Here is a 72,089-nt window from a genome sequence, read left to right on the forward strand (position 1 = left end):
GCAATTTCTCACATTTTCAGGAAAATTTCAAAAGGCTATTTTTACAATGGCCAGTTCAGTTGTGAAGCTGCTTTTAGGGCCTTATATATTAGAAACCCCCAATAAGTCAACCCATTTTAAAAACTTCACCCCTTAAAGTATTCAAAACCACATTTATAAGGTTTCTTACCCCTTTAGACGTTTCACAGGAACTAGAGCAAACTAGAGGTCAAATTTCATTATTTTTTTTGCAGAAATTCATGTTTAATCTATTTTTTTGATAACACAGAAAGTTTTACCAGAGAAATACAACTCAATATTTATTGCTCAGATTCTGCAGTTTTTAGAAATATCCCACATGTGGCCCTAGTGTGCTAATGGACTGAAGCACCGGCCTCAGAACCAAAGGAGCACTTAGAGGATTTTGGGGCCTCCTTTTTATTAGAGAATATTTTAGGCACCATGTCAGGTTTGAAGGGCTCTTGCGGTGCTAAAATAGTGGAAATCCCCCAAAAGTGACCCCATTTTGGAAACTACACACCTTGAGGAAATTATCTAGGGGTATAGTGAGCATTTTGACCGCACAAGTTTTTTGCAGAAATTATTTAAAGTAGGACGTGAAAATGAAAATGTACATTCTTTCAAAGAAAATGTAGGTTTAGCTAATTTTTTACAATTTCCACAAGGACTAAAGGAGAAAAAGCACCTTAACATTTGTAAAGCAATTTCTCCCGAGTAAAACAGTACCCCACATGTGGTCATAAACGGCTGTTTCAACACACGGCAGGGCTTATAAGGGAAAGACTGCAATTTGGCTTTTGGAGCTCAAATTTAGCAGGAATGGTTTGCGGAGGCCATGTCACATTTGCAAAGCCCCTGAGAGACCAAAACAGTGAAAACGACAAAAAAGTTACTCCATTTAGGAAACTACACCCCTTGAAGAATCCATCTAGGTGTGTAGTGAGCAGTTTGACCACACAGGTGTTTCATAGATTTTATTGGAATTGGGCAGTGAAAATGTAAAAAAAAAATTTTTCTTCAATAAGACGTCGTTTTAGCTCAAAATTTTTAATTTTCTCATCAAGTAAAGCAAAAAAAGAACCCCCAGCACTTGTAAAGCAATTTCTCCCGAGCACGGTAATACCCCACCCATGGTCATAAACTGCTGTTTGGGCACAGAATAGGGCTCAGAAGGGAAGGGGCGCCATTTGCTTTTGGAGTACAGATTTTGTGGATTGGTTTCTGGGCACTATGTCGCATTTGCAAAGTCCCTGTGGGACCAAAACAATAGATCCCCCCCAGAACTGACCCCATTTTGGAAACAACACCCCTCAAGGTATTCACCTAGGGGTGTAGTGAGCATATTAACCCCGCGGGTGTTTGCCAGAAATTGGTGTGCACTCGATGTTGCAGAGTGAAAATGATTTTTTTCCATAGATATGCCAACATGTGGTGCCCAGCTTGTGCCACCATAACAAGATAGCTCTCTAATTATTATGCTGTGTTTCTCGGTTTTAGAATCACCCTACATGTGGCCTTAATCTTTTGCATGGACATTTGACCAGGCTCAGGAGTGAAAGAACACTATGTAAAATTGAGGCCTAATTTGGCGACTTACACTGTATTCGTTCACAATTGCAAAGGCTCCGATGTGAAATAATAAAAGAAACCCGTGAGAAGTGACCCCATTTTGGAAACTGCACCCCTCAAGGCATTTATTAACCCCTTTAGGACACAGCCTGTTTTTTCAAATCTGACATGTGTCACTTTATGTGGTAATAACTCCGGAATGCTTTTACCTATCCAAGCGATTCTGAGATTGTTTTCTCGTGACATATTGTACTTTATGTTAGTGAAAAACTTTGGTCGATAAATTCAATATTTATTTGTGAAAAACGTAAAATTTTAGCAAAAATTAGCAAAAATTAGCATTTTTCTAAATTTAAATGTCGCCGACAGTGTGCACCGGGAAAAACTCAGTAACTGTACGTCGTCGTGCGGGAAGTAACCTCCCGTGACGACGTACAGTTACTTACTCGTGTGGATAGGGGTTAAGGGGTGTAGTGAGAATTTTCACCCCACAGGTCTTTTCCATAAATGAATGCGCTGCGGAAGGTGCAAAGTAAAAATTTTAATTTTTCCCCAGATGTGCCATTTCAGTGGCAAATATGTCATGCCCAGCTTGTGCCACTGGATACACACACCCCAAAAATTGTTAAAAGGGTTCTCCTGGGTATAGCGATGTCATATATGTGGAACTAAACAGCTGTTTGGGCACGCTGTAGGGTTCAGAAGGGAGGGAACGCCATTTGGCTTTTGGAGCGTGGAATTTGCTTGGTAGTAGTTTTGTTTGGAATCTTACTGGTGTTTCCGTTTATAATGTGGGCCATATGTGAGCTGGGCAGATTACATCAGGGGCATAGTCCGGTGGTATAATAATAAAGTAAAAAAAATAATAAAATGATCCATAGATGTGTGTTACGCTGTGGAGCAATCCTTTCTGCAAAGGCCAGTGTCGGACTGATAAATGTCCTTCCTTATCCCCCTTTTGGTCCACACTCCGCACATTTGCAGTTTTTGGAATTTTGCTGGGAAGTATTGTCCTGGTATAATAAGGGCACCCCCGCTTCAAGCAGATATGTTTGGGCCCTACCCTTCCTCGTTCCCTTATTTTAGTGCCTTGATAATTGGCCTTTTGAAACAGAATAAGTGTTCCCCTTGGGCTGCACAACTGGATATTTTTCTTTCCTGACTTATTGGAGCCTTAACTTATTTTATTTTTTCATAGATGTTGTGGTATAAATATACATATATAATGTATTTGGGACCATAAGGAGTGAAATGTTATAAAGGAGAACATGTATTACAGAATAATGGGTATTTTAGAAAGGTTAAGAGAAGAAATAGTTTGCAGATGCTCTGCTGTCCCTTGAAATTGCAAACAGATGGTGGTCAATCACTTGACCACCCCCCTAAGCATAAAGGAAACCTAAGGGAATACCTGGTGCTCCACCAATGAGCTATATGGGAAAGGAAGATGTAAGGCTTGAACATACAGATGACTCATATGTTATGGAATGTTCTTTGTTCGTCTGATGCTATAAGTATGAACGTTTGTAGTTCAATAAATTAGAAGTATTTTACCTTGAGAAACGTCTCAGTGTATCTATTACTTCTCCGAGCAGCTCGTCCTACCTATCGATTTGAACCTGCATGGAGATCAAGGCGTAACGTGACCCAAGTTGCGATCACAGAAATTGGCGCCCGAACAAAGACTTGACCAGAAGGACGGCACCCCACCCAGGGGATCTCCCGGGACTAGAGTGGCGACCTCCCGGACGAAGGAACGTGCAGACCACTGCTGCAGCAAGGTAAGAAGACTTAATTCTTACAAACTCTGCTCTGCACCTTCCTGTCTGGTAGGTCACCTTCCCGGTAGTACTCCTAAGGAATAGAGGGGCCACATGAGGGTATTTTTAGTGTAAAAATCTGGTCAAGTCTAAAATAAATCCTACCCTCAGGATAAAGTGCCTGATCTCCATGACAGTATTTGTATGAATGTTGTAGAAACCCAGTTTTGTGTCACAAATGCATTTTAGAATAAGGAAATTGTTTTTGGAAAAAAATTCCGATAATCCGGCAAATTACCAGAAACATGTGTACATGCTTCAGGTGACTACGGGGATTATGATAGGCTAAATTTTAGCCCGGAAATCGAAAATTTTGTGCAGTCCAATAATCCGGCAAAATACCGAGAACGTGTGTACACGATTGGAGTATTTGCGGGGATTATCATGCGCTGATTTTCAGCTCAAAATTCCAGAATTTTCTGCAGTCCGATGAACCGGCATGTCAAATGAACAGCTTGATTTTACGTTTGCCTTGTTATTTGGATTAGGAATATTTGTCATATTACTCTTATGGTGCGGAGGGCACGTACTCGAGTGGTGTCTCAGACGAAGAAAGTAAGCTAGTTATAAAAGGACTGTAAAAGGAAGATTCTCTGGCCAGAGTAGAAAGTAAGTACGGAAACTAGAAACTGTCTAAAATAGATGAGAATAGAAGTCATCTGTCAGTAGCTAAAATCTGTAACAAAATAAGTAAGTACGAAAACTAGAAACTGTCTAAAATAGATGAGAATAGAATTCATCTGTCAGTAGCTAAAATCTGTAACAAAATACGGGTGTGCCTAAGGCCACCACTTACAGTCACAAGATGGGAAACTTGTTTACCCTCTTTAAAAAGAAGTTTCGAGGGGATAAGTAACTGTCTCAAAGAGGTGAGAAAGGAATTCACCTATCAGGAAAATTACCCCCTACATAACTTAGGGTCTGCCCATAGGCGACCACTTATAACTAGGCAACAATGGGGAACTTGGTGTCCCTATTACGAGATGAGCACCCACAAGGACTGACAGCCAAACAGGTAGTGGCGGAAAGAGAGGGAAAGGATGTGACAAAAGGAACGAATCAGTTAATGAAGGCATGTGGAATGGGAAAAGCGGGAAGATTAGATCCGGAAAAATGGAATGAATGTTGTGACACAAAACGTGGATGGTTGAAAGATAAAAAGTTACAGGGGAAAGCAGAAGCATGGAGAAAAGTGTCAGAAGAAGTAGTACGAGGAGGTTTCAGGGAAACAGAATGTAAAGATAAGTTTTACTACACGATCACAATAGACGTAGTGGTATGAGACCTGTTTTTTTGCGGGACGAGCTGTAGTTATTATTGGTACCATTTTGGGGTACATGTGACTTTTTGATCACTTTTTATCCTTTTTTTTTGGGAGGCAAGGTGACAAAAAACAGCAATTCTGGCATCTTTTTTTAGTTATTTTTATATAGCGTTCACCGCGCATAATAAATTACATGTTAACTTTATTCTGCGGGTCAGTCCGATTCCGGCGATACCTAATTTATAGCACTTTTTTATGTTTTACAACTTTTTGCACAATAAAATTACTTTTGTAAAGAGAATGTATTTTTTCTGTCGCCATGTTGTGAGAGCCATAACTTTTACATTTTTTCATCGATGGAGCTTTATGAGGGCTTGTTTTTTGCGAGATGATCTATAGTTTTTATAGGTACCATTTTTAGATACATGCGACTTATTGATCACCTTTTTATTTCAATTTTTGGAAGACAAAGTGACCAAAAAAACAGCAATTATGGCAGTATTATTAATTTTTTTTACGGCGTTCACTGCGCGGGATAAATAACATAATATTTTTATAGTTCAGGTCGTTACGGTCGCAGTATACCAAATATGTATGGTTTATTATTTTGTTTCAATAATAAATGACTTGATAAGTGAAAAAGGGGGAGATTGTGTTTTATTTTATTACTTGAAACTTTTATTGTATTTTTGATAACTTTTATTTTACTTTTTTTACACTTTTCTGTAGTCCCACTAGGGGACTTGAAGATCCAACTGTTACTAATACATTGCACTAATCGGCTTCCGTAATGGTAGACAGGAGGCCATTGTTAGGCCTCCTGTTGCCATAGTAGCAGTGGCCAGCCTTGCCATCGCATGGCAGGCTGCCAATTTGCTACAAACCGCTAAGATGCAGCGATCACATTGGATCGCTACATCGAAGGGGTTAATGGCAGGAATCAGAGCTAGCTCCGGTTCCTGCCGATACATCGGGGTGTCCGCTGTAACATACAGCGGACACCCACTGCTGATGATGCCGGCTCAGCTTCTGAGCCGGAAGCTGAGCCGGCGCCATCTTGCCTTTTAGGCCCCGCCGCCGAGCGGGACATAGGAGGCTTCCGTTGCTGGCAGACAGGGAGGTAAGTATTAGGCCTCCGATCGCCTTTGCAGCCACCAGCAACCCAGTGATCACGTTGCTAGGGTGCCGGTGGTTAAAACTTCTCACATGCTGCGATCTCTATTGAATGCAGCATGTGAAGGGTTAATCGGCCAGATCGGAGGCTAGCTCCGGTTCTGGCCGTTACATCAGGGTGCCAGCTGTAACATACAGCTGGCACCCGGCGGTGATGGCGCTGGCTCAGCTCCTGAGCTAGCTCCATCTCCTTCACGTACGGGAAGGGGTTAAAGTGATGATGGACTGACATTTCTCTTTACGTAGTTTAGTTGTTCTTGCCATAATGTAGATTAAAACAGTAGTTGGAATAGGGCTAAACACTGTATGGAAGTGCCAAGTGGTACCAATCCTACCCCTGCACAACACAACTGATGGTCTCAAATACATTATGAAGGCAAGAAAATCAACAAATTAACTCTTGACAAGGCATTCCTGTTAATTGAAAACCATTCCAGATGACTAGCTCATGAAGCTGATTGAGGGTATGCAAAGCTGTCATCAAAGCAAAAGGGGGCTACTTTGAAGAATCTAAACTAAAAATAAAAAATTCTGGTTTAACACTTTTTTTTATTACCTCTTAATTCCATATGTGTTCCTTTAAATTTTCATGTCTTCAATATGAATCTACAATACATAAAAAAGGAAAAGCTGTGTCCAAACTGGTACTGTAACTCTAAGCAAATGAAAATTTAAATGATATAAACCAACGTTTCATTTACTTAAACAGTGTTGTTCTAGAAAACCCTCTGCTGTCCACTTCTAGGCCTTAGCTGAAGCCTGTGATGGCCATGACAGCATGACATAGAGTAGTGTTGTCATGGGTCTCCTAGGAGTTTGGATAATATATTATTTCCTATGCAAAGTCTCAGGGGGCTCATGACAGTGCTGCTTGGTTTTATGACCAGCACAAGAATTACTCTATTATTAGAAAGAGCCATTTTGATTGAATTCTTTGTGTTAATGGAGCTGCAGTGCAGCATGTTGTTTAGTATGTAGAGGGTATAGAGAGGGGAGACACAGATTTTTCCCCTTCTCTGACTGGCCAACATCTACAGAAACTCAGTAGTTCATGCAAATGCTATCCACCTGATACAAGCATTTTTTATTTATTTTTCCGCTGTCTACCTCCAGTCCCACAGGACCAGGACTGATAAAGTGAGTACTAATAAGGATTATTTATGCAAAGAAAGGTTGTATTGTTTGTTGCATTTTATACTGGGATTTCATAGCTTCATGAACTTATTACGTTTTTGCCATGTGAAGGCAGATGAACATAGAAAAGCAAGGAAGCTAGTGCAGAAAGCTAAACCACGTACAGAAACATGACAATAACATCCTAGTCAAGAAAGGAAAAAATAATAATTCTAAAAGGAGCACTGCTGCCCCCTCAGGTATTACACTAAAAATACTTCTTCATAGTAAGTACTGAATTCCAAGATTTCAATGTCACCTTGCTGCGTTCTAAAGCTGAGCTCAAATGTAGTTCTTTTCTGTCATTTTTTCTTTACATTATTTTTATACGTACTTATATTTATACTTATATACTTATATATTACTTTAATACATAGAAACAACCAGCTCTCAATTTCAAATCTGCACTCACTTCCGTTAAACAGGACTTCTTCGCTAATAAATATTTAACACTTTTAAATCCCTATTTCGTCCCCCGGTGTCCCATCTCACATTTCTTATCTCAGCTAAGACTTTTTCATATATTTCAAAGATCAACAACATTAGAGAAAGGTTTAACCGTTCCTTCAACCCCTCTCCACAACTACTCAGTTATGTAGTGGTTCAGAGCGCACAAGATCCGGTAGGTGCACAAATAGGGTCCCAACCCAATTACGTAGTAAAGAAATATTCGGCACACAAAGTGATGATTTTAGCCAATCTTTCGGTTTTATTGTATCAAAAATTGATCCCAGAGGTTTAGTGCGACATTTCGGTCGTATATTAGACCTTCATCAGGCACTTGTACCTCCTGGTGTCTGGTTCATCCAGTCGTTGGCGCTGCGTAGATTAGTAGAAGTTTACTGCTTTCTTATGGCGTTATAAGCAGTAAACTCAGTAAACTTAGTAAAAGCAGACACCAGGAGGTACAAGTGCCTGATGAAGGTCTAATATACGACCGAAACGTCGCACTAAACCTCTGGCATCAATTTTTCATAAAATAAAACCGAAAGATTTGCTAAAATCATCACTTTGTGTGCCGAATATTTCTTTACCCCATAACCCGCTTCTCCACTTTTACTGATTAAAATTTTTTTTCTCCAAACTACACCTCACTACCTGTAACGTGGTATAGGGTGGGGCAAGATGGTGTAAATAACCCACACGTATGTCGTGGAGAAAGATGAAACAAAGCAGGAGTTAAAGTGCACAAATTGAAAATTTTACTTGCACTTTTAGGGTATGTTCACACGAGGGCATCCGTTACGGCTGAAATTACAGGGATGTTTCAGCCTGAAAACATCCCCGTAATTTCAGCCATACCGGCATGTGCAGGCGCTTGAACGCCGCGTCCATTACGGCCGTAATTAGCGCTGCTATTCATTGGAGTCAATGAATAACGGCTCCAACTACGGCCAAAGAAGTGACAGGTCACTTCTTTGGCGCGGGCGTCTATTTACGCGCCGTCATTTGACAGCGGCGCGTAAATATACGCCTCGTGTGAACAGACAAACGTCTGCCCATTGCTTTCAATGGGCAGATGTTTGTCAGCGCTATTGAGGCGCTATTTTCGGACGTAATTCGGGGCAAAAACGCCCGAATTACGTCCGTAAATAGGCCGTGTGAACATACCCTTACAATATAAACAATTTTGACCAGTGCTAATAAGGCTCACGGCAGTGGCGGATCCTCATACAGGCGTTTCGGGCGGCCGCCCAGGGACCAAGGCTCCCAAGGGGCCCATAGCTGCCCAAACCGCACACAAGTGAAAAAAAACTCTCCAGGGCTGCTGCCGGCTGCATTCTAGCGGTCATCGGTCCCACGTGCTGATGCAGAGGAGGGGGGATATGCAGGGGGAGTCAATTGCGGCCAGGGAACAGGGGCACAGCACATCAGCTGTAGAGAGCAGACTGTCAGAGATTGTGATGGGCAGGTGCTGGAGTCTCCCTGACAGTCTGCTCCTCTGTGCTGCTGTACACTGTCCCTCCTGTTTAAATCTCCAGCAGCTGCCTGATAATGGCAAAACTGAAACTAGAGCGTGAAGGACCTGTGGTGACGTCACAGTCACATGATTAAGGTCCTGGAGGCTGCCAGAGACAAGCACCGCAGAGGAAGAGACTGGTAAGTGTGTGTGTGTGTGTGTGTGTGTGTGTGTGTGTGTGTGTGTGTGTGTGTGTGTGTGTGTTTATGTGTGTGTGTCATAATGTAAGTCTATATAGTGCGTGCTGTGCATATAGTGTGTGCTGTGTATATAGTCTATATAGTGTGTGCTGTGTATATAGTGTGTGCTGTGTTTATAGTGTCTATAATGTAAGTCTATATAGTGTGTGTGTAGTGTGTGTGGTTTGAATATATAGTGTGTGGTGTTAGTGTGAATTGTATATAGGGTGTTTAATCTCACATTTTTTGTGTGCAAAATAATTTCCCACCCATAGAGCACTCTGCAGTAAGTCAGATGCTCAGAACCCCCCCTGCAGTATAATCTCCCCCATAGAGCCCTCAGTAGTTATTATACTGCAGGGGGGGGGGTCAGAGCGTTTGATTGACTGTTGAGGGTTCTATAGGGGAATAACTCCTTCCCCCCAGAGCCATAAGGGCAGATTTACACGAACGTGTAATACGTCCGTGCAACGTGCGTGCTTTTCACGCGCATCGCACGGACCTATTCAAGTATATGGGGCAGTGCAGACTGTCAGTGATTTTTGCGCAGCGTGAGTCCGCTGCGTAAAACTCACGACGTCCTATATTTCTGTGTTTTTTGCGCATCACACACCCATTGAAGTCAATGGGTGCGTGAAAATCACGCATGCCACACGGAGGCACCACGTGCTTTTCTGTTTACAAACATACAGAGTGTCCTAATGATGGTGGCTGCGCGAAAGGCACGCAGCTGCGCATCATATGGTGATGACACACGGAGCTGTTAAGTGCCTTTTGCGCGCGCAAAACGCCGCATTTTTTGCGTGCGCAAAACGCACACGCTCGTGTAAATCCGCAATAAGTGTCAGACGCTTAGACCCTCCCATAGGGCACTCAGCAGTCAGTCAGATGCACTAGGGAGGGGTGTCTGACTGCTTAAAGGGTAACTAACGAAACTTTTTTTTAAAAATTACATGTCATAGTGACATGTCAAATGTTCTAATCAGTGGGGGTCCGGGCACTGAGACCCCACCAATCGCTGAAACAAAGTGGCAGAAGCGCTCAGGTGAGTGCTGTGCCACTTTGTTTCTGATCGTCTTTCCTCTGATAGCCGAGCATGCGGTGTATGGGCACAACAGAAAGTCTATGAGTCCGTACACCGCGCCGAGGAAAGACAATCAGAAATTAAGTGGAACAGCGCTCACCCGAGCACTCCTGCTGCTTTGTTTTAGTGATCGGTGGTGGTCTCAATGCTGGGACCCCGATCGATCAAAACTTCTGACATATCACTCTCACTATGACACGCCAAATATTTTTTTAAAGTTTAGTTACCTCTTGGGGACTGAATTTATTGGTTTGAGTTAATGTATGGGCCTGGGTCTTAATTTGCTTAGGGGTCTGGGGTATAAGACAATTTATGGTGTTTATTTCTGAATTTTTATGTTGCTATAGACGCTGAAAATGGCTACAGAATCAAGGGGAAAAGATTTCTCATCAGGAAACTCTGCAGTCATCAGGAGAAGTCGCCATAACGGTCTGTGTCAGATGGAGAAGAAAAGAGAACGACCCATCAGTGAAGACATCTCCTGTGAGTCATTGCATTTATAGATCTGTCACCTCTCCTGACATGTCAGCTATCGGAAATCCTTGTATTCCACATAAAGTCTTTGTGTACCCAGGACTAATAGACAAATGCGTGTTACCATTCCCCTTGTCAGGAGGATGTGTCCCTACACAGTGTGATACTGTCAGCGATGGTTGGAGACTGTCAGTATGTAGGGACACAGCCCTTTGACAAGGGGAATCGTAGCACTCATTTGTCAATGCTCGCACAGAAAGGTGGTGTTTAATATAGACATGACGTGGCAGGGCGGTGGTGGAGAAGGGGGCCCAAGCTTGTGGAACAGCCCAGGGCCCATGGTTTACTTAATCCGCCACTGGATCACGGTCATAGACAATATATACAGTTCTTCCAACCCTGGGAGTCACAACTTAGTTACTGTATTTACAATCCTTCCCACTGCTGAGAAATACAGATTTAGCTGGCTTGTTCTGGTGACTGGCAGACATAGGCATCCCTCCTTAATACAAGGACTATTTGCTTGGGCATAGTATGACTTAAGCCCATTTTAAAAACTGCACCCCTCAAAGTATTCAAAACAGCATTCAGAAAGTTTCTTAACTCTTTAGGCGTTTCACAAGAATTAAAGCAATGTAGAGGTGAAATGTAAAAATTTTATTTTTTTTGCAAAAAAACATTTTTTATTGATTTTCTTCTGTAACACAGAAGGTTTTACCAGGGAAACACAACTCAATATTTATTGCCCATATTCTGCAGTTTTTAGAAATATCCCACACATTGCCTGAGTGTGCTAATGGACTGAAACACCGGCCTCAGAAGCAAAGGAGCACCTAGAGGATTTTGGGGCGTTCTTTTTATTAGATTATATTTTAGGCACCATGTCAGGTTTGAAGGTCTTGTGGTACCAAAACAAAGGAAAAAAAAAAAGACCCCATTTCGATAACTATGCCCCACAAGGAATTCACCTAGGGGTGTAGTGAGCATTTTGGACCCCACAGGTGTCTCATAGATTTTATTAGAATTTGGACGTGGAAAAGAAATTTTTTTTGTTGTTTTAGATATTTAAAAAAATTTATTTCCAAAAGGAATAAAGAAAAACAGCACCAAAATTTGTAAACCAACTTATCCAGAGTATGTAAATACCCCATATGTGGCCATAAACTGCTGGTTGGGCACATGGCAGGGCTCAGAAGAGAAGGTGTGCCATTTGGCTTTTAGAGCAGAGATTTGCTGGCATTTGCAAAGCCCCTGAGGGACCAGCACAGTAGAAACCGCACAAAAGTGACTCCATTTAGGAAACTATACCCCTTAAAGAGGCTCTGTCACCAGATTTTGCAACCCCTATCTGCTATTGCAACAGATAGGCGCTGCAATGTAGATTACAGTAACGTTTTTATTTTTAAAAAACGAGCATTTTTGGCCAAGTTATGACCATTTTTTTATTTATGCAAATGAGGCTTGCAAAAGTACAACTGGGCGTGTTGAAAAGTAAAAGTACAACTGGGCGTGTATTATGTGTGTTACATCTGGGCGTGTTTACTACTTTTACTAGCTGGGCGTTCTGACGAGAAGTATCATCCACTTCTCTTCAGAACATTTTGACACCACAGGTGTTTCATAGTTTTTCTTTGAATTGGGCAGTGAAAATAAAAAATTCACTGACGGAGCTTTAGCTAATTTTCTCAACAGATAGAGGAAAAAAAGCCCCCCCCCCCCACGAACATTTGTAGAGCAACTTCTCCGGAGTACGGAAATACCTCATATGTGGTCATAAACTGCTGTTTGGGCACACGGCAGGGCGCAGAAGAAAAGAAGCGCCATTTGGCTTTGGGAGCACAGATTTGTGGGACCAAAACAGGGGAAACCTCCAAAAAGTGACTCCATTTTGGAAACTACACCCCTTGAGGAATTCGTCTAGTGGGTGTAGCGAGCATTTTAACTCCACAGGTGTTTCAAAAATATATATTTTTTCCAATAAGACGTAGCATTAGCTCAAAGTTTTTTATACAAATAAAAGGAGAAAAAGCACACCAACATTTGTAAAGCAATTTCTCCCAAGTACGGCAATACCCCATATGTGGTCATAAACTTCTGTTTGGGCACATGACAGGGCTCAGAAGAGAAGAAGCGAAATTTGGCTTTTGTACTGCAGATTTTGCAGGATTGGTTTCTGGGCACTATCTCATATTTGCAAAGCCCCTAAGGTACGAGTACAGTGTAAACCACCCATAAGTGACCTCATTTTGGAAACTACACCCCTCAAGGTATTCACCTAAGGGTGTGGTTAGCATGTTAACTCCGCATGTGTTTTCTAGAAATTAGTGTGCACTCAATGCTGCAGTGAAAATGGCACACTCGATGTTGCGGTGAAAATGGATATGCCAATATGTGGTGACCAGCTTGTACCACCATAAAAAGACAGCTTTCTAAATATTATGCTGTGTTTTTTCGTTTTAGAAACACCCTACATGTGGCCCTAATCTTTTGTTTGGACATTCGACAGGGCTCAGGAGGGAAAGAGTACCATGCGAAATTGAGGCCCAATTTGCAAAGCATTGGTTCACATTTGCAGGGCTCTGATGTGATATAATAAAAGAAACCCCTGAGAAGTCACCCCATTTTGGAAACTACACCCCTCAAGACATTTATTAAGTGGTGTAATGAGCATTTTCATCCCACAGGTCTTTTCCGTATATGATTGCACTCTGGATGGTGCAGAGTAATAATTGCAATTTTTCCCCAGATATGCCACTACAGTGGCATATATGTAGTGTCCAGCTTGTGCTACTGGAGACATACACCCCAAAAATAGTTAAAAGGGTTCTCCCGGATATGACAATGCCATATATGTGGAAGTAAACTGCTGTTTGGGCACAGTGTAGGGTTCAGAAGGGAGGGAGAGCCATTTGGATTTTGAAGCATGGATTTTGCTTGGTAGTAGTTTTGTTTGGAGTATTACTAGTATTTCAGTTTATAATATGGGGGCATATGTAAGCTGGGCAGAGTACATCAGGGGCATAATAAGAGGGTATAATAATGGGGTAAAAAAAAAACAATAAAATAATTTATTGTGAAGCAATACCTTATGCACAGGACAGTGTCGCACTGATAAATGGTGTCGTTTCTTATCCAGCCTTTTGGTACATACTCTGCACCTTTGCAATTTGGGGAATTTTGCTGGGAAAGTGTTGCTGGGCACCCTCGCTTCCAGCAGATATGTTCGCGGCCCTCCCCTTTCTGGTTGCCTAATTTCAGGGCCTTGATAAATCGCCCCTTGAAACAGAAAAAAACGTTCACCCCGGGCCTGCACAATTGCATATTTTTCTTTCCTGACTTAGGGGAGACTTAACTTATTTTATTTTTTCATAGCCGTAGTGGTATGAGGGCTGTTTTTTTTACGGGACGAGCTGTAGTGTTTATTGGTAGCATTTTGGGGTACATGCGACTTTTTGATCACTTTTTATCCTTTTTTTCGAGAGGCAAGGTGAGCAAAAAACAGCAGTTCTGGCAATGATTTTCAGTTTTTTTTATACAATTTTCACCATGCATTATAAACTACATGTTAACTTTATTATGCGGGTCAGTCTGATTCCGGCAATACCAAATTTATAGAACTTTTTTATGTTTTAGCTTTTTGCACAATAAAATTACTTTTGTAAAAAGAATGTATTTTTTTCTGTCGCCAAGTTGTGAGAACCATAAAGTTTAAATTTTTTCGTTTTTTTTCAGAATTTTTTTTATGGTGTTTACTGCGCATGATGAATAACATAATATTTTTATAGTTCAAGCCGTTTAGGATGCGGCAACACCAAATGTGTATGGTTTATTTCTTCTTTTCAATAATAAAGGACTTGATAAGTGAAAACGGGCAATTGTGGTTTATTTTATTATTTGAAACGTTTATTTTATTTTTTATAACTTTTATTTTTACATTTTTACATTTTTTACACTTTTTTTCTCCCACTAGGCGACTTGAAGGTCCAACTGTTTGATTGCTGTTCTAATACATTGCACTACTTATGTAGTGCAATGTATTAGAACTGTGAGTTGTTCACTGACAGCAAGCCGATTAGGCTGAGCTTCCGGGCAGGGCATAATCAGCTTCCGTAATTGTCAGTGCAGGACGCAATTGTTAGGCCTCCTGTTACCATAGTAGCAGTCGTCAGCCTGTGATGGCATGGCAGGGCTGCTGATTTGCTACAAACCACTAAGATGAAGCGATCGCATCTTGCCGTTGGTACCGGAAGCACTTTAGGCCCCCGCTTCCGAGTTGGGCATAGGAGGCTCCTGTAGCTGACAGACCGGGAGGCCTGTATTAGGCGTCTGGTTGCCATTGCAGCCATCGGCAACCGAGCGAAAACCCTTCAGATGCTGCGATCTCTATTGAGCGCAGCATTTAAGGGGTTAATCGGCCGGATCTGAGGCTAGCTCCGGTCCTAGCCGTTACAGCAGGGTGTCAGCTATAACATACAGCTGACACCCGGGGGCAGTGGCGTAACTAGCGCCGTAGCAGCCGTAGCGGCTACTACAGGGCTCGCGGCATGAGATGGTCCATGTCGCCCGCCGGCACGGGCCCCCACCATGGTCGGAGGCTCCGCTAGCTGCCGCTATGGCTGCTACAGCGCGACGCCACTGAACACTACGGCAGAGCAGGGAGGTACACTACCGACAGCACCTTATATATATGGCGGAAGGAGTTAAGCCAGGCACCTTCCTCACCTTATCAAAATTAGTAAATAAACACAACAGGATGCAATATGCACACGTCTTCGGATCCACCACCCTTTTATGCAATGTAGAATATGGTAGTATGTGTTTTCCTATACAATGCCAGACAGTAGCCAACTTCACCACTGTACAAGTGCCATCTAGTGGAGGGATAAATAAGACAGCATCAATAACATCAATCAATAATAAGACAGCATCAATAACACTACACTGATGACACATTTCCAATGCTACGAGGGGCCCATAATATAATAACAATAAATGCAATGTTTCCTTTTTAAATTATGGGGATACATTCTCCATACATAACTAACATGTGCTCTTGACCCATTTCCATTCCACCACATCACCAACATTAACACTGTGTTAATCGCAGCTCTAACCCATCCCTTCAACCTATCACTTATTTTATTTATTTGTGTTCTTGTGTTGTACTTTTTACTTTTTTCTTACTTTTACTTCTCTATGGGGGCTGCCATTTATTTTTTCATCTCTGTATATGTCGATTAACGACACATACAGAGATGGAATACTTTACATACATCCCCATAGAGAATGCGAACAGCAGCTGTTCCATTCACTATAGCGTACGCCGCCTGTGTGAGAACGGCGCATCCTGTTACAAATTCTCTCATTATTTGGCAACACAGACTGGTCCCTCTCTTGGATCTCTCCGTACCTCACCAACCAGACATTTAGTGTCTTTGACTCACACACCACCTCCTAATCTCACCGTCTTGTGGTAGAATAGTACTCACTAAAGACTTTTTCTTCAGGAAATATAAGATTTATTCACAACCAGCCAGGAGCACTTAACGCGTTTTGCATGTTTCAATGAAATCTCACAGAGGGCCCCTCTACTTTTATACATTTACACTTTGAGTTCATCATCAAATCCTTACCCCGATTGGGAGGCTAACATCAATACCTCTATTCCATTGGACACATACATGCATGCAGAGCTCGTGATTCTTTAGTGGACTTCTTATGATCAACATATAGTTCACATCAGTTCACTGAAACAACTCCTTTGTCCTGTCCAAATTCTAACTAATCAATCTTACTGGAGTTGTCTACCCCATCCCTTGGAATGTGGCTGATTGCCTATGCAATCTGAGAATGTAATCCATGTAACGGTCGCGGTCGTGGACCACCACCTTTCGACGGCTGCGACCGCAGACCTCTCTCTTCTTGCAAGTGTCTCCCTCCTCGGAGAAGCCAGCACACACGTCCGTTCGGCTCTGAAGTTTCCTCTAAGGATTTGCGCGAAATGAAAAGAGTTACCAAAATATCCCCAAATCAACCTGGACTATAAAAAGGGCTCTGCCCTTCCACTCCTTGCCTGAGAGTTGTTGTATTCCCATGTTAATTTAGCAAATGGTCCCTTAGTTGTATCCTACTCCCACTGTTCCTGTATCCTACTTCCTGTATCCTGTAACTGTGCTTATTCCTGAGCTGTATCTAGTGTTGGAGTCATGTTGTCATCTGCCACGTCTAGTGTCGTCCGCCACGTCCAGTGTCATCTACCATGCCAAGCATCATCTGTACCTACTACTACACCACGTGCCTGCTTACTCGAGTATCTGCCATATCATCTTCCGAGGTACCCTTACCCCAGAGACTGTTACTGACTGTTGTTTGGCCAGCTGCTACTCCGCTATGGCGGAGCGGCCTAGTGGGTCCACATACCCCACAGGCGTGATTGTACACTCAGGCCATGAATCTCGCTGGTCAACCTAAGATGGCGATTCAGGTGATGCAAATGGCCATGTGTGACCTGCGGGCACGACAGGATCAGCTCCGATAGGCAATAAATTAGATCATCACCCGTTTGGATCATCCTACTGTGCCTCTTCTGGATGCTGCTGCTGTTCCACTACCTGTTACCCCTCCTGCCTGCCCTGGATCTACAATTTCACTGCCTCTACCGCTTCGCTACAATGGGGATCCTAGGTTCTGTAGGGGCTTCATCAATCAATGTATGATTCACTTTAGGTTACATTCCCATCACTTCCCCTCTGATGAGGCCAAGGTAGCATTTATTATTTATCTCCTTGCTGGCAAAGCACTGGCATGGGCGAACCCCATCTTGGAACGAGAGGGCCCGAAATGCTCGGATCTATCACTGTTCCACACCACATCAATAAAAAGTTACTATAGTAACTGGGGCCTACATAATAAACTACACAGGCCCCTGTTACTATAGTAACTGACAGTACTTACCCTCCTCTTCCTGGAGCGCATCAGAGGTTCTGACGTCACAGCGCTATGCGCAGCGCATAACATCACGATGCTATGCACTGCACACAGCATCCCGACACTTGATGGAGTGAGGACCTGCGGCCGAATAGGAGGTAAGTTTAATTTTAGTGTCTTGCTGATGGGTTGGGGTCAGACACCCGGGACCCCCGCCAATCAGCTGTTTTGAAGGGGTTGCAGCCGCTCATACGAGTGCTACTTCCCCTTCATTCCGGTCACTTTCTCACACTGAATCGCCGACACGGACGTGTCAGCGATTCACAGTGTGAGCAAGTGAGGGAAATGAAGGGGAAGCAGCACTCGTATGTGCGGCTGCAACCCCTTCAAAACAGCATATTAGCGGGGGTTCCGGGTGTCTGACCCCAACTCATCAGCTATTGATGGCCTATACTGAAGATAGGCCATCAATGTTTAGGGACTGGACAACCTTTAAAGCCTACCATGTGTTAGGCTTAGATACAGGGCCCCAGGTTATACTGCATAAGAATACTGTCTGCTGCACCCTGTATCTAAGCCTACATTAGGCTTTAATACAGGGTCCAACAAACAGTATCACACATGCACATGGGCCCTGTTCACATCACCGCTGCCCTTCCGTTGAGGGGTTTCGTCTGGTTAACCCCTCAACATAAAGGCAAACGGAAACCTTAGCTTCCGTTTGCATCACCATTGATCTCAATGGTGATGGAAACTTTGCTAATGGTTTCCGTTTGTGACCGCTGTAAACGGGTTCCGTTGTTTTGGTGGAATCAATAGCGCAGTCGACAATGCAAAACAACGGAACCCTGCCACAACGGTGACAAACGGAAATCTTTAGCAACGTTTCCGTCACCATTTAGATCAATGGTGAGGGAAACTGAAGCGGAGGTTTCAGTTTGCCTTTATGTTGAGGGGTTAACCCGATGGAACCCATCAACGGAAGGGCAGCGGTGATGTGTACAGGCCCTTACTAATGTTTTGTGTTTTTTTACAGGTTCTGACGTTGGACTACGTCGGATTCGAGGACTACTTCGATGACGGCTTTTTTATTCTCAGTAAAATGGTTAATGAGGGTTGTGTGGGGGCGTTTTATTTCAATGAATCTATTTTTTCTATGTCTTTGTATTTTTTTTTTTACTTTATCGCTGCCAACTTACTAATGGCTGCTGACAGATTGACAGCGTCCATTACTAAGGCAGAGCTTAGTGTTAGCCGGTGAAAAAGCTAACACTAACCCCCATTATTACCCCAGTACCCACTGCCACCAGGGGTGCCAGGAAGAGCAGGGTACGATCCAGTTCCCGACCATCTGATACAGCCAGATACAACATAGCAGCAGCAGCCTAGCATTACCAGGGTGGGAAGGGTCACAGTTTTTGGCCTTTCCCAGCCTAATAATACCAGACTGCGACCGTCCCAGTGCCCCTCTGTCACTACAGATGGTCGGTTACTAGATCATACCCGGCTCTTCCTGGTGGCGCTGGGTACCAGGGTAATAATGGGGATTAGTGTTAACCTCTTCATGTCTAACATTAAGTCCCCCCCTTAGTAATGGGTGTTGTGAATCAGCCAGCGACAATTACTAAGGCAGTAGTTATAAAGTTTAAACAAATACAAAGACATAGATAAAATATTTTATTGAAATAAAAATTCCACACAACCCTCGTTATCCATTTTATTGAGAATAGAAAAAACTGCAGTTATCGAAGTAGTCCTCGAATCTGAAGTAGTCCAACAACCGAACTTGTTAAAAAACAAACACACAAAAATAATTAGTATCACGTCAAAAAGGAAAATAATTATTATTCTTACCTTTCCTGGGTCCAGCGCTGGAGCTGCAATGTCAGCGAGCTGGGCCCTATATCTAATCCAATCATGTGTGATACTGTCTGTTAAGTCACTGTATCTAATCCTATCATGTGTGACACTGTCTGCTGGGCCCTATATCTACTCCTATCATGTGTGATACTGTCTGCTGGGCCCTATATCTAATCCTATCATGTGTGATACTGTTTGTTGAGCCACTGTATCTAATCCTATAATGTGTGCTACTGTCTGCTAAGCCACTGTATCTAATCTTATCCATAGCTTTAGGGTCGTAGTGCTATAGATATGCTGTCTCATATATAAATATGCACATATTCATACACGCACACATTTTTTTTTTGCGGGGGGCACATATGTATTCGGGCTATTCTCCCTGATGTTTTAAGTCCTTAGTGACGCCCCTGGCTGCTAGTGCTGCATTGTTGGATCACTTAGGAGACCCAGCGATGCAGCTGAAAGCTGCGGGCCATCGGCCCTGAGAAGTTTGGGGGGGGCCCGAGAAGAACCTTTGCATCGGGACCCATGAGCCTTTAGCTACGCCCCTGCTGACACGTACACATAACACAAATTATCCTTTCATTATACTTGCGTTCAGTAGATTATATCCTCCTCATCCAGTGAGCAAAGCTCACACTTTTGGTCTTTGCTGTCATTGGTAGCAACAGGTGGAAATGTAAGCATCATAGTGGCTTTGTAGAACAAACGTTTGCCGCATGAAAATAACAACAGTCCAACACAACATAATAGTAGTAATGGGGCACAAGCAAGCATAACAGTCTTGAGCAATGGCAAAAACCAGGAGGGTAGATTCAGAGACCATCCTGAAAACCACTCACCTGTGACCCCTGTCGTATCAACCATCTGTTTTTCTCAACAAGTAGAGGTGATTGATAGCCTTAGCCTGAGTCCTATTGTGCTTGTCATCATTAGCATGGGATGAAGGCACAGCAAGAGTCTCCGATCACTGCACAGATTTCTCCTTGGGATGGGAGTATCATATCCAGAGCATATTGATTCTGGACAGCTGTCAGTCTCAGACCTCTCAGTTCTTCCTTGATGGCATTCAAAGCTTCATCTGTAATGTTAACCAATTCTAAAAGTTCATACTTGTTCTTCTGTATCCATTTTGCATTTGCTGCTGCTTGTAATCCAGGAATCAACCAATTTACAAAGAAAAGTTCAACTCTTGAAAAGATCTTAAAGTCATCCGGGACATCTCGCAGAGCAAAATACAAAATTATTTTTGTTCCCACATTCTTACCTGGAACCCACACAAGCTTAGGGATTACCAACAAAGGGTGGATTAATGTTACTATTGAGCACACACCTGACCAGTCTCCAGGGAGTCTGGTATATGCTATACTACCACAATGCCAGTGCACATCTATTACTATAGCAGTTCGTAAACTCAAATAATGTTCATATCTAGTCAATTTACAACGAGAATTCCTCCCGAACATTTGTCCCTTTCCGTTGTTATAATAACAAACATTGAATTCCCTCTTTATCATGACTTTGGGACCTTTCTCTTCTGGATCTTCACTCCATGTTAATGATGTTACATATACTCTACATACTACATCACATTTGTCATTACTATTCACTAGTGTTGGAAGTGAAGTTCCAGAAGTCTGGGCTGCACAAGTCAAATCACTGGCATAAGGAAACCACCTGTTAATTTCAAAATAATTACCTATAACTACTAACATGGTTCTATACCCACAATTGTCATAATCAGTCTGATTTGTACACATATAGATAGGAGTTTGTGCGGCTCCAAATGCAAATTTTAACAAAGGAAACCTCACTTGCTTGTTGATAGTGTAATTTACTGTAACGTTTTCTGCTGTAATCTCATATGGTTGAATTTGCCCTCCTAATTTACAAATGCATATTTAATCTCCAGTTCACTCATCTCTTCTGACCATATCAATTGCTCCATTCCTGCTGCATGAGGCAATAATGCACAAACATAACAGGATTCATTATGCACTGACAAGGCCGAGGTCGCGGACCGCCGCCGCTCCCTACCTTCACTTGCGGCCATCCTGCTCTCAATGTAAGGGTGCGCTGGCGTTGGCGTGTCATCTGCTACGCCTGCTGTTATACACCACGTCTGGTGTCATCCACTACACCTGCTGTTATACATCACTTCTGGTGTCACCAGCCACGCCTGCTGTCACACACCACTCCTGGTATCATCCTGCCACGTCAAGTCCCATCTATGCAAAAGCCTCTGCTACTGTCTGGACTATCTCAGGTACCCTTATGCTACGAACTTTGTGTAGAGTGTGACATGCCCAGCTGCCACTCCACTACAGCAGAGCGGTCTAGTGGGTCCACATACCACTAGCTCATGACAGTATGCTCAGGTCATGGAACCTGCTGGCCAACCTAAGACCGCGGTTCTGGTGATGCAATTGTATATGTGGGACCTGCGTGCACGCCAGGATCAACTCCTCGTGGCAGTAAACTCTATCATCGTCTGACTGGATCAGCCTCCTGCTCCTCTTCAGGTTGCTGCTGCCAATTTCACTGCCCATTACTCCTCCTGTCTGTTCCGGATCCACAGTTTCGCTGCCTCTTCCACCTCGCTATGACGGTAATCCTAGAGCCTAGGTTTCATCAACCAATGTACCATCCATTTTAGACTGCGTGCGCACCTCTTCCCGTCTGATGAGACCAAGGTAGAGTTTATGATTTCCCTTCTCGCTGGCAAGGCCCTGGCAAGGGCGAACTCCATCTTGGAACGAGAGGGCTCTGTAGTCTCGGATCTGGCATTATTCCTAGAGACTTTTCGTACTGTGTTCGAGGAGACGGTCGAACATCCTCTGCAGCGGCCACTCTGCTAACTCCCAAGCAAGGAGAGTCCATGGTAGGAGAGTATGCTATCTCCTTCCATACACTGGCAGCAGAGTTGACATGGAACAATGAGGCATTGGTGGCGACATTTTGGCAGGGACTGTCCTCGCACCTCAAAGACGAGTTAGCATCTTGAAGATCTTCCTTCTACCCTGGATGCTCTTATCCTGTTGGCTACCCGGGTCGACATGGGGATCCAGGAACGTGCTCAGGAGGTTCAGTGGGAGAGACGTTTCCACAGACTGGCACCCTCGTTCCAGAACTACTATTGCCTCCTCCTGTTGCTCTACAGGAATATCCTATGCAGGTAGACAGAATCAAATTGTCCGAGCAGGAGAAACAGAGCAGACGCCCTTCAGGTCTGTGTCTGTATTGCGGCCTTAAAGCCCATTTTGTGCGCCAATATCCACAAAAACCGGGAAACTCCAGCACCTAGGTTTGGTAGGAGAGACAACCATAGGTAGAACAATGCCAAACGTCAAAGCCTCTCCCAAGTTATCTATTCCTGTGACCATCATCTCTGGAGAGATATCACACTCCTCATCTGCCTATCTGGATTCCGGAGCAGCTGAAAATTTTAACCAGCAGGAATTAGTGGTTCGCCTACATCTACCCACAGTTCTTCTGGAGAGACCCCTGGCTGTTGTCTCTGTGAATGGACTACCATTGCCCGATCCTATTGTGTCTGTCAACTAAACCACTGACACTACCTAGAGCGATCAACCCTGTACTGCTGGGTCTGCCTAGGCTTTGTCTACATGCTCCAGTTCGCGCCTGGAGTTTTGGAGAAGTCCTCCAATGGGGACCAAGATACCTTAGCCATTGCCTGCCATAGGTTCGTCCTGTTTTGCCTCCACTGCCTTAGTCACTCTCCAATCTACCATCTCATTATGCTAGTTTTGTGGACGTCAGTAAGAACAAAGCAGAGACTCTTCCCACACATCACATCTACGACTGCCCTGTTGGGTTACTTCCTGACGCCTTACCACCTCGAGGGTGAGTTTATCCTCTCTCCCTGCCGGAGACCCTAGCCATGTCCGCTTACATTAAGGAGAACCTCTAGAGAGAGAGAGGGTTCATCCGGTAGTCTTCGTCCCCGGCCGGAGCCAGATTCTTCTTTGTGAAGAAGAAGGACGGATCTCTTCTGAACAAAATTATGGTCAAAAATAAGTCTCCCCTGCGCTTAGTTCAGAACTTTTTGATAGAATTTGATGGGCCAAGGTGCTCACAAAGGATTATGGATCTATGCGAAGCTTATGACTTGATCCGTATCCGCAAAGGTCACGAGTGGAAAACCGCATTTAACACCCGAGACGGCTACTACGTATATGTCGTCATGCCCTTGGGTCTATGTAGCGCTCCAGCTGTGTTCCAGTTTGTAAATTACATTTTTCGGGACTTGTTGTATGTCTGTGTGTTGGTCTATCTGGATGACATCCTGATCTACTCTCCTGATTTGATAACGCATCGGAGGCATGTTCGCCAAGTTCTGTCGCGGTTAAGTGGTAATCGTAAATATGCTAAACTTAAGAAGTGTGTGTTTGAGAAGAGCTCTCTGCCTTTCCTCGGCTACATCGTATCTGACCGTGGACTCAAAATGGATTCTGAGAAAGTGAAATCCGTCTTAGAATGGCCACGTCCACAGGGCCTGCGGTCCATACAGTGCTTTCTGGGATTCGCTAACTTCTACTGGCAATTTATCCCGAACTTCTCATCTCTGACTGCTCCAATCTCGGCCCTTACCAAGAAGGGGGTGAACACCAGGTTTGGCCTCCGGAGGCAGAATCAGCGTTTATTAACCTCAAGAGGGCTTTCATCTCAGCCTCCGTTCTCCATCACCCTGATGTTTCTCGGCAGTTCCTTCTGGAGGTGGATGTATCTTCCATAGGTGCAGGAGCACTACTATGCCAAAATAACTCTAAAGGCAAGATGGTGGCTTGTGGCTTCTTCTCAAAATTGTTTTCTCCAGCAGAAAGCAACTATTCCATCGGGGATCGGGAGTTGCTGGCCATCAAGTTGGCCTTACAGGAGTGGAGAAACTTGCTAGAGGGTGCAATCCATCCTATTATCATCTATACTGACCACAAGAACCTCACGTACCTACAGTCGGCTCAACGATTAAATGCACGCTAAGCCAGATGGTCGTTGTTCTTCACCTGATTTCAGATTTTGCTTCACTTCCGTCCTGCAGACAAGAATGTGAAGGCTGACAACCTGTCTCGTTCTTTTGAAACCAATGACTCTGAGGAAACTCCTCAATACATCATAGATCCTTCTAGGATTATTGCCGCGAACCCTCTGCAAATTAGAGACATTCGTCTTGGAAAAACTTTTGTCCGTCTTGCTGACAGGAAGAGAATTCTCCGCTGGGGATACAACTCTAATCTAGCACTTTATCATGACTTTATCATTGACCTTCCTCCCTCAGCTGGATGTACTACGGTCTAGGTAGTAGTGGATCGTTTCTCTAAAATGACATATTTTATTCCGTTGACTGGTCTCCTGTCTGCTACTCGCCTGGCAAATCTGTTTATTCTGCACATCTTCCAGCTACAGAGACGTCCTCTGCATATTGTCTCGGACCAGGATGTAAAGTTTACATCCAAGTTCTGGAGAGCCCTGTGCAACCTGCTAGAAGTAAAGCTGGACTTCTCTTCTGCCTATCATCCACAATCCAATGGTCAAGTGGGGAGGACCATTCAAATTTTAGAGAATTATCTTCGTCATTTTGTTTCCGCCCAACACGATAATTGGGCACAACTGCTGCCTTGTGCAGAATTCTCGTACAACAACCACACAAGTGTGTCTACTGCCTCGTCTCCTTTCTTCATTGTGTACAGCCAGCATCCTCGAGTTCCTCTTTCTGTGCCAGCCATGATTCAGGTACCAGCAGTAAATTCTTCATTTGGGACTTTTAGGGTATGTTCACATGCAGTGGTTTCAGACGTAATTCGGGCATTTTATGCCTCGAATTATGCCTAAAAAAACGCCCCTAATACGCCTACAAACATCTGCCCATTGTTTCAATAGGAATTACGATGTTCTGTACCCACGAGCCTTTATTTTACGCATCGCTATCAAAATACGGCGTGTAAAATGACGGCTCGTCAAAAGAAGTGCAGGACACTTCTTGGGACGTTTTTTGAGGCGTTTCATTGACTCCAAAAACGTCCGTAAAAAACGCCACGAAAAACGCGAGTTGTTAAAAAAACATCTGAAAATCTGGAGCTGTTTTCGCCTTTTCAGACGTTTTTGCTCACTACGTGTGAACATACCCTTATTCCCATCTGGCAGCAAACTAAGTCTGCAATCCTTCAGGCAGTAGACCGCATGAAAAAGCAAGAAGAAAAGTTCCTCCTCAGTTCTCTCCTGGAGTTAAGGTCTGGTTATCCTCGAGAAACATTCGTCTCAAGATGCCCTCTCACAAATTCGCTCCCAGGTTTCTCGGGCCTTTCGAAATTCTGCAACGGATTAACCCTGTGTCACGTAGGGTTCGTGACACAGGGTTACTGGGCACCACCTTGGCGGTATAGCAGCTGGCCAACAGGGCGCAGGTCAAAGTCTATAGTTCACATAGGGTACCTGTGTCAGCTCGGACAGCAAGGCAGGTTCGGCTGGGACTAGGCAGCGGGTAGACGTCAGGCGTGGAGTAGCAGGACAGGCGTGGAATGCAGCACAGCACAACTACAGCACAGCACTTGACCGAGATAGCACGGGATTCCGGATACAGGAAACACTGGCAACTGGTAAACGGTGGGAGACCATTTGCTTAGACAAACTAGGATACGACAAACAACGCTCAGGCACTGCAGGAAGAAGCTGGGCCCTTCTTATAGTCCAGGGTGCTCATGGGCTAATTTAGCATTAAAGTCTGGTGCACACGCTGCCCTTTTAAGAGTGGGCACGAGCGTGCGCGCACACCCTACAGGACCCGGCCGAGGTGAGTGGAAGTGAACGCTGACGTCTCCTGAGGAGGAGACTGGAGCCAGCGCTCGCTGACAAATGGCTGCGCCCATCAGGAGGTGAGTGAAATTGACGGCCCGCAGCCATGGACATGACAGTATCCCTCCTCTTACGCCCCCTCTTCTTGGGGCCAGATCGAGAGAGAAACTTCTTCAGAAGGGTAGGAGCATTGAGGTTCCCCTCTGGCTCCCAGGACCTCTCTTCAGGACCAAACCCCCTCCAATCCACCAAATAACAAGTCTTTCCTCTCACTTTCTTGGTGTCCAAGATCTCCTTAACCCGAAGGTGTCTGAAGGGCCACTGGAGGCAACCGCAGGGCTAGGAGTCTTGGTAAAGCGGTTCAGAACCACCGGTTTCAGGAGAGAGACATGGAAGGAGTTGGGGATACTGAAGGTAGGAGGCAGCCGAAGCTTGTTGGCGACAGGGTTGATCTGCTGCAGGATCTCGAAGGGTCCGAGGAACCTGGGAGCAAATTTGTATGATGGCACCCTCCGTCGAATATTCCTGGAAGACAGCCAGACCTTCGTGCCAGGAAGAAACTGAGGAGGTTCTCTTCTCATTGTATCCGCCTTCCATTTCATGCGGCCGACCACCAGCAGGATGGAGGATCGAGTCTGCTGCCAGATCTGTAGAAAGTCCCTAAAAGCAGTATCAGCAGCTGGTACCTCGGACATATCAGGCAACGGGAGAGGAATTTGTGGGTATTGGCCATAGACGATAAAAAACGGTGTATTCCTTGTGGACTCGCTGGTGTGATTATTGTAGGAGAATTCAGCCCACGGGAGCAACTGCACCTAGTCATCATGCTGCCTGGAGATGAAGTGGCGTAAGTAGTTCTCCAAGATCTGATTGATCCTCTCGACCTGACCATTGGACTGAGGATGGTAGGCAGAGGAAAAGTCCAACTTTACACTTAGGAGTCCGCAGAGGGCTCTCCAGAACTTTGAGGTGAACTGAACCCCCCGATCAGACACAATATGCTGTGGCAAGCCATGCAGGTGGAAGAAGTGTTGAATGAAAAGCTTGGCCAGTTGAGGAGCAGAAGGAAGACCGGTCAGAGGAACGAAGTGGGCCATCTTCGAAAATCGATCCACCACCACCCAGACAGTACTGCATCCAGCAGAGAGAGGCAGGTCAGTGATAAAGTCCATAGCTATATGCTGCCAGGGAACATTGGGCACAGGCAATGGCTGGAGCAGGCCAGCAGGTCTGGAGTGAGTGACCTTGTTAGCTGCACACAATGAGCAAGAATAAACAAAGTCCATAATGTCCTTGGGCAGTGTGGGCCTCCAGAAATGACGGGCAATCATATCCCGGGTCTTACGGGTCCCCGCGTGACATGTCAGTCTAGAGTAGTTTCCCCAGCGGAGGATTCTCCATCTGTCAGCCAAGCGCACAAAAGTCCTCCCTGGAGGAATGTCCCCAACTTGCAGGGGATTGACAGAGACAATGCAAGACGGATCAATAATGTTCTGTGGAATCTCCATGGTGCCTTCTGTCTCGAAAGACCTGGACAAGGCATCGGCCCTCACATTCTTGTCAGCCGGGCGATAATGGAGCTCAAACTGGAACCTGGTGAAGAACAGTGACCACCTAGCCTGACGAGGGTTCAGCCTTTGGCCCGCTGAAGATAGGTGAGGTTCTTGTGGGCCGAAAAATCAGGATGGGATGAGATGCGCCCTCTAGTAGATGTCTCCACTCTTCCAGAGCCAATTTGATGGCCAGTAACTCCCGATCCCCAATTGAGTAGTTGTGTTCTGCGGAAGGGAAGAGCTTAGAGAAATATCCACATACCATTGACTTGCCCTTGGAACCTCTCTGGAACAAGAGTGCACCAGCACCGACAGAATATGCGACCACCTCCAACGAGAACTGTAGAGAAATATCTGGATGATGGAAGATAGTGGCTGACGTGAAGGCACTCTTCAGGCTATTGAATGCGGAGTCCACACCTTGGCGTTCATGCCCTTCTTAGTGAGGTTAGCGATAGGTGAAGTCAGTGAGGAGAAGTTTGGAATAAACTGTCTGTAAAAATTGGCGAATCCCAGAAAACGCTGTATGGCCCTCAAGCCTTGAGGGCATGGCCATTCCAGGACAGACTTTACCTTTTCAGGATCCATCTTGAGACCTCTATTCGAGACAATGTAGCCCAGGAAGGGCAGAGCATCTTTTTCAAATACGCACTTCTCCAACTTGTCGTACAGACGATTCTCCCTTAACTACAGCAAAACTTGACGGACATGTCTCTGATGCGTCATAGGATCTGGAGAAAAAATCAAGATGTCATCAAGATAGACCACAACATAAACATAGAGGAGGTCACGGAAAATGTCATTAACGAACTCCTGGAAGATCGCGGGAGCATTACACAGGCCAAAGGGCATTACTAGATATTCATAGTGTCCATCATGGGTGTTAAATGCAGTCTTCTATTCGTCATCCCGACGAATCTGGATTAGATTGTAAGCCCCACGCAGGTCTAGTTTGGAAAAAATCTTGGCACCACGTATACGATCAAACAATTCAGAGATCAGTGGCAACGGATACTTATACAAAGACGCAGGGAGCCATCCTTCTTTTTGACGAAGATAACTGGCTCCTGCCAGGGAGGAAGACTTCCGTATGAAGCCCCTCTCCAAGTTCTCTTTAACATAGGTGGACATGGACAGAGTCTCTGGCAAGGAGAGAGGATATACCCTACCACGGGGAAGGGATGCACCAGGGATCAGCTCCATAGGACAGTCATACGCCTGGTGTGGGGGCAGTGTCTCCGCCTCCCTTTTGCTGAAGACGTTCGAAAATGCAGCATAATGTCCAGACAATCCTGCCATTGACCGAGGCAGAGGAGGCTGAGCCGAACGAATCTGCACCAGCCATCGGTTGTGACACTCAGGGCCCCACTGGAGAACCTCTCTAGAGTTCCAGTCATGGACTGGGGCATGTAGTCGAAGCCAAGGCAGGCCCAGCATCACAGGGTTAATGGCCTTGGATAGGACATAGAACAATAGAAGTTCAGAGGGAGAGCCCCTACTTGGAGCCTCAGTGGCTTGGTCACAGCTATAACTGGGTCTGGCAGAGGTAGTCCATTTACCGATGCAACCATCAACGGTCTCTCCAGATGGGTAGTGGGCCACTGAAGAAGGTCCACCAGGTCTCTACAAATGAAATTAGCAGCGGATCCAGAGTCCAGATACGCAGGGACCTGATGCGTTTTCTCACCAGACACTATGGTCACGGGTATGGACAATTTAGACGGGAGTCCTTCTTTGCCCAAGGTTGTCTTTCCTACCAACCCTAGGCTTTGGGGCTTTTGGGGGACACAGAAGCACATAATGGCCTCCGAGGCCGCAATATAGACAGAGTCCCGAAGTGCATCTGCGTTGCCTCTCCTGGGTAGATAACTTACATTGGTCCATCCTCACAGACTCCTTAGGAGGATCGGCATGTGAGGACGGTAGGGGTTGCTGCAAGGTAGGGACCAGACTAGGAAGAGCTCCTTCCCGACGAACCACTTCGAGCCGTTCTTAGAGCCTTCTATCAATCCAGGCAGCCAGAAGGATGAGGTCATCCAGGGTAGAGAGCAGGTCTCGAGCCGCAAGTTCGTCCTTAATTTTAGGAGACAGTCCATGCCAGAATGTAGCCACCAGGGCCTCATTGTTCCACAAGGGTTCTCCCGACAAGGTGCGGAAGTGGATGGCGTACTCGCCCACAGAGATGTCTCCTTGGCGTAGGTTCAGCTAGGAAGCCGCTGTAGAGGAGACTCGTCCAGGCTCCTCAAACACTGTGCTAAATGTCCGGAGGAACCCCCTGGAAGTCACGGGTCTCTGGTCCTTGTCTCTCCAAGATAGGGTTCGCCCATGCAAGGGCCTTGCCAGTAAGAAGAGAGATGATGAAAGCAACCCTTGCGCCATCAGACGAAAATGCCCTAGGATACAGGCTGAAGTAGATCTGGCACTGGTTCAAAAATCCATGACAGGTACCTGCGTCTCCATCATAGCGGTTAGGAAGTGGCAAAGAAAAACGAGGATCAACACTGCCAGGAGGTGTAGTCTGCGGATCAGCACTGCCAGGAGGTGTAGTAGGAGGAACGGCAGCTCGTGCTTCCTGCCGATGTGCGAGAATGTTCAAGGTCGGAGGAGATGGTCCTGTCAAGAACGGAGGTCCAGCATATCCATCCACATCTCTTGTGACGTCATTTTGGTCTTGGATCGACCACCGGGGTCCATGGCCTGAGCGTACTGTCACGTAGGGTTCGTAGACCCACTTGGCGGTATGGCAGCTGGCCAGGTCAAAGTCTAGTTCGTATAGGGTACCTGTGGCAGCTCGGACAGTAGCAAGACAGGCTCGGCTGGGACTAGGCAGCAGATAGACGTCAGGCGTGGAGTAGCAGGGCAGATATGGAATACAGCACAGCACGGCACTTGACCAGGATAGCACGGGATAGAGGATACAGGAAACACTGGAAACTGGAAAACACTGATAGACCATTTGCTTAGGCAAACTAGGATACGACAAACAACGCTCAGGCACTGCAGGAAGGGGCTGGGCCCTTCTTATAGTCCAGGGTGCTCATGGGCTAATTTAGCATTAAAGTCCGGTTGGGGCACGAGCGTGCGCGCGCAACCTACCGGACCCAGCCTAGGTGAGTGGAAGTGAGCGCTGGCGTCTCCTGAGGAAGAGACTGGGGCCAGCGCTCGCCAACTCATGGCTGCGGCCATCAGAAGGTGAGTGAACCTGACGGCCCGCAGCCATGGACATGACATGACACCCTGTCCCTCCGTAAGCCTGTGGTTCTGATCCGCTTCAGTAAAGCTCCTAGGTCGGCAGTTGCTCCCAGCGGTTCTTCTCATGTGTTCAAGGTGAAGGTGATTCTGGACTATAAGAGAGTAGTAGGAAGAACTTTCTTTCTAGTGGACTGGAGAGGGTTTGGTCCTCAGGAGAGGTCCTGGGAGCCAGAAGAGAACCTTAATGCCACTACCCTCATAAGGAAATTCCTCTTACGCTCCAGATCCAAGGAGAGGGGGCATAAGGAGGGGTGTACTGTCACGGCCGAGGTCGTAGACTGCCGCAGTTCCTTACCTTACGACGGCCTCGACTACAGACCGTTGGCATCCTGCCAGCATCTCCCTCCTAGGAGACGCTGACACTTGCGGCCGTCTGGCCCCGGCTCTTAATGTTAGGGTGCGCGTGCGCGCTTGGTCCCGGCATTAAAGGGACAGAGCAAGCACATGTTTTAGTTCGCTAATATATCGCTGATCATCCTAGACTATAGAAAGGGCTCCGCCCTTACAAACCTTGCCTGAGCGTTGTTGTCTACCCATGTTCGTATTGCAAATGGTCCCTTCCCATAGTTGTATCCTGTTCTGAGTGTTCCCATGCCCTGTTACCTGTATCCCGTGCTGTTTGTTCCTGAGCCCTTCTAGTGTTGGAGTGAGTCGCGTTGTGTCATCTGCTGCGCCTGCTGTTATACATCACGTCTGGTGTCATCCGCTACACCTGCTGTTATACATCATGTCTGGTGTCACCTGCCACGCCTGCTGTCACACACCACATCTGGTGTCATATGCCACACCTGGTATCATCCGCCACGTCTGGCGCTACCTGCCTCGTCAATTCCCATCTGTGCCAAAGACTCTGCTACTGTCTGGACTATCTCAGGTACCCTTGGGCTAAGAACTTTGCATAGACTTTGTACATTTTTTGGCGGTCCTTTTCTGTCATCTGTGGTGATTAATTTTTAAACAGTTTATGTACTGATTTTTTAGAATTTGTGAAATAAAATCTACGTTTTATCTTTATAGACTCCATGTTCTCTTTTTTGGTGTAATATACATAAGGAGCACAGTCGTGTTACATGGGGAAATAAGTATGTAAAATGACACATGTATATACCCTGTGGATAGGTTCTTTGGTATGGACTGTGACTTGGCCAGCTACCACTCCGCTACAGTGGAGCGGCCTAGTGGGTCCACATACCCCTAGATCGTGACATGCACATTGCTGAAAACTTGTTTCATATGTCTATACCACAAATGTTCTTCAAAATAATTACTGCTACTTGATTCAATCATGTTATCAGGGTCAACACTATTCCTTCTAAATCTATTGATATTCTTAACTAGACCGTGTTCCAAATTATTATGCACATTGTATTTAAGTGTCATAAACATTTAATTATTCGTTTTTCAATTAAACTCATGGATGGTATTGTGTCTTAGGGCTCTTTGAATCAGTGTAATCAATCTCAGACACCTGTGATAATTAGTTTGCCAAGTGTGCCCAATCAAAGGAAAACTACTTAAGAAGGATGTTCCACATTATTAAGCAGGCCACAGGTTTCAAGCAATATGGGAAAGAAAAAGGATCTCTCTGCTGCCGAAAAGCGTGAAATAGTGCAATACCTTGGACAAGGTATGAAAACATTGGATATTTCAAGAATACGTAAGCGTGATCATCGTACTGTGAAAAGATTTGTGGCTGATTCAGAGCACAGACGGGTTCGTTCAGATAAAGGCATAATGAGGAAGGTTTCTGCCAGACAAATTAATAGGATTAGAAGAACAGCTGCTAAAATGCCATTGCAAAGCAGCAAACAGGTATTTGAAGCTGCTGGTGCCTCTGGAGTTCCACAAACCTCAAGGTGTAGGATCCTCCAGAGGTTTGCAAGTGTGCAAAAAGCTATTATTTGGCCACCCCTAAACAATGCTCACAAGCAGAAACGGTTGCAGTGGGCTCAGAAATACATGAAGACTAATTTTAAAACTGTGTTGTTTACTTATGAGTGCCGTGCAACCCTGGATGGTCCAGATGGATGGAGTAGTGGATGGTTGGTGAATGGACACCATGTCCCAACAAGGCTGCGACGTCAGCAAGGAGGTGGCGGAATCATGTTTTGGGCTGGCATCATGGGGAGAGAGCTGGTAGGCCCCTTTAGGGTCCCTGACGCTGTGAAAATGACCTCTGCAAAGTACGTAGAGTTTATGACTGACCACTTTCTTCCGTGGTACAAAAAGAAGAACCGTGCCTTCCGTACCAAAATTATCTTCATGCATGACAATGCATCATCTCATGCTGCAAAGAATACCTCTGTGTCATTGGCTGCTATGGGCATAAAAGGAGAGAAACTCATGGTGTGGCCTCCATGCTCCCCTGACCTCAACCCTATTGAGAACCTTTGGAGCATCCACAAGCAAAATAACTATGAGGGTGAGAGACAGTTCACATCAAAACAGCAGCTCTGGGAGGCTATTCTAACGTCCTGCAAAGATATTCAAGCATATCAAACTGTCCAAATACTCACAAATTCAATGGATGCAAGAATTGTGAAGGTGATATCAAAGAAGGGGTCCTATGTTAACATGTAACTTGGCCTGTTACATTTTTTTTGATTGAAAGCGCTTTTGATTTCTGTAAATATGACCTCCTGCTGCTGCAAATTCAACAAATTACCATTTTAGTTCTCTTTACAACCTTTAAAATGTTTTGATCTCTGTTGTGCATAATAATTTGAAACAGTGAATTTAGAGTTTTTTACTTAAAAAAAAAAATCTGTTATCATTAGGAGATTTGTTCAATAAAATTTGCATTATACTCCAACGGTTGATGGCTTGAAGATTATACTGCCTGTCATTTGCATCGACTATTTAGGAAAATCAGCGAAAAATAACATTTTCATAATAATTTGGATGCGGGGTATTGATGCTTCTAAATCTGGGGATAGATATTCCAAATGTTCATGAATATGTAAATCATTACATATCAACAATAATACTAATCCTGAAAACAAATTAAATATATACACTACCGTTCAAAAGTTTGGGGTCACCCAGACAATTTTGTGTTTTCCATGAAAATACACACTTATATTTATCAAATGAGTTGCAAAATTACTAGAAAATATAGTCAAGACATTGACAAGGTTAGAAATAATGATTTTTATTTTAAATAATAATTTTCTCCTTCAAACTTTGCTTTCGTCAAAGAATGCTCCATTTGCAGCAATTACAGCATTGCAGACCTTTGGCATTCTAGCTGTTAATTTGCTGAGGTAATCGGGAGAAATTTCACCCCATGCTTCCAGAAGGCCCTCCCACAAGTTGGATTGGCTTGATGGGTACTTCTTGCGTACCATACGGTCAAGCTGCTCCCACAACAGCTCTATGGGGTTGAGATCTGGTGACTGCGCTGGCCACTCCATTACAGATAGAATACCAGCTGCCTGCTTCTTCCCTAAATAGTTCTTGCATAATTTGAAGGTGTGCTTTGGGTCATTGTCCTGTTGTAGGATGAAATTGGCTCCAATAAAGCGCTGTCCACAGGGTATGGCATGGCGTTGCAAAATGGAGTGATAGCCTTCCTTATTCAAAATCCCTTTTACCTTGTACAAATCTCCCACTTTACCAGCACCAAAGCAACCCCAGACCATCACATTACCTCCACCATGCTTGATAGATGGCGTCAGGCACTCTTCTAGCATCTTTTCAGTTGTTCTGCGTCTCACAAATGTTCTTCTGTGTGATCCAAACACCTCAAACTTCGATTCGTCTGTCCATAACACTTTTTTCCAATCTTCCTCTGTCCATTTTCTGTGTGCTTTTGCCCATATTAATCTTTTCCTTTTATTAGCCACTCTCAGATATGGCTTTTTCTTTGCCACTCTGCCCTGAAGGCCAGCATGCCGGAGTCGCCTCTTCACTGTAGACGTTGACACTGGCGTTTTGCGGGTACTATTTAATGAAGCTACCAGTTGAGGACCTGTGAGGCGTCAATTTCTCAAACTAGAGACTCTAATGTACTTGTCTTGTTGCTCAGTTGTGCAGCGGGGCTTCCCACTTCTCTTTCTACTCTGGTTAGAGCCTGTTTGTGCTGTCCTCTGAAGGGTATAGTACACACCGTTGTAGGAAATCTTCCGTTTCTTGGCAATTTCTCACATGGAATCGCCTTCATTTCTAAGAAGCAGAATAGACTGTCAAGGTTCACATGAAAGCTCTCTTTTTCTAGCCATTTTGAGAGTTTAATCGAACCCACAAATGTAATGCTCCAGATTCTCAACTAGTTCAAAGGAAGGTCAGTTTTATATCTCCTCTAAACAGCAAAATTGTTTACAGCGGTGCTAACATAATTGCACAAGGGTTTTCAAGTGTTTTCTAATCATCCATTAGCCTTCTAACACAGTTAGCAAACACAATGTACCATTAGAACACTGGAGTGATGGTTGCTGGAAATGGGCCTCTATACAGCTATGTAGATATTGCATTAAAAACCAGACGTTTGCAGGTAGAATAGTCATTTACCACATTAACAATGAATAGAGCATATTTGTAATGTTGGGGTAGGGAGACAGACAGGTGAGCCCTAATCTACCCGCCACTCAGTCCCTGCCTACTTGCAACGACCCGCCCTAGGCGACGGGGTACAACTGGGCGACGGTCCCTACACTCAATAGGTGCACGACAGACAAACAGACAAGGGTACAAAGAAGCCGGGGAAATGGGGAAGTTGCCCACGGGAACACCGTGAGCAACAAACGAGGTGAACGAGCCGAGTCAAACCAGGAGATGAGCGAGGTACAAAACGCAGAGCAGAAGAGTGGTCAGTAAAGCCAAGGTCAATTTCAAGCAGAGGGTCAGTAGTTCAAGAAGCTGCAGCAGGGCCAGGAAACCAGCAGAGAAGAATCACAAGCAAAGGAGGAACAGGAAAGGCAGGTATAAATAGACAGAGGGCGGGAGCTAGCTCTGTCTGGCCAGGCTGTGATAGGCTGTCCCACTCCTAAGCCTGCCATCCTGAGTGGTGGAAGATGGAGTCAGTCTCACAGACATAGAAGCAGGTGCAGACTGATTACCTATGGGCGTGGATACAGAAGCTGTGCCTGGCAGATCCTTAACAGTACCCCCCCCCCTTTTATGAGGGGCCACCGGACCCTTTCTAGATGGACCTGGCTTATTGGGGAAACGAAGGTGGAACCTCCTGACCAATACCCCAGCGTGAACATCCCGGGCGGGTACCCAAGTCCTCTCCTCAGGCCCGTATCCTCTCCAATGGACCAGGTACTGGAGGGAGCCTTGGACCATCTTGCTGTCCACAATGTTGGCCACCTCGAATTCTACCCCCTCATGGGTGAGAACGGAGACAGGAGGTTTCCTCGAGGGAGCCAAGGACGGGGAGCAGCGTTTAAGGAGGGAGGCATGAAACACGTCGTGTACTCGAAAAGATGGGGGCAACTCCAGTCGGAAGGAGACAGGATTGAGGACTTCAATGACCTTGTACGGCCCTATAAACCGGGGAGCAAACTTCTTGGACGGGACTTTAAGGCGCAAGTTCTTAAACGATAGCCACACCAGATCCCCGACCATAAACAAGGGGTTAGCAGAACATCTTCTATCTGCCTGAGTTTTTTGTATGCTCTGGGACGCCTCTAGGTTCTTCTGAACCTGGGCCCGGACTGTGCACAGTTCCCGATGAACGACCTCTACCTCGGGATTGTTGGAACTACCAGGTGAAACGGAGGAGAACCGTGGATTAAACCCAAAATTACAGAAAAAGGGGGAGACCCCTGATGAGTTACTGACCCGGTTATTAAGGGAAATTTCGGCGAGGGGAATGAATGAGGCCCAATCATATTGACAGTCAGAGATAAAACACCTTAACCCCTTCCCGACATACGCCGTATATATACGGCGCTGTCGGGAGGTGCTTCCCGCAAAGCGCCGTATATATACGGCGCAGTGATGGTGCGGGCTCAGGAGCAGAGCCGGCACCATCACCGCGGGGTGACAGCTGTATTATACAGCTGGCACCCTCCTGTAACTGCCAGGTCCGGAGCTATTCTCCGATCCAGCAGATTAACCCCTCAGACGCTGCGCTCAATAGAGCGCAGCATCTGATAGGTTTTCACCCGATCGGCAACCCAGTGACGCAATCGCTGGGTTGCTGTGGCAATCGGACGCCAGAAAATGGCGTCCGAGTCTGCCTTGTACGGGAGCCGATGAGGACCCGCCTGCGGCGTGTCCTCATAGGCTTGCTGTCAGTGAATAACTGACAGCACTAATACACTGCACTACATATGTAGTGCAGTGTATTAGAGTAGCGATCGGGGCATCAGGCCCTCATGTCCCCTAGTGGGACAAGTAAAAAAAGTAAAAAAAAGTTAAGAAAAATGTGGTAAAACAATAAAAACACACACATTTCAAATAAAAATAAAGCTAAACTGACTTTTTTCCCATAGTAAGTCTTTTATTATGGGAAAAACCGTAAAAATCAAAAAAACGATACATAATTGGTATCGCCGCGTCCGTAACGACCCAAACTACAAAACTATTATGTAATTTATCCCGCAGGGTGAACGCGGTAAAAAAAAAACTTGAAAAACAGCACCAGAATCTTTGTTTTTAGGTCACATCTCCTTCCAAAAAATGCTATAAAAAGTAATGAAAAAGTCACATTTACTCCAAAATAGTACTAATAAAGAATGACAATCCGTCCCGCAAAAAATAATCCCTCACACCGCTTTGTGCACGCAAAAATAATAAAGTTATTGGTCTTAGAATGACGACACAGAAAACAAATGATTTTATAAAAAAAGTGATTTTATTGTGCAAAAGCCGCAATACATAAAAAAAACTATATAAATTTGGTATCGCCGTAATCGTATCGACCCGCAGAATAAAGCCAACATGTAATTTAGGGCGCACTGTGGATGCCGATAAAAAAACCAATAAAATACTATTCCAGAATTGCTTGTTTTTGGTAATTTCCTTTACCAAAAAATGAAATAAAAAGTGATCAAAAAGTCGTATGTGTTCTAAAATGGTACCACTAAAATCTACAGCCCGTCTCGCAAAAAAACAAGCCCGCACACCGCTCAATCAACTGAAAAATAAAAAAGTTATGGCACTAGTAATGCGGTGATGAAAAAACATCTCAATGCGCAGGCCGGAGGGGAACATTCCTTCAGTTTCAGGGCCCTAGTATTTAGGAACTAGGAAAGGGAAGGGACATAGCACATCCGCTGGAAGCGAGGGCGCCCGTATTATACCAGCGCAAAACTTTCCCAGCAATATTTCCCAAACTACGAAGGAAAAAAAGTCCCCAAAAGGTGCAGAGCGTTACAAAAGGGGGATAAGAAAGAAAACCGTTTATCAGTGTGACACCGGCCCGCGCATAACGGATCGCTTCACAACGTAACACACACCTATGGATAATTGTATTATTTACCCCATTATTATACCCTCTTATTATGCCCTGATGTACTCCGCACAGATTACATATATCCTGATGTACTCCGCACAGATTACATATACCCCTGATATACTCCGCACAGATTACATATGCCACCACATTATAAACGGAAATACCAGCAAAACCCCAAACAGAACTATTACCAAGCAAAATCCATGCTCAAAATGGCGGTCTTTCCCTTCTTAGCCCTACAGTGTGCCCAAACAGCAATTTATGGCCACAAGTAAGGCATTACCATACCCGGGAGAACCCGCTTAACAATTTATGGGGTAAGATTCTCTAGGGGCACAACATCTTGTGCGGTGAATAGGCAGATCAGTGGAGAAATTGCAATTTTCACTTTGCACAATCCACTGCGTATTCATTTCTGAAAAACACCTGTGGAGTCTAAATTCTCACTACATCCCTTGATAAATGCCTTTAGGGGTGTCGTTTCTAAAACGGGGTCACTTTTGTTTGGTACATCAGGGGTTTTGCAAATGCAACATGGCGTCCGCAAACCATTCCAGCAAAATCTACGCTCCAAAAGATAAATACTTCTCCTTTTCTTCTGAATGCTCCCATATACGTAAACAGCCGATTATAACCACATATGGGGCGTTACTGTACTCGGGAGAAATTACTTTACAAATGTTGGGGTGCTTTTTCTTCTCTATTCCTTGCAAAAATGAAAAATGTGTATCTAAAACTCCATCTTGTTGGAAAAAAAAATTATTTTTCGTTTTCATGGCTTAATTCTAATTAATTCAGCAAAAAACCTTTGGGATCAAAATTTTCACTATACCCCTAGATGATTCCTCAGGGGGTGCAGTTTCCCAAATGGAGTCACTTTTGGGGTGTTTCCACTGTACTAGTACTACAGGGGCTCAGCAAATGTGACATGGCGCCCAGAAACCATTCCAAAATCCAAATGGTGCTCCTTCCATTCTGAGCCCTACCGTGTGTCCAAACAGATGTTTGTGACCACATGTGGGGTATTGTTTTACTCGGGAGAAGTTGCTTTACAAATGTTGCGGTGCTTTTTCTCCTTCAGTCCTTGTGGAAATGAAAAAAAAATACCTAAACCTACATTTTCTTTGAAAAAATGTAGATTTTCATTTTTACGGCCTACTTACAATAAGTTCTGTAAAAAACTGGCTCGTCAAAATGCTTGCTACACCCCTAGATAATTTCCTCATGGGGTGTAGTTTCCAAAATGGTGTCACTTGTTGGGGGTTTCCACTGTTTTGTCCCCTCAGGAGCTTTGCAAATGGGACATGGCCTCCGCAAACCATTCCTGCTAAATTTGAGTTCCAAAAGCCAAATGGCGCTCTTTCCCTTCTCAGCCTCGCTGTGTGTCCAAACAGCCGTTTATTACCACATGTGGGGTATTGTTTTACTCGGGAGAAATTTCTTTACAAATTTTATGGTGCTTTTTCTCCTTCAGTCCTTGTGGAAATGAAAAAAAATTAGCTAAACCTACATTTTATTTGAAAAAATTTAGATTTTCATTTTCACAGCCTACTTGCAATAATTTCTGCAAAAAACCTGTGGGGTCAAAATGCTCACTATACCTCTAGATAATTTCCTCAAGGGGTATAGTTTCCAAAATGGGGTCACTTGTTGGGGGTTTCCACTGTTTTGTCACCTCAGGGGCTTTGCAAATGTGACATGGCCTCCGCAAACCATTCCTGCTAAATTTGAGCTCCAAGAGCCAAATGGCGCACTTTCCATTCTAAGCCCTGCCGTGTGTCCAAACAATCGTTTATTACCACATGTGGGGTATTGTTTTACTCGGGAGAAATTGCTCTACAAATGTTGTGGTGCTTTTTGTACTTTAGTTCTTTTGGAAATGAAAAAAAATTAGCTAAACCTACATTTTATTTGAAAAAATGTAGATTTTCATTTTCATGGCCTAGTTCCAAAAATTTTTGCAAAAAAACTGGGCGGTCAAAATGCTTGCTACACCCCTAGATAAATTCCTCGAGGGGTGTAGTTTCCAAAATGGGGTCACTTTTGGGGGGTTTCCACTGTTTTAGTTCCACAAGACCTGTTCAAAGCTGACATGGTGCCTAAAATATATTCTAATAAAAAGGAGGCCCAAAATCCACCAGGTGCTCCTTTGCTTCTGAGGCCGGTGCTTCAGTCCAGTAGCACGCTACGGCCACATGTTGGATATTTACTAAAACTGCAGAACCTGGGCAATAAATATTGAGTTGCATTTCTTGGGTAAAACATTCTGTGGTACAAAAAAATGGATTCAAAATTAATTTCTGGAAAAAAATAATGAACTTTGTAAATTTCACCTCTACTTTGCCTTAATTCCTGCGCAATGTCTAAAGGGTTAAGAAACTTTCTAAATGCTGTTTTGAATACTTTGATGGGTGCAGTTTTTAAAATGGGGTGACTTATTGGGGGTTTCTAATATCTAAGGACCTCAAAGCCACTTCACAACTGAACTGGCCCCTGTAAAAATAGCATTTTGAAATTTTCTTGAAAATGTGAGAAATTGCTGCTAAAGTTCTAAGCCTTGTAACGTCCTAGAAAAATAAAATGATGATCAAAATACGATGCCAATATAAAGTAGACATATGGGGGATGTTAGTTAGCAACATTTTTGTGTGGTATAACTGCCTGTCTTACAAGCAGATACATTTAAATTGAGAAAAATGCTAATTTTTGCAATTTTTCGCTAAATTTTGGTGTTTTTCACAATTAAATACTGAATGTATCGGGCAAATTTTGCCAGTAACATATTTCCAATGTGTCACGAGAAAACAATCTCAGAATCGCTTGGATAGGTAAAAGCATTCCGGAGTTATTACCACATAAAGTGAAACATGTCAGATTTGAAAAATGAGGCTCTGTCAGGAAGGTCAAAAGTGGCCAAAGAGGGAAGGGGTTAAATATTGTTCTAGAGACTGATTAGTCCTCTCGGTTTGGCCATTAGTTTCAGGATGGAAGGCAGAGGAGAAGGACAGATCAATCTCCAACTTTTTACAGAAGGCTCTCCAAAACAAAGAAACAAATTGTACCCCTCTGTCAGAAACAATATTGACAGGGAGCCCATGGAGACGCAGGATGTGTTTGACAAACAAGGTAGCTAACGTCTTAGCATTGGGTAGTTTTTTGAGGGGCACAAAGTGGCACATCTTACTGAAGCGGTCTACTACAACCCACACCACCGACTTGCCTTGAGATGGAGGCAAATCGGTGATAAAATCCATGGAGATATGGGTCCAAGGTCTCTGGGGAATGGGCAAAGAACGTAGTAAGCCCGCTGGTCGGGACCTGGGAGTCTTGGACCTAGCACAAACCTCACAAGCGGCGACGTAGGCCTTAACGTCTTTAGGCAACCCAGGCCACCAATAGTTTCTGGCAATGAGGTGCTTGGTACCCAGGATGCCTGGATGACCAGATAGTGCGGAGTCATGATTTTCCCTAAGTACCCTTAGCCGGAATTGCAGGGGAACAAACAGCTTGTTCTCAGGAAGGTTCCCGGGAGCTGAACCTTGATCAGCAGCAATTTCAGAGACTAAATCAGAATCAATAGAGGAAATGATTATACCTGGAGGCAAAATACAAGCAGGATCTTCCTCCGAAGGAGGGCTGGCCATGAAGCTACGCGACAGTGCATCAGCCTTAATATTTTTAGACCCAGCCCTATAGGTAACCAAAAAATTTAATCTGGTAAAAAATAACGCCCATCGAGCTTGTCTCGGGTTTAGCCTCCGGGCAGATTCTAGGAAAACCAGATTCTTGTGGTCGGTAAGGACCGTTACCTGGTGCCTAGCCCCCTCCAGGAAGTGGCACCACTCTTCAAATGCCCATTTAATGACTAAGAGTTCGCGGTTGCCAATATCATAGTTACTCTCAGTGGGCGAAAACTTCCTGGAGAAGTAGGCACAGGGACGGAGATGGGTGAGGGACCTGGTACCCTGGGACAAGACAGCGCCCACTCCCACCTCGGACGCGTCAACCTCCACGATAAATGGCTCCATTTGGTTGGGCTGAACCAACACCGGGGCCGAGATAAAGCACTTCTTAAGGACCTCAAAAGCCTGGACAGCCTCAGGAGGCCAGCGGAGGAGATCAGCACCCTTGCGAATGAGGTCCGTAAGAGGCTTAGCGATGACCGAGAAGTTAGCAATAAATCTCCTGTAATAATTAGCGAACCCCAAGAAGCACTGTAACGCCTTCAGGGAGGCAGGTTGGACCCATTCCGCCACAGCCTGGACCTTGGCGGGGTCCATGCGGAATTCATGAGGAGTGAGGATTTTACCCAAAAATTGTATCTCCTGCACCCCAAACACACATTTTTCGGTCTTCGCAAACAGTTTGTTTTCCCGAAGGACCTGGAGCACCTTCCTGACATGCTCAATGTGGGAGGACCAGTCCTTTGAAAACACAAGTATGTCATCAAGGTACACTACAAGAAATACCCCCAGGTAATCTCTTAAAATCTCATTTATGAAATTCTGGAAGACCGCGGGAGCATTACACAACCCGAAGGGCATGACGAGGTATTCAAAATGACCTTCGGGCGTGTTAAACGCAGTCTTCCACTCATCCCCCTCTTTGATGCGGATAAGGTTATACGCCCCCCGTAGATCAAACTTAGAGAACCATTGGGCCCCCTGAACCTGATTGAAGAGATCAGGAATCAAAGGAAGGGGATACTGGTTCCTTACAGTGACCTTATTCAAGTTACGGTAGTCAATGCATGGCCTAAGACCACCATCCTTCTTCCCTACGAAGAAGAAGCCAGCACCTCCCGGAGAAGTAGAGGGGCGAGTGTAACCCTTGGCCAGGCATTCCTGGATATACTCTCTCATGGCTTCACGTTCGGGACAAGAGAGATTAAATATCCTACCCTTAGGGAGCTTAGCTCCTGGTACCAAATCGATAGCGCAATCGTATTCTCTATGAGGAGGTAACACTTCGGAGGCCTCCTTAGAGAAAACATCAGCGAAGTCCTGAACAAACTCAGGTAGCGTGTTCACCTCCTCAGGGGGAGAAATAGAATTAACAGAAAAACATGACGTCAAGCATTCATTACCCCATTTGGTAAGATCCCCAGTATTCCAGTCAAACGTGGGATTATGCAACTGCAACCAGGGAAGGCCTAAAACCAAATCGGACGATAATCCCTGCATCAACAGTACAGAGCACTGCTCCAAATGCATGGAGCCAACAAGGAGTTCAAAAACAGGGGTATGCTGTGTAAAATAACCATTAGCAAGAGGAGTGAAGTCGATACCCACTATCGGGACAGGTTTAGGCAAATCAATCAAAGGCATAGCTAGAGACATAGCAAATTCCACAGACATGATATTAGCAGACGACCCTGAATCCACGAAGGCACTGCCGGTAGCAGACCTACCACCAAAAGAGACCTGAAAGGGAAGCAAGATTTTATTATGTTTCATATTTACGTGAAATACCTGTGCGCCCAGGTGACCTCCCCGATGATCACTTAGGCGCTGAAGTTTTCCGGCTGCTTATTCTTACGCCTAGGACAGGTGTTCACTTGATGCTTGTCATCCCCACAATAGAAGCAGAGACCATTCTTCCTGCGGAACTCTCTACATTGTTGGGGGGACACGGAGGCCCCGAGTTGCATAGGTACCTCCGAGTCTTCCGTGGAAGAACGAAGCAACGGAACCTCGGGAGGCATCATGGGGGAGTCAGAGGAGAAAACACAAAAACGTTCACGTTGTCGTTCCCTGAGACGTCGTACCGCTAAAGCCATAACCTGGTCTAGGGAGTCAGAAGAGGGATAGCTAACTAGCAGGTCTTTCAGGGCGTTCGACAGACCCAAACTAAACTGGCACCTTAAGGCAGGGTCATTCCACCGAGAAGCTATGCACCACTTCCTAAAGTCAGAGCAATACTCCTCAACAGGTCTCTTACCCTGACGTATGGTCACCAGCTGACTCTCGGCAAAGGCAGTCCTGTCAGTCTCGTCATAAATGAGTCCGAGAGCAGAAAAGAAAAGATCAACGGAGGAAAGTTCAGGGGCGTCAGGAGCCAAGGAGAAGGCCCATTCTTGGGGCCCTTCCTGGAGCCGGGACATAATTATACCCACCCGCTGGCTCTCAGAACCTGAGGAGTGGGGCTTTAAACGAAAATAGAGCCTACAACTCTCTCGAAAGGAGCGAAAAGTCTTCCGGTCCCCTGAGAACCGGTCAGGCAACTTGAGGTGGGGTTCAAGAGGTGAGGTGAGGGGCACTACCATGGTAGCATCAGGCTGGTTGACCCTCTGAGCCAGGGCCTGGACCTGTAGGGAGAGACCCTGCATTTGCTGAACCAGGGTCTCAAGGGGGTCCATAGTAGTGTGAGGGACCAGGGTAGAGTAGGTATATGGGCTTGTGATTATGTAATGTTGGGGTAGGGAGACAGACAGGTGAGCCCTAATCTACCCGCCACTCAGTCCCTGCCTACTTGCAACGACCCGCCCTAGGCGACGGGGTACAACAGGGCGACGGTCCCTACACTCAATAGGTGCACGACAGATAAATAGACAAGGGTACAAAGAAGCCGGGGAAATGGGGAAGTTGTCCACGGGAACACCGTGAGCAACAAGCGAGGTGAACGAGCCGAGTCAAACCAGGAGATGAGCGAGGTACAAAATGCAGAGCAGAAGAGTGGTCAGTAAAGCCAAGGTCAATTTCAAGCAGAGGGTCAGTAGTTCAAGAAGCTGCAGCAGGGCCAGGAAACCAGCAGAGAAGATTTACAAGCAAAGGAGGAACAGGAAAGGCAGGTATAAATAGACAGAGGGCGGGAGCTAGCTCCGTCTGGCCAGGCTGTGATAGGCTCTCCCACTCCTAAGCCTGCCATCCTGAGTGGTGGAAGATGGAGTCAGTCTCACAGACATAGAAGCAGGTGCAGACTGATTACCTATGGGCGTGGATACAGAAGCTGTGCCTGGCAGATCCTTAACAGTATTTCTGATTAATTTAATGTTATCTTCATTGAAAAAAACTGTGCTTTTCTTTCAAAAATAAGGAAATTTCTAAGTGACCCTAAACTTTTGAACGGTAGTGTATATATACGTATATTGTCCATCATGTGGTGATAAGGCCTCTGTGTCGTCTGGAGCTTTTACTTTTCTGCAGTGAGTGAGGTGAATCCATGCTGATCTTTCTTTCACACTGACATTTCTGCAAGTATAACTTCAAAAGTGCCTAGAAACTTTGGTTGCTGCCACCCGCCTTTCTTCTTGTAAATATATTCTTTATGCCCTGGATTCACTGGTAACAGCTCCACTTCTAGTAATCAAAAGAATGTTCAATGACATTTGTAATAGTATGGTGTTGTTGTATGCTGCTTTCTTTTTTTTTTTTCAGTCTTATCCTCCAGCATAGAGTATAAGCCCTGGATATATCTCTCCCCTCTGTATGTGAAGAGCACTTGACTACTGCTATGATGAATAACATAACACATGCTAACTGTTGGATTAAAGCAGCATGAAAAACAGGGGATCCATAGGATTTGACATATTCATGTCTTTCCCCTTTTTTTATCCCTGTTAGAGTCAGTGTACAGAGGTAGGGCCTGCGTAAGGCTATTAGGACAGCTATTATTTCAGCTGCCTGGGAATGGTAGGTAGGTGGTAAGGCCCATTGTCCTACTATTACTGACGTATTATTTTGGAGAGACACAACAGCACACCCAGTATAACATATACCAGTGACTGTATTCAAATGCAAGGAACCATCAATGTACACATGACTATTTTCCAGGGCCCGCACCAGGGTTATGTGGGCCCTTGGGTGACACAGACTTAGTGGGTCCCTTTGTGGGGGAACTCACGTCGGCAGTAAAACGCCAAAAATCGGCACTTTGTGCCCCCATATAGACTTTAAGCCCTGTTTATGCCTCCATATAGAAGTTAGGCCCCCAGTTTGTACCCTCATAAATGTAGTGCCCCCTGTAAATAGTGCCACAAAGCACCCCTCTCAGGTAGTGCCACACAGCTCCCTCCTCCCAGGTAGTGCCACAAAGCCATTGGGTCACTGTCTAAATATGGACAGTGTTGTCAGGGGCAACCCCAGAGCCGTAGTTCCGGGCAGAGCACTACTAGCACTCTATCTGGGAGTGGTGTAGCTAAAGGCTCAAGGGCCCTGGTGCAAGAATTCAGTTTAGGCCCCCTACCTCTCCTCAACACCACCAGAACCCTGCGCATGCCTATGCCCAGCTGCCAGACCCCATGAATGCCCCTACAGTATAATGCCCCCATAGCTGCCCCACAGTATAATGACCCCCCCCCATAGCTGCCCCCACACAGTATAATGCCCCCATAGCTGCCCCCCACACAGTATAGTACCCCCCATAGCTGACCACGTCAGTATAATGCTCCCCATAGCTGCCCTCACACAGTATAATGCCCCCATAGCTGACCACCACAGTATAATGACCCCATAGCTGCTCCCACAGTATAAATCCACCACACAATATAATGCCCCCCATAGCTGCCCCCACACAGTATAATGCCCCCATAGATGCCCCCACACAGTATAATGCCCCACATAGCTGCCCCACACAGTATAATGCTCCCTGTAGCTGCCCCCCACAGTATAATGCCCCTATAGCTGCCACACACAGTATAATGCCCCTGTCACGATGTGGGGTCTGGACCCACTGGGCCGTACCGCGTAGCGGGATGTCAGCTGACCAAACAGGTATAGTGTAGAGTCTATAGTCCAGAGAGGATTCCCTGTGGCAACTTGGACAGTAGCAAGGCAGGCTCGGCTGGGACCAGGCAGCAGGTAGACGTCAGACGTGGAGTAGCAGAACACGACAACAGCTTCAGCACGGCACTTGACCAGGACAGCACGGGATACAGGATACAGGAAAGACTTGGGAACTGGAAGTCACTAGGAGACCATTTGCAAGACAAACTTTGGGTCTCGAACAACGCTCAGGCAAAGAACAAGAGGGCAGAGCCCTTTTTATAGTCCATTAGCATTCTGGGTTTGATGCAGACTTCCTGCAATTATGCCAACAATGGCCTTTTAAGACCGTGCACGCGTGGGCACGCGCGTCCTCCAGAGACAGTCTCGATACCAGGAATTGAGTGCTGGCGCCTCACCGGGGGACGATGCTACGGGGATCTCACATGTCCATGGCCACGGCCGTCGATGGGTAAGTCAGAACGATGGGTCGTGGCCATAGACGTTACAGCCCCCATACAGTATAATGCCCTCCATAGCTGACCCCACAGTATAATGCCCCCCATAGCTGCCCCACACAGTATAATAATGCCCCCCATAGCTGCCCCATATAGTATAATGCCCCCATAGCTGCCCCATACAGTACAATGCCCCATACAGTATAATGCTCCCATAGCTGCCCCATACAGTATAATGCCCCCCATACCGTATAATGCCCCCCATAGCTGCACCATACAGTATAATGCCCCCATAGCTGCCCCATACGGTATAATGCCCCCATACAGTATAATGCCCTCCATAGCTGCCCCATACAGTATAATGCCCTCCATAGCTGCCACATACAGTATAATGCCCCACGCAGTATAATGCCCGTCATAGCTGCCCCATACAGTGTAATACCCCCCATAGCTGTCCCATACAGTATAATGCCCCCCATACAGTAAAATGCACCCATGCAGTATAATGCCCTCCATAGCTGCCCCATACAGTATAATGCCCTCCATAGCTGCCACATACAGTATAATGCCCCACGCAGTATAATGCCCGTCATAGCTGTCCCATACAGTATAATGCCCCCGATACAGTAAAATGCTCCCCATACAGTATAATTCTCCCTCAGCAGCTACAATATGACCCCCCTCCCATACTTAGTATAATTCCCCCATATGTACCTAATAGGAAAATAATAACATAATAACTTACCTACCCCCGTTCCCACGATGTGTGGAGGATCCTTTTCCTCCTCGACACTGTCCTGAGAGTGAATCGTCGCAGAGAGGCGCGATGTAGTCACTACAGTGCGCCTGCCAGCGCCTAGCTGCTCCCGGTACACTGAATGCTGGAGCGAGGCTCCAGCATTCAACCCAATTGAATCTGCGTCCTGCGGACGCAGGCTCAGTTGGAAGCGGGACCAGCGCGGTCAGCGCTGTGTGGCAACGGGCTTAGGGGCCCGGCCGTAGTTGCTAGCTACGCCAGGCTGGGACACTGCTCTGGTCCTGACATCACTGTCCATATATGGACAGCGATGTCAGGGGCTTCTCAGAGACGGTGTCCCGGAGAAGAGCCGATAGCGCTCTGCCTGGGACTCCTCCCCTTCTTACATCACTGTCCATATATTGACAGTGTTGTCTTAAAGTTGGCAGCGTCAGCACACGGCAGCCGAGTAGGCCACCCCAAGTGGAGTGGGCACCGACACTTGGCCGGGTTTGCCGGGTTTGCCGGGTGCTGACGCCGGCCCTGCTACTGTCAGGAATGGGGCCCTCAAGTGCAATTTGTGGGAGAGGTTGAGGACTCTCTTGGACTTTATCCCCAGGATGTATCACATGTGCGATGAAGGCAAATGGATTAACAGTATGGCATTGTACAATAAGTAATGAAGGTGATGACAACAAAACCTCATAGCCAGACCGTCGCTGGGGCATAAGGAAAGATTTAGGGTATGTGCACACACACTAATTACGTCCGTAATTGACGGACGTATTTCGGCCGCAAGTACCGGACCGGACCCAGTGCAGGGAGCCGGGCTCCTAGCATCATACTTATGTACGATGCTAGGAGTCCCTGCCTCTCTGCAGGACAACTGTCCCGTACTGTAATCGTGTTTTCAGTACGGGACAGTAGTTCCACGGAGAGGCAGGGACTCCTAGCATCGTACATAACTATGATGCTAGGAGCCCGGCTCCCTGCACTGTGTTCGATCCGGGACTTGCGGCCGAATTACGTCCGTCAATTACGGACGTAATTAGTGTGTGTGCACATACCCTTAGACTTTTCCACCATAGGATAAACAGCATGTGCAACAAAGTAGTAGGGAATCTTTGTGTTGTTTGAGTTTTTTCAAATGCAGCAGCTACTAAGACTGTTCACAGGGGAAATGCCCTTGCCGTACAGGATGCATAAAGAACTATAGTATGCTGAAGACTTTTGACCCAAGGAAGTTTTCTGAGTGAGAAATGCAGACATGTAGCTGTCCTTAACATGAGAAAAGATTAAAGACATTTTGGTATAATCAAGAATACCTTGAAATAGGTGCATTGACAAAACATGCTTTATATAACAATTTACACAAGGGGTTGGCTAAAGCGGCAAGGTCAGGGATCCAAGGTCGACACTTATATAGAAATCATATACCACGCTGCAACTCATGATGTGAGAAATAATGAAAATTGCAGGTGTATTAAAAACTGCAGGATGAGGCTAGGAATCCTTAATAGCTTTGTTGTTCTGGCGTCGGACTGGCGCCATCATCAGGTACGTCTAATGTATTGCCTTTAAGTCACACTATAAGACTGTTACCTGTGGAACAAAATATAAAACATGCAAGGAGCAAACATTCAAATACAACCAAAGCCTATTCATTGCAATCTGATATTAATTTAGTTTGCAAACAATATTTTTTAACATTTTATATTTAAGCTCATTAACTATACCACATGGATTTTTAATGAATGTATTTACCATTTCCTTCTGAATCTCAAATGAGATTCTTGTGTGATCAAATCAGAGTATGTAACCTGTTGGATAAAGCATAAAAGTTAATATCCTTGTTTTGATATCATGTAACAAATCACTTCCAGTCTAATAATAAACATGAATAGAATTAGAATACAACAATTCACACCATAGGTAAACACAAAGACTTCCTATCACCCAAGAAGGAAAACATCCAGATCCAGCATGACAAACAATAGGGCTTTCTGAATTTTTTTTTACATTTATTATATTATATTATACATGGAATTTTCGCTAGCCTTATAAACAAGTGACCCACAATTTAACACTCACAATTGTAATTGTCGACTTCCAATTTCATTCAGAAATTTTCACACTTGTTTCTTAAAATGCTGGCATGGACTATGACCAACAGTGAGATTATCACAGAAAGTGTGTATCACGTCCGTGTGATGGCGATTAAAACAACAGCCGTCACACTAACTCATGTATTATATAGGGTCGTTCACACGTTGTTTCAAAGGAACGTGTGAAGAGTCCGTGAAAATATCGGACATGTCCTATTTTACTGCGTATCCCCATTTTAAACACTATAGCAGAGCAGGGAGGTACCTCCCTGCTCTGCCATTTACTAGGCTAAAGGCCATGCCGGCCTACGCAAGGATCCCGTCGATGTTGAGGATGCTTGGAGCAGCTACGTTTGTCGCAGGAACAGGGCCTAGGTGAATATAATTTTTTTTGTTTTATTTCTTTGGGGGGCGCTATTTACAAGGGGGGCTGTATGACACTATCTACAATCGGGAGGTGGTGGGGCACTGCCTACATAGGGTTGGTGGGTGCCACTATCTACAGGGGGCTTTATGGCACTATCTACAATGCAGAGGTGGGGGGCACTATCTACAGTGGGGCTGTATGGCACTATCTATAAGGGGGAGGTGGGGAGCACTGTCTACAAGGGGGAGGTGGGGCCACTATCAACAGGAGGCTGTATGGCTCTATGTACAACGGGGAGGTGGACAGCATTATCTACAGGGGGCCTGTATGGCACTATTTGCAAGGGGGAGGTGGGTGGCACTATCTACAAGGGGGCTGTATGGCGCTATCTACAGGGTGGGCCATTTATATGGATACACCTAAATAAAATGGGAATGGTTGGTGATATTAACTTCCTGTTTGTGGCACATTAGTATATGGGAGGGGGGAAACTTTTCAAGCTGGGTTTTGACCATGGTGGCCATTTTGAAGTCGGCCATTTTGTATCCAACGTTTCAATGGGAAGAGGGTCATGTGACACATCAAACTTATCGAGAATTTCACAAGAAAAACAATGGTGTGCTTGGTTTTAACATTACTTTATTCTTTCATGAGTTATTTACAAGTTTCTGACCACTTATAAAATGTGTTCAAAGTGCTGCCCATTGTGTTGGATTGTCAATGCAACCCTCTTCTCCCACTCTTCACACACTGCAACACCGCAGAAAATGCTAGCACAGGCTTCCAGTATCCGTAGTTTCAGTTGCTGCACATCTCGTATCTTCACAGCATAGACAATTGCCTTTAGATGACCCCAAAGATAAAAGTCTAAGGGGGTCAGATCGGGAGGCATTTCTTCTGCGGTGTTGCTATCAGTGTGTGAAGAGTGGGAGAAGAGGGTTGCATTGACAATCCAACACAATGTACTAATGTGCCACAAACAGGAAGTTAATATCACCAACCATTCCCATTTTATTTAGGTGTATCCATATAAATGGCCCACCCTGTACAAGGTGGAGGTGGGGGCACTATCTACAAGGGGGGCTGTATGGCACTATCCACAAGGGGGAGGGAGCACTATCTACAGGGAGGATGGGTGGCAATATCTACAAGGTGGTGTGACACTACCTACAGGGGGGCTGTATAGCGCTGTCTACGGGGGGGGGGGCTGTATGGCACAATCTACAGGAGGGCTGTATGGAAGAATCAACAGGGGTCGCTGTATAGCACTGTATACAGGGGGGGCTGTATGGCAGAATCTACAAAGGGGGGTGTATGGCACAATATACAGGGGGATGTATGGCACAATCTACAGGGGGCATTATCTACAAGGGGGGCTGTATGGCACTATCCACAAGGGAGAGGGGGCACTATCTACAGGGGGGATGGGTGGCAATATCTACAAGGGTTGTGACACTACCTACAGGGGGGCTGTATAGCGCTGTCTACGGGGGGGGCTGTATGGCACAATCTACAGGAGGGCTGTATGGAAGAATCAACAGGGGTGGCTGTATAGCGCTGTATACAGGGGGGGCTGTATGGCAGAATCTACATAGGGGGCTGTATGGCACAATATACAGGGGGATGTATGGCACAATCTACAGGGGGCATTATCTACAAGGGGGGCTGTATGGCACTATCCACAAGGGGGAGGGGGCACTATCTACAGGGGGGATGGGTGGCAATATCTACAAGGGGGTATGACACTACCTACAGGGGGGCTGTATAGCGCTGTCTACGGGGGGCTGTATGGCACAATCTACAGGAGGGCTGTATGAAAGAATCAACAGGGGTGGCTGTATAGCGCTGTATACAGGAGGGGCTGTATGGCAGAATCTACAAAGGGGGCTGTATGGCACAATATACAGGGGGATATATGGCACAATCTACAGGGGGCATTATCTACAAGGAGGACTGTGTGTGGCACCCAGCGGAAAAAGTTTGCTATGGGGCCCAGTTTTTCCTTATTATGCCCCTGTCCCAGACCAGACCCCTACATATATACAGTCCCCAGACTAGACCCACTAAATAAATACAGACCCCAGACCAGACTCCCTAAATATAAAGCCTAGACCAGACCGCTAAATAAATTCAGACCCCCACACCAGACAATACCCCAGATTAGACCCTTAAATAAATACAGACCCTAGACCAGACCCTTAAATAAATACAGACCACAGATTAGACCCCCTAATTAAATACAGACCCAAGACTAGACCCCTTAATTTATACAGACCCCAAACCAGACCCCCATAGACTTACACATAGCAGCTCACACTCCCTTTCTCTGTGGAACCGTGCTGGTCCAGCATCTGGCTTTAGGACCTGCACACTTATGGTCATCTGACCTTATCTGTGCAGGTCCTTCAACAGTCCTGCGCACATTTGTACCTGGGATTGTAGTCAATGCCTTTTCCCCCTGCTCCCGCCATGTAGCTAGCTACCTGTCGTTCAAAATCACGCAGCTCCTACAGACTGCCCAGCTTGCCCCACTACCCTACTGCTATCCACTAAAGCGCGTTCACTAACTGCTCTTCTCTTGACAGGGCCAGCATGCACCAAACCACCCAGCTTTCCGGGGTACATAAGGTACCCTCCCCCCTTTGCTCTGGGCCTGATAAATTGGGGGTTTTGCTAGATTGCTAGTTGTACTCTGCTGGATTGTTCCGTGGGATTTCTTATAACTGCCCGACCATCTGGCCATCTTTCGTTATGACCGTCTGTCACCTGCTCTGAACTTATGCTCGGCTAACCGCTAACCGTGAGTGACCGTCTACTGCTTGCCCTGACCTCCGCTAGTACTGACCTGTACCTACTCTTTTAGTACCTTGTGGTTAATTATTTACTATAGACACAAGCCCTCATGTTCGTCATACATAATTAGGGTTTTAGCTCCATTTTGTGACGTGTTGTACGTTGCATTAGATTTAACTTTTGCATACTGTATTCTGTATGTGCAAAGATCCCTATCAAATTTAAGGGTGATCCATCAATTGTATGTTTTTTTGTTTTTAACTTGTTTTATTAATTAAACATTGATATTGAGCTCTGCTTAGTCTATGTGGGTTATGTATATTACGAGCGATCTAAGGTGACTATTAGGGTATGTACACACGATAACGGCAAATACGTCTGAAATTACGGAGATGTTTTCAGGAGAAAACAGCTCCTGAATTTCAGACGTAATTGCTCGTACTCGCGTTTTTCGCGGCGTCCATTACGGACGTAATTGGAGCTGTTTTTCAATGGAGTCAATGAAAAACGGCTCCAATTACGTCCCAAGAAGTGTCCTGCACTTCTTTTGACAAGCCGTCATTTTTACGCGTCGTCTTTTGACAGCGAAGCGTAAAATGACAGGTCGTCGGCACAGTACATCGTAAAGCCCATTGAAAGTAATGGGCAGATGTTTGTCGGCGTAATGGAGCCGTTTTTTCAGATGTAATTCGGGGCGTAAAACGCCCGAATTACGTATGAAACTTGGTCGTGTGAACCCAGCCTTATTATTATTTTGTGTATATGGGACTATCAGTTGGTTTACCCCTAAATTACAGACTCCCGACCAGACCCCTAAATGAATTCAAACTCCTTACTAGACCCCTAAATGAATTCAGACTCCCGACCAGACCCCTATATTAACCCCTTAAGGACGCAGCCTGTTTTGGCCCTCAGGACACAGCCAATTTTTTCAAATCTGACATGTTTCATTTTATGTGGTAATAACTTCGGAATGCTTTTACCTGTCCAAGCGATTCTGAGATTGTTTTCTCGTGACACATTGGACTTTATGTTAATGGCAAAATTTGCTCAATACATTAAGTGTTTAATTGTGAAAAACACCAAAATTTTGCGAAAAATTGCAAAAATTAGCATTTGTCTAAATTTAAATGTATCTGCTTGTAAAACAGATAGTAATACCACACAAAATTGTTGCAAATTAACATCCCCCATGTGTCTACTTTAGATTGGCATTGTTTTTGAACATCCTTTTATTTTTCTAGGACGTTACGAGGCTTAGAACTTTAGCAGCAATTTCTCATATTTTCAAGAAAATTTCAAAAGCCTATTTTTACAGGGGCCAGTTGTAGGGGTGTAGTGAGCATTTTTACCCCACAGGTGTTTCATAGATTTTATTAGAATTGGGCAGTGAAAATAAAAAAAATCCTTTTTCTTCAATAAGACGTTAGTTTTAGCTGAAAATTTTTCATTTTCTCAACAAATAAATAAAAAAAAGGACCCCAACACTTGTAAACAACTTCTCTTGTGTACGGCAATACCACATATGTGGTCATAAGCTGCTGTTTGGGCACAGAGTAGGGCTCAGAAGGGAAAGAGTGTCATTTGGCTTTTGGAGTACAGATTTTGCTGGATTGGTTTCTGGGCGTTATGTCGAATTTACAAAGTCCCTGTGGGACCAAAACAGTGGATCCCCCCCAGAAGTGACCTCATTTTGGAAACTACACCCCTCAAGGTATTCACCTAGGGGTGTAGTGAGCATATTAACCCCACAGGTGATTGGCAGAAATTGGTGTGCACTCAATGTTGCAGAGTGAAAATGGGATTTTTTCCATAGATATGCCAATCTCTGGTGCCCAGCTTGTGCCACAAGACCGCTCTCTTATTATTATGATGTGTTTCCCGGTTTTAGAAACACCCTACGTGTGGCCCTAATCTGTTGCCTGGACATTCGACCAGGCTCAGGAGTGAAAGAGTAACATGTAAAATTAAGGCCTAATTTGGCAATTTACAAAGTATTGGATCACAATTGCAGAGGCTCTGATGTGAAATAATAAAAGAAACTGCTGAGAAGTGACCCCATTTTGGAAACTGCACCCCTCAAGGCATTTATTAAGGGGTGTAGTGAGCATTTTCACCCCACAGGCCTTTTCCATGAATGATTGCGCTGCGGAAGGTGCAAAGTAAAAATTTAAATTTTTCCCTAGATATGCTATTTCAGTGGCAAATATGTCGTGCCCAGCTTGTGCCACTGGAGACACACACCCCAAAAATTGTTAAAAGGGTTCTCCTGGGTATGGCGATGCCATTTATGTGGAAGTAAACTGCTGTTTGGGCACACTGTAGGGTTCAGAAGGGAGGGAGCGCCATTTGGCTTTTGGAGTGTGGATTTTGCTTGGAAGTAGTTTTGTTTGGAGTCTTACTGGTGTTTCCCTTTATAATGTGGGGGTACATGTAAGCCGGGCGCAGTATATAAGGGGCATAGTCAGGTGGTATAATAATGGGGTAAAAAAAACAATAAAATAATCCATAGCTGTGTGTTACGCTGTGATCAATCCTTTCTGCACAGGCCGGTGTCTCACTAATAAATGGTCCTTACTTATTCCCCTTTTGGTCCACACTCGGCATCTTTGCAGTTTGGGGAATTTTGCTGGGAAAGTGTTGTCCTGGTATAATACGGGCGCCCTCGCTTCCAGCAGATATGTTTGGACCCCCCTTCCTGGTTCCCTAATTTTAGGGGCCTTGATAATTCGCCACTTGAAACAGAAGAAATGTTCCCCTCGGGTCGGCACAACTGCATATTTTTTTCTTTCCTGACTTATTGGGGCCTTAACTAATTTTATTTTTTCATAGATGTAGTGGTATTAAGGCTGTTTTCTTTGCGGGACGAGCTGTAGTTTTTATCGGTTCTATTTTGGGGTACATGCGACTTTTTGATCACTTGTTATCCTTTTTTTGTTTGGGAGGCAAGGTGACCAAAAAACAGCAATTCTGGCATATTGTTTAGTTCTTCACCACGCATTATAAATGACATGTTACCTTTTATTTTGCGGGTCAGTCCGATTCTGGGGATACCTAATTTATAGCACTTTTTTATGTTTTACAACTTTTTGCACAATAAAATAACTTTTGTAAAGAGAATGGATTTTTTCTATCGCCAAGTTGTGAGAGCCATAACGGTTTTCATTTTTTCGTCGACGGAGCTGTATGAGGGCTTGTTTTTTGCGAGACGAGTTATAGTTTTTATAGGTACCATTTTTGGGTACATGCGACTTTTTGATCACTTTTTATTTCAACTTTTGTAAGACAAAGTGACCAAAAAATAGCAATTATGTCAGTATTTTTTAGGGGTTTTTTTTTACGGCGTTCACTGTGCAGAATAAATAACATAATATTTTTATAGCTCAGGTCGTTACGGTCGCAGCGACACCAAATATGTATGGCTTTATTATTTTTTTCAATAATCAATGACTTGATAAGGGAAAAAGGGCGATTGTGTTTTATGTTATTACTTGAAACTGTCTGCAATGTATTAGAACTGTCAGTTGTTCACTGACAGCAAGCCTTTCAGGCTCTGCCTCCGGACGGGGCCTAATCGGCTTCCGTAATGGCAGATAGGAAGCCATTGTTAGGCCTCCTGTTGTAGTAGCAGTCGCCAGCCTTGCCATCGCATGGCAGGCTGCCGATTTCATACAAACCACTTTGATGCAGCGATTGCATTGGAGCTAGCTCCGGTTCCTGCCTTTACAGTGGGATGTCCGCTGTAACATACAGCGGACACCCACTGCTGATGACGCCGGCTCAGCTTCTGAGCCGGAAGCTGAGTGTAATGATAGGGGTAGGGAAACGGACAAGTGAGCCCTAATCTACCTGCCACTCTGTCCCTGCCTACTTGCAACGACCCGCCCTAGGCGACGGGGTACAACTGGGCGGCGGTCCCTATGCTCAGTAAGTGCACGAGACAAACAGACAAGGGTACACAAAGCTAAGGGAAATGGGGCAGTTGCCCACGGCAACACCGTGAGCAAAAAGAGAGGTGAACGAGCCGAGTCAAACCTGGAGTGTACGAGGTACCAAATGCAGAGCAGAAGAGTAGTCAGTAAGCCAGGGTCAGTATGGAGCAGGATCAAAAAGTCAGGAGCTGTAGCTGGGCCAGGAAATCACACGAGAAGAATAACAAGCAAGGAGGAACAGGAAATGCAGGTATAAATAGACAGAGGGCGGGAGCTAGCTGAGTCTGGCCAGGCTGCGATAGGCTCTCCCACTCCTAAGCCTGCCAGCCTGAGTGGTGGAAGCTGGAGTCAGTCTCAGGGATGTAGATTCAGGTGCTGACTGATTAATTAAGGGAGTTAACCCCGAAGCTGTGCCTGGCAGATCCTTTACAGTACCCCCCCTATTATGAGGGGCCACCGCCTCCTTTCTAAGTGGACCTGGCTTACTGGGGAAACGCAGGTGGAACCTCCTGACCAATACCCCAGCGTGAACATCCCGGGCGGGTACCCAAGTCCTCTCCTCGGGCCCGTAACCTCTCCAATGGACCAGGTACTGGAGGGAGCCTTGGACCATCTTGCTGTCCACAATCCTGGCCAACTCGAATTCCACCCCCTCAGGGGTGAGGACGGGAACAGGAGGTCTCCTCGAGGGAGCCAAGGACGGGGAGCAGCGTTTAAGGAGGGAGGCATGAAACACGTTGTGTATACGAAAAGACGGGGGTAACTCCAGCCGGAAGGAGACAGGATTGAGGACCTCAATGACCTTATACGGCCCAATAAACCGGGGAGCAAACTTCTTGGACGGAACCTTGAGACGCAAGTTCCTAGACGACAACCATACCAGATCCCCGACCATAAACAGGGGGTTAGCAGAACGTTTTCTATCAGCCTGAGTTTTTTGTACGCTCTGGGACGCCTCTAGGTTCTTCTGAACCTGGGCCCAGACTGTGGACAGTTCCCGATGAACGACCTCTACCTCGGGATTGTTGGAACTACCAGGTGAAACGGAGGAGAACCGTGGATTAAACCCAAAATTACAGAAAAAGGGAGAGACCCCTGACGAGTTACTGACCCGGTTATTAAGGGAAAATTCGGCGAGGGGAATGAATGAGACCCAATCATATTGACAGTCAGAGACAAAACACCTTAAGTATTGTTCTAGAGATTGATTAGTCCTCTCCGTTTGACCATTGGTTTCAGGATGGAAGGCAGAGGAGAAGGACAGATCAATCCCCAACTTCATACAGAAGGCTCTCCAAAACAATGAAACAAATTGTACGATAATTCCTGCATCAACAGTACAGAGCATTGCTCCAAATGCATGGAGCCAACAAGGAGTTCAAAAACAGGGGTATGCTGTGTAAAATAACCATTAGCAAGAGGAGTGGAGTCGATACCCACTACCGGGACAAGTTTAGGCAAATCAATCAGAGGCATAGCAAGAGACATAGCAAATTCCACAGACATAATATTAGTAGAGGACCCTGAATCCACGAAGGCACTGCCGGTAGCAGACCTACCACCAAAAGAGACCTGAAAGGGAAGCAAGATCTTAGTACGTTTCCTATTTACTGGAAATACCTGTGCGCCCAAGTGACCTCCCCGATGATCACTTAGGCGCGGAAGTTCTCTGGCTGCATTCTTACGCTTAGGACAGTTGTTCACTTGATGCTTGTCATCCCCACAGTAGAAGCAGAGACCATTCTTCCTGCGGAATTCTCTACGTTGTTGGGGGGACACGGAGGCCCGGAGTTGCATAGGTATCTCTGAGTCTTTCCTGGAGGAACGAAGCAACGGAACTTCGGGAGGCATCATGGGGGAGTCGGAGGAGAAAACACATAAACGTTCATGTTGTCGTTCCCTGAGACGTCGGTCAAGTCGTACCGCTAAAGCCATAGCCTGGTCTAGGGAGTCAGAAGAGGGATAGCTAACTAGCAGGTCTTTCAGGGCATTCGACAGACACAACCTAAACTGGCACCTTAAGGCAGGGTCATTCCACCGAGAAGCTACGCATCACTTCCTAAAGTCAGAGCAATACTCCTCAACAGGTCTCTTACCCTGACGTAAGGTCACCAGCTGACTCTCGGCAAAGGCAGTCCTGTCAGTCTCGTCATAAATAAGTCCAAGAGCAGAAAAGAAACAATCAACGGAGGAAAGTTCAGGGGCGTCAGGAGCCAAGGAGAAGGCCCACTCTTGGGGCCCTTCCTGGAGCCGGGACATAATTATACCCACCCGCTGGCTCTCAGAACCTGAGGAATGAGGCTTTAAACGAAAGTAAAGCCTACAACTCTCCCGAAAGGAGAGAAAAGCCCTCCGGTCCCCTGAGAACCGGTCGGGCAACTTGAGGTGGGGTTCAAGAGGTGCGGTGAGGGGAACTACCAAGGTAGCATCAGGCTGGTTGACCCTCTGAGCCAGGGCCTGGACCTGTAGGGAGAGACCCTTTATTTGCTGAGCCAGGGTCTCAAGGGGGTCCATAGTAGAGACAGGGACCAGGGTAGACTAGGTAACGGGCTTGTGATTATGTAATAATAGGGGTAGGGAAACGGACAAGTGAGCCCTAATCTACACGCCACTCTGTCCCTGCCTACTTGCAACGACCCGCCCTAGGCGACGGGGTACAACTGGGCGGCGGTCCCTACGCTCAGTAAGTGCACGAGACAAACAGACAAGGGTACACAAAGCTAAGGGAAATGGGGCAGTTGCCCACGGCAACACCGTGAGCAAAAAGAGAGGTGAACGAGCCGAGTCAAACCTGGAGTGTACGAGGTACCAAATGCAGAGCAGAAGAGTAGTCAGTAAGCCAGGGTCAGTATGGAGCAGGATCAAAAAGTCAGGAGCTGTAGCTGGGCCAGGAAACCACACGAGAAGAATAACAAGCAAGGAGGAACAGGAAATGCAGGTATAAATAGACAGAGGGCGGGAGCTAGCTGAGTCTGGCCAGGCTGCGATAGGCTCTCCCACTCCTAAGCCTGCCAGCCTGAGTGGTGGAAGCTGGAGTCAGTCTCAGGGATGTAGATTCAGGTGCTGACTGATTAATTAAGGGAGTTAACCCCGAAGCTGTGTCCGGCAGATCCTTTACACTGAGCCTGCGCCATCTTGCCGATGGTACCAAAAGCCTTTTGGGCCCCGCCGACGACGGGGCATAGGAGGATTTAGTTGCTGGCAGACCGGGAGGTAAGTATTAGGCCTCTGATCGCCTTTGCAGCCACCGGCAACCCAGCGATCACGTTGCTGGGGGGGCCGTGGCTATAAACTCCTCACATGCTGCGATCTCTATTGAATGCAGCATGTGAGGGGTTAATCGGTCGGATCGGAGGCTAGCTCCGGTCCTGGCCGATACCTCAGGGTGCCAGCTGTAACATACAGTTGTCACCCGGCAGTGATGTCGCTGGCTCAGCTCCTGAGCCAGCTCCATCTCCTTCACATACAAGCCCTATGTGCTTATCGCTTCTTCACGTCGTCCCGCTGGTGCATTCTGAGGGCTCTCTGCACGAGAACTACATGAGGCATCGGTTTCAGAATGTATCTGTGCCGCAACTGGTTCCGGCGGGTTCTCCACGAAGTCCTGTGAGCGGGGTTCGGAACGCGCCTCTCCGCCATCTCTACTGCGGTCCCATTCAAAATAGGATTCCAGGCTGATTCCCGTCGCCTTCAACGATTTTTTCCCCCTCACCATGGTGTAGGGTAAGTGGGTTAGGTGTTCCGACCCGATGGTAGAAAAATTTAGGGCTGTTTGTCGCTTATTTCGTCGCTATGTGCCGGAGCTCGGTGATTAAGCTGCCATCTCCGTCAAGCCACGCCCCGTGCTTATCGCTTCTTGATCCTCATGCCTCCATTATTGTCCGGGTTCTTCTTTATTTCTTTTGCCTTACAATCCTGGCAAAGAAGAAATTGAGACAGCACTACCAAATTTTCAAAGTGAAGATCCTTTTATTCCACGGTGCAACGTTTCAGCTCAATCCGAGCCTTTCTCAAGCCTTGAGAAAGGCTCGTATTGAGCTGAAACGTTGCACCGTGGAATAAAAGGATCTTCACTTTGAAAATTTGGTAGTGCTGTCTCAATTTCTTCTTTGCCTTGACTGAGGGGTCACTTTTGGACTGTGACCCAGGAGACGTGCACCCTTTTGAAAAATCTGTCCTGTGCTGCTGATCTATATCTATCTGTTGCCTTACAATCCTGATGCTGGGGCCCTGCTTCACAAGGTCCTGATATTGCATCGTCAGGACGTCGTTTTGTACGACGGTACATACAGCCTGTCAGGACGTTGTATGTGTCGCTGGCCAGCGTAAGAACCTTGTGAAGCAGAGCCTCCAAACTTACTATCGCTGGGGATTTTATATGGGTGGTGATGGGCAGTGGAAAGCGGCGGTGGGCTGCGCACCTTTTTTATTTTTGTGGCTCATCCCCTGACGGTAATACCAGCTATACTGCCCTCATGGCAGCCCATGGGTGTTCACATACTTTTAGCCATGTAGTGTTAGTACTTGTCCTTCTCAATGAATTAGAATATCATCAAAAAGTTAATTTATCTCAGTAATTCAATTCAAAAATTTTCACTCATATATTATATATATTCATTACACACAGAGTGATCTATTTCCAGCATTTTTTTGTTTTAATGTTTGAGATTTTGGCTAAGAATTAATGAAAACCCAAAATTTTGTCTCTCACAAAATTTGAATATTATATAAGCCCAATTTAAAAATTGTTTGTTTTTTTTAAATTAGTTTTATTTAAAATGTTGCAGATAGGATGAAGGGCAAACAAGTACAGCAAGAAAATAAATTATGTTACATCACAGGGGATACAGAAAGGAAAAAAAAAAGGGAAGGAGTAATCAGCAACATTCAAAACTTTTACATAATTTTTTTTCAGTAACTACTCTTAAACAACAATAAAACCTGTTGTCTATGCCGTTAAAATATCACAAATGTATGAGGAGTATATGCAATAGGCAAAACAATAACCAAATAAGGTTAGGGACATACATGATGAACCAAAAGTTAAGGTTCCTCTACATCCAATTTCTCAGGAGTATCTAACCAGGGACCCCATATTTTAAAGAATTTATCCGGACATCCTCTATGTTGATACACTAATCGTTCATGTTACTACGGTATTTATAAGACCTCTCCATTGAGCAACCGAGGGCGCGTTATCAGCCATCCAGCGGATGGCTATGGCCTTCCTAGCCAAAAACAAGGTTTCTTTCAAGAAAATTCACATGTAGTGTGGCCAAATCTCTTCATCTAAGATACCAAATAAACCAACCTTAGGGGAAATGGGCACATAGGACCGTAAAAGGGAGGATAAGAAGTTAAATATTTGTGCCCAAAAATCAGAAATATATGGACAGTTCCACATAAGATGCCAGAAATCTGCATCCAAACAATGGCACCTGTGACACTCCGTTGTGGGTATTCTTCCCATTTTATGCAGTCTAATAGGAGTCAAATAGGATTGGTGTACAATGTACAACTGTATCAATTTATTATTTATTGCTGGGGAAACCGACATGTGAGAGCTAAACACTACATCCTTATCATCCAATGCAAGTTCTGGAATTCGCCCCAAACATCTATCAAACACAGGCAACGGCATCGAAGTGAGCTTGGAAGAGAGTAGATGGGTGTACAGTGCTGATATGAGGCCCTTAGGTCCCTGTGACTTAAAGATACCAATAAGGGGATAGACAGATATAACACTAATGTTTGGCGGAAACTGAGAGTGGATGGCATGGCGAAGCTGAAAGTATCTATACCACTGGATGTGAGGAAAGTCGTAAGCCTCTCTTAACTGCAGGAGTGTAACAAAGGAGCCCTCAGCAAAAACATCTCAAACCCTCCCCACACCTAAGTCTTGCCAAAAACATGAGTCTGATAAACTAAGTAGTGAAGGTAAGGTAGGATTATTCCATAGAGGCAGTTCCGGGAGAACATCATATTTTGCAATATATTTTTAGCAGTGCAACATACTATTAAGGCCATTCTATGTAAGTGGTACAATGCTGCAGGTCGCGTAAAATTAGGGTACTCTAAGTAACTGATAAGAGTGTTACCCGCCACTAGAGAGGCCAAATACCTAGTTGAGTGCAACAGAGGTTCATCCAAAAATCAGTCCCTAATGCCTCGCAACTGGCCTGCTAAGTAATAAATGTGCAAGTCAGACAGTGCCATTCCCCCATCTGCTTTGGGGCGATGTAGGGTAGTGAGTTTAAGTTTAGAACGAGAGGTGCCCCAGATGAATTTTATAAATAGGGAGTGCAGTGAACGGAAATATGACTGAGGGACAGAAACCGGCATATGCTGCAATATATACAAGCATTTAGGTTGGACGACCATCTTAATCAAATTGATCCGACCAGCAATTTAGACCACAGCTTCAATTTCTGACTTCTGTGAGTTAGTAACGGATCTATAGTTTCAACCAGTACACCATTGTGGTCCAGAACCATCACAATTCCCAAATATGTAAACCTGAAAACCACTTCCAAACCACATTGTGACACGATCGGATCCAGAATTGGAGTAGAGGCTGTATACATTATAGCTGATTTTTGTCAATTTATCTTTAACCCTGAAAATCCGGAGAAAGTGTCAAGTAAATTAACAGCAAGATCAAAGGACTCAGTAGGATTATGTAGGAAAAGGACCAAGTCATCTGCATATAGAACCACACTAGTAATCCCCCTCCACTGCACACACGCTATCATAGGGGTAAACCGTAAATGAATCGCTATAGCTTCTATAGCTATTGCAAACAAGGTCGGTGAAAGGGGGCAACCCTGCCGTGTTCCTCTGGTGAGGGGGAAGGAGTCGGAGGGAATGCCATTTACCACCATATTAACCCTAGGAGACTTATACAGCAGTTGGATCCAGGCTATAAATTGGGGTCAAATGCTTTCATGGTGTCCAATGAGGCAATAGCCCATGGCATATTGTGCGCCCTACCCACCTGTATGATGGTCTGTACTCGTTTAATATTAATGGTGGTAGATTTCCCAGGCATGAACCCAGTTTGATCCGGATGTATAATTGTCAATATAACCTGATTTAGCCTTTTAGCAAGTATTTTTGTTAAAATTTTATAGTCTACATTAACCAAGGAAATCAGTCTATACGAGCTACAACACTCCGTATCTTTACCAGGTTTTAAGAGGACTATAATAGAGGCATCATAGAAGGTGGAGGGGAGAGAATGGGTTTCCATAGCTTTATTGAGAGTATCCAATAATAGCGGGCCAATATGCTCCTGATATTTCCTGTAGACCTCAATAGGGAGTCCATCAGGGCCAGGAGATTTATTAGATGCCATATCGCGTATGGCCTCCTGGACCTCTTCCATTGATATAGGGGCATCATGTAAGGAGATCTGTTTAGGCGTTAAAGTAGGGAAGGTCAGATCCTGCAGATAGCCTAGGACGTCATCTAAATCACAATCCGTAGAGGAGCTATACAAATTGGCATAATAGTCCCTAAACCCAGCGGCAATGGCACCCCCCTCTGTTAACACAAGGCCAGAGGAATCTCCAATTTTAAAAAAAGAGCTATTAGCATTATCCTGTTTAATCAAATGGGCTAGTAAATGACTACATTGGTTACCCATTTCAAAATAATACTGTTTTGTAAAGAAGAGTTTAGGCTTAGTTTTTAAATGAAGTTGATGTTGATACAAGCGAGATAAATTCAACCAAGCAGACTTATAGCTCTCTGAGGGGTCAGAAACGTATAGAGACTCCGCAGCAGCCAAATTACTCTCTAAATCCCTTTCTGAGTAAGCCGTAGTTTTTTAAAATATATGAGATAGTGGATCGCAGACAACCACGAAAGTAAGCTTTAAATGTGTCCCACTTCAAGGTGTGTGCAATAGGAAGGTCATGAACCTGCAAAAATTGAATAATTTGGTCAGGGATGCGATCAGAGGGACCAATCTGTTTCAGCCAAAATGGGTGTAGCTTCCAAGTAGGTAACAGGCGTCGGCCTGGAAATTCCAATTTAACAACAAGGGCACTATGGTCTGAAATCCCTCTACGATCATAAAGCAACATACAGCGACAAATTAGGTGAGCAGAAAACATAATCAATTCGCGAGAGAATATGTCTCCCAACCGAATGGCAGGTATATTCTAAGTCCTGGGGAACATGGTATCTCCACATATCTATACAGCCCACCCACACCATCCACTAACTGACTAAGCAGAGTATGAGCTGTCAAATATAAGGAAGCACCTCGTGAAAAAGGATCCATATTAATATCCATCACTTGATTAAAGTCACCCATACATAAAACAGAGGAATTAGGGAACTGATGGGCAAATGCAATTGCAGCCTGGAGGACATACGTGGTCGCCTGCGGTGTGTTATAAATACGCAAAATGACATAAGGTTTGGTATCAATTTCAGCATAAACAAACACAAATCTGAGTGCAGGATCTCTACGAATCTGTATGGGGTTCCATCTCAGAGATCTGTGTATCAATAACGAGACTCCCCTAGAATAAGTGGTATAATAGGAATGACATGCCCATTGGATCCATGGCCTCTTCAAACAGTCAGATCTATCAACAAGATGCGTTTCCTGCAAACTAATTAGATGGGGATTAGATCTTTTAAGATGGGAAAGAACTGACGTCCGCTTGGACACAGTCCCTAGGCCACGTACATTCCATGATACACAATTCAAAGACATCGCCATGCCATCAGTAACCAAAATATCTTATACTAGGTTATTTGCCAGAAGAGGTCGCCACAACAGCAGAGGAGAAAGAGGTATGAGGACACATAAGCATGAAAAATTAAGTTTATGGCATAGACAAATGTAGTTACAACCACAAAACTAAACATAATAACCTGTAATATAAATCTGAAAGCATTCCCATAGTAAGATAGGAACAGGGCCGACATTCAGGTCACTTAAAGAAAACGGGGAATACCTAACAATCATATTACGGTCTTTAACCCCTTCCCTCTTTGGCCACTTTTGACCTTCCTGAAAGAGCCTCATTTTTCAAATCTGACATGTTTCACTTTATGTGGTAATAACTCCAGAATGCTTTCACCTATCCAAGCGATTCTGAGATTGTTTTCTCGTGACACATTGCATTTTAAGCTACTGGCAAAATTTGCTCGATATGTTCAGTATTTAATTGTGAAAAACACCAAAATTTAGCGAAAAATTTCAAAAATTAGCATTTTTCTCAATTTAAATGTATCTGCTTGTAAGACAGGCAGTTATAACACACAAAATTGTTCCTAATTAACATCACCCATATGTCTACTTTAGATTGACATCGTTTTTTGAACATCCTTTTATTTTTCTAGGACGTTACAAGGCTTTAAACTTTAGCAGAAATTTCTCACATTTTCAAGAAAATTTCAAAAGGCTATTTTTACAGGGGCCAGTTCACTTGTGAAGTGGCTCTGAGGGCCTTATATATTAGAAACCCCCAAAAGTCACCCCATTTTAAAAACTTCACCCCTCAAAGTATTCAAAACAGCATTTAGAAAATTTCTTAACCCTTTAGACATTTCACAGGATTTAAAGCAAAGTAGGGGTGAAATTTTCATATTTTTTTGCAGAAATAAATTTTTAATACAATTTTTTTTATAACACAGAAGGACCAGAGAAATGCAACTCAATATTTATTGCCCAGGTTCTGCAGTTTTTGGAAATATCCAACATGTGGCCGTAGCGTGCTACTGGACTGAAGCACCGGCTTCAGAAGCAAAGGATCACCTAGAGGATTTTGGGGCCTTATTTTTATTAGAATATATTTTAGGCACCAAGTCAGGTTTGAAGGGCTCTTGCGGTGCCAAAACAGTGAAAATCCCCCAAAAGTGACCACATTTGGGAAACTACACACCTCAAGGAAATTATCTAGGGGTATAGTGAGCATTTTGACCGCACAGGTTTTTTACAGAAATTATTGGAAGTAGGCCCTGAAAATGACAATCTAAATTTTTTCAAAGAAAATGTAGGTTTAGCGATTTTTTTTTCTCATTTCCACAAGGACTAAAGGAGAAAAAGTACCGCAAAATCTGTAAAGCAATTTCTCCCGAGTAAAACAATACCCCACATGTGGTAATAAACGGCTGTTTGGACACACAGCAGGGCTTAGGAGTGAAAGAGCGCTATTTGCCTTTTGGAGCTCAAATTTAGCAGGAATGGTTTGCGGAGGCCATGTCACATTTACAAAGCCCCTGAGGGGACAAAACAGTGGAAACCCCCCACAAGTGACCCCATTTTGGAAACTACACCCATTGAGGAAATTATCTAGGGGTATAGTGAGCGTTTTGACCCCACAGGTTTTTTGCAGAAATTATTGAAAGTAGGCCCTGAAAGTGACAATCGAAATTTTTTCAAAGAAAATGTAGGTTTAGCTAATTTTTTCTCATTTCCACAAGGACTGAAGGAGAAAAAGCACCGCAAAATTTGTAAAGCAATTCTCCCGAGTAAAACAATACCCCACATGTGGTAATAAACGGCTGTTTGGACACACGGCAGGGCTTAGCAGGGAAAGAGCGCTATTTGGCTTTTGGAGATCACATTTAGCAGGAATGGTTTACGGAGGCCAGGTCGCATTTGCAGAGCCCCTGAGGGGACAAAACAATGAAAATGCCCAAAAAGTGACTCCATTTAGGAAACTACACCTCTTGAGGAAGTCATCTAGGGGTGTAGTAAGCATATTGACCCCACAGATGTTTCATAGAATTTATTAGAATTGGGCAGTGAAAATAAAAACAATCCTTTTTCTTCAATAAGACGTAGCTTTAGCGCAAAAATTTTCATTTTCTCAACAAATAAAGGAAAAAAAGAACCCAACATTTGTAAAGCAATTTCTCCCGAGTACGGCAATACCCCATATGTGGTCATAAACTTCTGTTTGGGCACACGGCAGAGCTCAGAAGGGAAGGAGCGCCATTTGGAGTGCAGATGTTGCTGGATTGGTTTCTGGGCGCCTGTGGGCCCAAAACAGTGGAAACCCCCCAGAAGTGACCCAATTTTGGAAACTACACCCCTCAATGCATTTACCTAGGGGTGTAGTAAGCATTTTAACCCTGCAGATGTTTTGTAGAAATTAGTGTGCACTCGATGTTGCAGAGTGGAAATGGGATTTTTTTCCATAGATATGCCAATATGTGGTGCCCAGCTTGTGCCACCATAACAAGACAGCTCTCTAATTATTATGCGGTGTTTTCCCGGTTTTAGAAACATCCTACATGGGGCACTAATCTTTTGCCTGGACATTCGACCAGGCTCAGGAGTGAAAGCGTACCATGTAAAATTGAGGCCTAATTTGGCCATTTACAAAGTATTGGTTGACAATTGCAGAGGCTCGGATGTGAAATAATAAAAAGAAACCCCTGAGAAGTGACCCCATTTGGAAACTACACCCCTCAAGGCATTTATTAAGGGGTGTAGTGAGCATTTTCACCCCACAAGTCTTTTCCATAAATGATTGCACTGCGGATGGTGCATATTAAAAATTTATATTTTTCCCTAGATATGCCATTTCAGTGGCAAATATGTCATACTCAGATTATGCCACTGGAGACACACACCCCAAAAATTGTTAAAAGGGTTCTCCCGGGTATGACGATGCCATATATGTGGAAGGAAACTGCTGTTTGGGCACATTGTAGGGTTCAGTGCGGAGGGAGCACCATTTGCCTTTTGGAGAGCGGATTTTGCTTGGTAGTAGATTTGTTTGATTATTGATGGTGTTTCCATTTATAATGTGGGGGTACATGTAAACTGGGCAGAGTACATCAGGGGCAAAGTCAGGTGGCATAATAATGGGGTAAAAAACCAATAAAATAATCCATAGATGTGTGTTATGCTGTGAGGCAATCCTTTCTGCACAGGCCGGTGTCGCACTGATAAATGGTGTCCTTTCTTATCCCCCTTTTGGTCCACATTCCGCACCTTTGCAGTTTGGAGAATTTTGCTGGGAAGTGTTCTCTTGGTATAATACGGGCACCCTTGCTTCCAGCAGATATGTTTGGGCCCTACTCTTCCTAGTTCGCTAATTTTGATAAATCGCCTCTTGAAACAGAAGAAATGTTCCCCTCGGGACTGCACAACTGCATATTTTTTCTTTCCGGGCTTATTGGAGCTTTAAAGGGGTTTTCCGGAAGCAAACAATCACATTTAGTTAAACTAAACAATGCAAAACAAGTAACTTTCAATATATTTACGTTGGATCTGATGAATGTAGCGTCGTATCCCATCTTCAGTCACGTGACCACTTGCTAATACAAAATTGGCACTTCCTCTGCAGACCCGTCCATTAGCTCCGATAGCTAACTTCCTGTTTCCGGTTATCAAAGTGTACGGTGACGTCACAAATGCCGTAACTGTACCACGTGTTTCCTCATCTGTTTAGCCGCGTCCAGGCGGTCCGCAATTTACTCTGCAGAGCCGTTCCGGAATGTCCTGCAGAGTTAGCTTGTTTTACGCTCCCCGGCGGCATTTAACTCCGTGATACAGCTGTCTCTAGACAGCTGTAATATGGAACTTTAACCGGAGACCACTCAGCGTGGTCTCCGGTCATGTGATCATTGTGACAACCTGTCACAACGATCACATTGCTCCTAACGGCAGCGCTTACGCGCCGACTGTGAGGAGCTCTGTGATACAGCTGTCTAGAGACAGCTGATATCACGGAGCTTTCACCCGGAGACCACTCAGTGTTATCTCCGGTCATGTGATCGCTGTGACAACCTGTCACAACGATCACATTGCTCCTAACAGCAGCGCTTACGCGCCGACTGTGAGGAGCTCTGTGATACAGCTGTCTAGAGACAGCTGATATCACGGAGCTTTCACCCGGAGACCACTCGGTGTTATCTCCGGTCATGTGATCGCTGTGACAGCATGTCACAACGATCACATTGCTCCTAACAGCAGCGCTTACGCGCCGACTGTGAGGAGCTCTGTGATACAGCTGTCTAGAGACAGCTGATATCACGGAGCTTTCACCCGGAGTCCACTCGGTGTTATCTCCGGTCATGTGATCGCTGTGACAGCATGTCACAGCGATTACATTGCTCCTAACAGCAGCGCTTGTCCGCCGACAGTAAGAAGCTCAGCCATGTGAACGCTGTGACAGCCTTTCACAGTGATCACATGTGTGCCGACGGTAAGGAGCTCCATGATACACCTGTCTAGAGACAGCTGTATCACCGGGCTTCAGAGTGGTATTTGGCCAGAATGATCGCTGTCACAGCGATCACCAGTTGCATCTTCTCCCTCTCTGGCATTCTCCCAGAGAGGGAGAAGAATAATGTAATGTAAAAAAAAACCACACTTTTTATTTTTTCAATAAAAATTTCCTCTATAAATAAATATGTCTATCTGCTACATGGCGACTTTGACCACGTACGACACAGGTCCACCAGCCAAAGATCGCTATGTCCCGTAGCCTACATTGCATGTAATAAAAGTAAATGTGGTTGTGTCGCAACGTGCAAGTTGCCACGACATGACAGTTGCAAGAAATCCAAACTGTCGTGTCGCAGTTACTTGCAGGTCGCAACGCGACCACATTGACTTTCATTACTTGCGGTGTAGGCTATGGGACATAGCGATCTTTGGTCGGACAACCTGTGTCGTGGGAAAGTCACCATACAAGGCAAGTAGATGAGATTTTACAAAACTCATCTGCATGCTGCAGACATTTTACACGGCAGATTTTCAAATCTTTGATATGTCGTTAAATTAATACCTTGTGGTCTACTTTCCATAAAGTAATCATATTTGGGGTGTCAAAGGGCTTTTCCAGCCAACAAAAATTGATGGCCTATCCTCAGAATAAGCCATCAATATCTGATGGGTGGTGGCCCGTCTCCCTGCAGATCGGCTGTTTTGAAGGGGCCGCGATATTTCGTACGAGTGCTGCTTCCCATCCATTTCCTTTACTGCTTACACTGTGAATCACGGACACACTTGTAGCGGCGGTTCACAGTATTACAGTATACACTTGAATGGGAGAAAGCTGTAATACTGTGAACCGCCGCTACAAGTGTGTCCGTGATTCACAATGTGAGCAGTAAAGGAAATGGAGGGGAAGCAGCGCACGTACAAGCACTGTGGCCTCTTCAAAAAAGCAGATCGACGGAGGTGCCGGGTGTCGGACCCTGACAGATCAGATATTGATGGCCTATACTGAGGAAACCGCGACGGAAATCGTGCCAAAAAACATCCGAAAACGCCTCCAGTTGGTTTCAATGGGAGGCAGAGGCATTTTTACCAGTTTTACCGCTCGCGAGAAAAAGAAGTGGCATGCCTTATTTTCGGGCGTTTACGTCTCTGACCCCCTATTGACATCAATGAGAGTCAGAGAAAGTGTTTTTCGCTGCGTTTTTGCCCGCGGCGCTCAATGGCCACGGGAAAAACGCTGCGAAAAACGCGGCAAATGGCGTGCAGGCAGATCAAAATCTGCCTCGGAA

Source organism: Rhinoderma darwinii, chromosome 2 (genome assembly GCF_050947455.1).
Source record: "Rhinoderma darwinii isolate aRhiDar2 chromosome 2, aRhiDar2.hap1, whole genome shotgun sequence".
NCBI classification, from domain to species: Eukaryota; Metazoa; Chordata; class Amphibia; order Anura; family Rhinodermatidae; genus Rhinoderma; species Rhinoderma darwinii.